Here is a 60948-nt window from a genome sequence, read left to right as displayed (position 1 = left end):
CTGACTCAGGCCTGCCTACCTGTTCTCAGTTCCCATCTGACCATCATTTTAAATCAGTCGCTATCTCTTGGATTAGCGCCCTCTAGTTACAAGATTGCTGCTGTTACACTCAGTGCTTAAATTGTGCCAGATCCTGCCAGAACAAATTGCGGGACTTCTCTGTTTTTGACTTTCTACATTCCAGCACCTATGAAATTAACCAAAGCCTCCAATGATGTTCTAACATCTGCTGACTCCAGTGCTCTCAGCATCCTCCTCCTCTTTGACCTGAGCACAGCCTTTAACACAGAGTTCCACAGAATCCTCCTCTCAAGACCCAGTGACCTGGGCATTGAGGGAACCACCCTGTACTTCTTTTCATCGTTACCTGCCAGACAGTAAACATTTCTATCTCTGGCTACTTATCTTCCTCTCTGCAGTGACACACGAGGTCCCCCAAGGTTTAATTCTTGGGTTGCTACTCTTCCTTCTATACATCCTCAACTACGGCTGCATTATTTGTAAGTTTAATCTCAATTTCCACAAGAATGCCAAAGATACTCAGATCTGCCTCTACATCGATCTACTCACCACCCTTTTCCCAAACTGAAACATGCCTATCCACAATTAACTGTATTGAATTGTGAAACTGTATTGAACATTGTCTTGAAGTCTATATCGAAATGGCAAAGTCATGTGACCGCACTGAAATATACACCAATCAGCCATAACATTAAAACCACTGACAGGTGAAGTGAGTGACATCTCAATAGAATGGTACTTACTAGCCAATCAGGTTTTGAAGTTGATGTGTTAGAAAGAGGAATAATGGGCAAGCGTAAGGATCTGAGTGATTTTGACTAGAGCCAAATTGCGATTGCTAGATGACTGGATCAGGTCTTGTGGGGTGTTCCCAGTATGCAGTGGTCAGTACCCACCACAAGTGGTCCAAGGAAGGCCAAAAGGTGAACCACTGATGGGTCATGGGCGCCCAAGCCTCAGTGATGCACATGGGGAGTGAAGGCTAGCCTGTCTGGTTCAGTCCCACAGAGGATTAGTGTAGGTTGATTAAATTGCTGATAAAGTTAATGCCAGCTGTGATAGAAAGGTGTCAGAACACACAGCGCAACAAGTGTAATCCATGGAGGCCTTCCCTCACAGCTTACAGGACTTATAGGATCTGCGGCTAACATCTTGGTGCCAGATACCACAGGACACCTTCTGAGGTCTTGTGGAGTCCATGCATTGATGGGTCAGAGATGTTTCAGCAACAAAAGTGTGGCCTACACGATATGTTATGGCTGATCGGTGCAATTTTAATAGTTCTTTTAGCATTTTATAAAAGTATAAAAATAGTATGAAAGTATAACAAATAACAATCAAAATTATACACATTTTTTAATGTCACTGTAGGATTGTGAAATAACAGACAATTACATAACAGACCTCAGGGGAATTAAATCAGTGTTTATTGAATATGCCTTTACTAACACCACATGCATTCTGTTTATGCATGTTTCTCTAAGACAGTATCCATGGAATATTAATTGGCCACTGGATGTTTCTCAGAAGCAGTGTTTGGAATGTATTAAACGATCGAAACCATTTATGAATCATCTGTTTCAATTTTCGCTATCTATCCGAAGCCCCATTTTTTCCATCACTATATTCACCAGTAGGGGTCAGTAGTGTATACTGTACTAAATGGTGTTTCCTGTAGAAAACCTCAACACTCCAAACATTCAACCGACCGAAGGACAGATTTTTATGCTAAATGAAAACCGATTCCAAAATTTTGGCAACAATAACCCTATAGCAGCTTCGGACGTTGCCTCGATGAGGGTAACGTGATGCGGGCTTCCGGTGTCACGTGAGGGGTGTACGTACGTCGTGACGAAGAGAAACGTGCGGCGTGACGGCGTTGTGTTTGGGTTGGGGAGGGGGCTGAGGTCTCATACAGCAGAAGAATGGAGAGATGGCTGAGTTTTAAAAATAACAGCCCTCTGTAATGAGTATGTGTCCAGGTAAAGTTTCGCGCTGTGTGACCCCGCGAACGAGGCGCGCGTGTAGCGCGCGTGTTACCTTCCTTGGGCCGGATAGCTGCTTGGTAACCGGCTAGCATGTCAGCTAGCTTGATAAAGCTGACTTCTGAGAGCTAGCTAGCTAGCTAAATGGCCAGCTGCTTATAGCCATATTGAGTAGGTTCGGGCCCAGCAGGGACAGTCAGCTGTATTTCTCAGCTGAAGTCGCTGTTAACTGTTATGCAGTGTTTTGCCCATCCACAGAAAATGACAGAAGAAGCTGTCAACATAAAGTAAACACTGTCCTTAATATCTGTGTACTGTTAGCACGATAGCTAGCCTGTGAGTATGTGCACTTTGCCTAATTCAGCAAGCCAGCTAGCTATCCAGCGAACTTGTTACTTGAATGTTTGCTTAGCTAGACAGATGGTGTGTTGTCAAAATAATCTTGAGTCGTCATAAATTAAGAACATATTTAATTTAGTTTATTGGTTTTAGTAGATAAATATAGTGTTACAGTTTCCTAGTTTACTAAAAGTAGTTATTTATTAAAATTACTTGAAACCCAGCTGACATTTGTCCACGGGTAACTCGGATTCTCGTTGTACTTCCACTAAAAATATTTGATTAAAAGCTACTGTTTGTTACAAGTTGAAGGTAAGTTAAAATTGCATCCTTAAAAATAGACATCTTTGTGCAACAAATGTACATATTTTCTTTCTTCTTACTTCATCTTCACATAAAACTGTAAATTTTACTCAATAACTAACCACCAGGTAATGCATATCAATGCCTGCTGCTCTGTTTTTGTGTGTGCAGTGTGAAAGAATATCTTGAGATCTGAAAGAAGATGAACAAAAAGCCGCCTGTTCGCCCAGGAATCACATTTGAGGTCGGCGCTAGAGTTGAAGCTCAAGACTACCTACAAAAATGGTAATAATTAATAGTAATTGCTCTGTCACTGTTGTTTTTCAGAATTTCTGAAGACATCTGTAATGTCAATGCTGTCACTAGATGTTTGAGGTGCGTCGTTTACAATGCTTGTGGTGCTTAAATTTGCTGTCATGCCAGGTATCCTTCACGGATTGAAAAGATTGACTACGACGAGGGGAAGATGCTTGTTCATTTTGATCGCTGGAGCCATCGATATGACGAGTGGATTTTTTGGGACAGTGAACGGCTGCGCCCGCTCGAGAAGCCCCCACTTCCCAAAGTGGCACAAAAAGACGAGGCAGAAATACCTGTATGTTTTTCTTCCTTCTCCCTATATTCTATCCAATTCACAGCAGCAACTGGAAATGCATTATGAATTTGAACAATAACTGTCTGTCCCCCTGAAAGGTTAAATGATGAAGTCCCTTGGGGAAAATGGGTTTATATTGACTAGAATTCAACTCTGTTTAGTTTTCAGTTTATTCATTTTTTTTTTTTTGTATGGTGAAATAGAAATGCTTTGCATTTGGGTGTAATTGAATTAATGATATTTTAGGTGATGAAGAATGTATAATACCTTAATTAATTGTCTATATATTTATTTCATAAACATTTCATCCAGGAGAGTCTCAGCGAGATTAGACCACCTCGTCTTGGTGAGCTTCCTGGGAGGTCAGAGAACACAGAGGACCAAACAGAATTACACCAAAAACAAGTAATACACTCCATTAAAACATTGGCACTAAGCCACAATCCTCACCAATGTATTGGAAGTCTGCATATCCAGGCACTTAGAAAAGCAGAAGTCAAGATATACGAGTACCAAGGCCATTTGTAACTGGTCCTTTCTTTTGTAAACTTGGCATGCCCCAGATGTGCATCTTATTGCAGTTCCATTTCATCCCCCCCCCCTTAGGGCTTGAATTTTCTGTTTTAGTTACTTTTGGTGTTTTAAAAAATTGTATTAGATAGATCTCAGTGCATCCAAACATTAAGGAACCATTTTGCGTGGCAGGCTGAAGATTTCCCCGTATATTTTTAAAGGTATTTTTAAGCATGCAGGTTCAGTAAATTACCTGGTCCTGATACACACGACAGCTGTTCATGTTTTTTTACATGTATAGATGACATCTATGGCCACTCAGTGTTTGACCATACAATAAGTCCCTCTAGGTGACATGCCTGACGTCACTTCTGTGGTTAAAAATGTAGCAAAGTAAGTGGTAGGTTTATACAATGAATTCCCCTGTATTATTGTAAAGTCTGTCTGGTCAAGCCCACATACTTGCGAAGAGTGAGTCTTCTTTTGGTGTATTTACTTTTATTTTGTGACATATTCCTTGTCATGTTACTGCAGTCCTTTAATTTTTGAATATGTATTTATATGTTTGCTTTTATGTCTTGCACAGGATTTGAGAGATGGTGAGGAGGTTCTGGCCCGCTGGACAGATTGCCGTTACTACCCAGCCAAAATAGAGAGTGTGAACACAGACGGTGAGTAGCCTTCAGTCATTTAAATTAGTATATTCCACAAAAGGTGGGAATTTCGACTGTTGTCTATAGGTACCCTAGTTTGGTTATGAATGGTTTTATTGTTCGTAAAAGGTTCTCTCTTCTGATCATTGACATGCTTGCTGTTTTTTGTATTGTCTGTCAGGTACTTACACAGTGCAATTTTATGATGGAGTTATTCGATGTGTAAAACGACTGCATATAAAATCAATGCCAGAGGACGCTAAAGGCCAGGTAAGTTCACTAGAGCCGCACCAAATATACAGCATTTACAAGTGTGCAAAACATCGTTGCAGTAGGTCGTTTTGGGTGGTCGAAATTACATTTTGTCTTTCACTAAAATGCATTTACTTAAAGGGGATTTTCACCAGAATTGTATCGTATGTTGTTCCTTGTGTAATATACCAAGGTTTACGTCAAATACTCTATCTCATTTGTTTGTGGAAGTCACTTCTGGAAATGAGATCAGACATCCTTTATTTACTAGCTCGGCCTCTTAGAGAGAGCCACCTAGCTGAAGACCATCAGTGCAACCTGGATCAAAGCGTGATTAAATGACAGGATGTGTGACAAGTGGTCTGACGCCTGTTCATGCCTTCTTGAGGCCTGTGTAGCAGTTGGGGGGGGGGGGGTCTAGCGCCATTTGTACCCTTTGCAGGCTTTAATTAGGTGGCATATCTACTTACCAACAGGTAAGGGCTGGATCCGGAATGACAATTCACAGTTCACTGGCATTCTGCAGCTCAAGCATAGCATATTTCTTACTATACTTCCACAATTAATCAATGCTTTTAATGTTAACAAATGTTTTTAGTAAAAAAAATTGCTGTATTTCTAGTGAGAGACTTAAAAGAGTAGAAATGTATGCTGGTCACATAGATAAACTATAATCTTTTTAAAAGCACTGAGATATCACAGGAAATGGAGATCTGAAAGAATGGGCACCCTTTTCTTTACGGCAATTACCATATATATGCTGCGTTATAAATACTGACAGGCAATGAGAAATTCACACAGAGGGTGTTCCCTTTGACATCAAAAACATACTGAGTGTGGATATGTCTCCTGGTGACTTCTGTTGAAGATGAATATAATGCTATTTCCTTTGCTTACAAAAAAAGCGTGTTGAGAATTTAAATACTCATTTTTGGTGGAATTGCCCTTTAAGTGAGGAGCTTTATGATTTTTTTACGTAATCTCGTGCTTCTCCCTTAGTTGCCCGAATGTCATTCAGGGATAACCCTAACCCAGTAGTTACCCTCATGTTCTTTTGGGTTGCTCTTTGCAGCCGTGTCTCTTTTGTCATGGTGGGTCCCCGTTTCTCCCCAGGACTGGATCGCGTTGGTGAAAGCGGCCTCCGACGCCGTGAAGAGCAAGGGGACCTGCCGACCACGTACGAGTGCCAACAGTAACAGAACCAAAGAGATGCGGTCGGTGCTGAGGTCAGACAGCGAGGCTGAGGAGGCTCCTGAGGACGAGGAGCTCGACCTTGAGAAGCCAGGTGAAGGGCCCTGGTAGCTCGAGGTGGCTTTCCAAAGCATCACTAAGCTCCTCAGCAGGACAACAACTTGCATTCCTGTCTTTCTATAGAGTTCTTACGTGATACTCGTGTTTGTAATGTTGATTAATGTTTGTAATGTTGATTAATGTTTGTAATGTTGATTAATGTTTGTAGTGTGTTTAGAGAGTCTGATCATGGAAGGAGAAGCCTGTCCGTCGCCAAAGGAGCTTGAAATGGTGAAAAAGAGAAAGACCAGGCAGAGGAAACCAGTTAATGCAAGGAAAGGTCACTACAAAAAAGGTGCACTTAAATCTGTTCAAACAATTTATTTGAAATTCCTGCAAAACAATAATACATATATATAATGTAGATATGTGTGTATGTGTTTGTGTGCAATGTGTGTATTGGTGATTTTAGGCATCACAGTATCGCAGTCAACAAGTGAGGAAGTAACAGAAGAGCAGGCAGATGAAGTCAGAGCCTCAGAAGAGCCTCTGCATGTGAGAAACCTCATTACTGCTCATCCTGGGAGTTTCTCAAAAAGCCACAGATTTTCCTTACTTTTCATTGCATTTACTTTCAGGCGTCTTTTGAAGGAACGCAAAGAGCAGTAATGGTGGGCGAGAGTGTGCCGTCCCCTCCTGCCCCAAGAGCTGCCCCCCCCGCCCAGAACACCCCCAAGCCTCAAAACGTGGAGCTGAAGCTGGACTCCAGCGGGAATGAGGGGCTAGGCAGGCTGTCCGCTGATGGGGAGGACGCCCCAGCCGGCAGCCCGGGACTGGGCCCCGCAGAGGAGGCTCATGCTGGTGAGTGTGATGCTGATATTTCTGGTCACCCCCCCAATTATTTATTAAACTTATTGCTGCTTCAAAGAAACTCTTATACAGCATTAAGATCTAGCGCAGTGTTTCCCAATCTAGTCCTCTGGGACCCACAGACCGTCCATGTTTTATCTTTGGAAAGAATTTCTGCCCTGCAGTAGAACTGTATTCTGTTTGAATAGGATGTAGTGATTGAGCTATGAATGGCTTGTTTTGATGAAGAGGTGTATTAAAGTGCAGGGAGATGGAGACCAGGAGCATGATGCCATTCATTCACCGGTCGCCGGTTCGAGCCCGGCCTCTGCAGAATAGTCACATCTGTGGGCCCTTGAGCGAGGCCCTTAACCCCCAGTTCCATGGGCACCTCTGCCGGTGGCTGCCCTCCACTGCCAAGCTTGCCGTCACCTACGCATGTGTCTCTGTGTGTCATGGAGAGCAAGATGGGTTAGGCAAATAGAGAAATTCCCCAAGGGGATAAATAAAGTGTCTATTATTATTATTATTATTATTATTATTATTATTATTATTATTATTATTATTATGAACTTTAGTAAAAGTTATTGAAGGGCTGATAGATATATTTTGTCTGAGACTCTCCTAGATGAAATGTTCATGAAATAAATATATAGACACATCTGGCATTTTTATTTATTTTTTATTTTTTGCATAGAGGGGGCTGTTTCCACTATTCCCAGCACCCCACGAACCGCAGAGCATCGCAGGCGCTCCCAGCGGCTAGCCCCCTTCTTGCCCGCCATCACCTTCGACCCAGTTGCCACAAGCCCAAGCCCTCTCGATGGTAAGGGGCTGGGTTACAGAGATGGGGCTCTCAGTGTGGAGCTCTTATCTGACAGCACGCACACGCTGGACAGAGAACGCCTGGTTCACTCAATTCCAGATAACACCAAATGCACTTTCGAAATGCCGAGCTGAAATGTTAAAGCATTTTAAAGGGAACCTCTGCTCAAGCATTAATTTTAAATCAGTGTTTCATAACCTGGTCATGGGGGGCACTCCCAGACAGTCCAAGATTTTGCTTCCTCCCAGCTTCCTGTCAGACAGTCTACATTTTTGCTCCCTATTAGGAAGGGGGGAGCAAAAACGTGGACTGTGTGGGTCCCTGAGGACTGGGTTGGGAAACACTGTTTTAAAGTAAAGTGGTTCTTTGGTTTTCAGCACAGGACACATCCACTGTGGAGAAGAGTGAGTCATCCCCCGACGAGCCCGTGGTGGAATCGCCTGCACCGGCGCCCCCTCCCCCACCACAGCAACCCTCCCTCTCAGTGCCGGACAGGCAGCCTGATGGTGATGCATCAAGTTGTGGTGCAGCTGAAGAAAAGCCTGCTCCACTGGCAGCTGGTAAACCAAGGGACAAACCTAACCCTAAATCCTCAGCCGGCACAATGAACTTGGCACAAGTCTCATGAAATCAAACTGAGCAGATTTTCTAGTATAGTACAGTATATACATTTATACATAGCATATGTTTTTACTACAGATGTACTATTTGTCAGTTTTCTACTGATGAAACTTCATAGTTAGCATACCTGTTTATCGATATATGTGTATATATACACACACTCACACACACATATTTTTTCTCTTTCAGAAATGGCTTTAGCTTTGTGAAGCCTGTATAACCTTTGCTGTGCTGTGTTGTGTTCTTTGGTACAGATGCTGGTTTGAAGGTTCCATCAAGAAATAAACAAAACAAACACACTAGAGAGCCAAGTATGTGTCTGTGGATTAATGTGTTTGCTCGTTAAATGGCAATAAAAATCTGAATAATATTTAAATAGTCCTGTATTGACTAGCAGTATATGTTAATAATTTGGAGTACCAAAAGTACATTTGTTGCTATATTTAATACTTTCTTCCTGCTTTTGTTCTTTTTTGTCTAGTAATAAACCTAAAGAAATCTGAAGGCTGTACGTCCCCTAAAGAGCTGCTCATTGACTTGGACCACAACAAGTTCAAATGCAAGATTCCAGAATGTGGCAAGGCCTTCCGGAAAGCCAAGCTGCTGGATTACCATCTCAAATATTACCACAACACAGACAAGGAGGCGGAGCTGGAGGCGGGCTCACCGCCAGGGCCAGGCCGGAGCAGAACCGCCTCTACGTCCCTGCCCGCCACCAGCCCATTCGAGCCTCTCGTCTGCAAGAGGCATCGGACCATCTCCAGCTCCTCTTGTAGGTGGATGGTCCATCTCCAAGTGTCTTTTAGTTTGGTTCATATTAAATGGTAATTTTTGGACATGTGGATATACTGATTAAAAAAAAAACAAAGCATGTACATGCGACAGAATTGGTCATTCTTGGAGCTGAAATCTGTTTGGTAACCTAGTGCCCCTTTCTTCATGTTTGTGCATATTATGAGATGCCATCTTGTGCATTCCCTGTTACACTGCAAGATGCTGTAATCCATTGTTTTGTCCCTCCAGCCCTGTCCCCTCAAGGTTGTGCCTTAGAGTTCGAGCCTTTAGATGGATATCCGAAACCACCCAAATTCAGCAAGAATTTAAATTCAGTACTCTCGCTCAGTACGGGCATGCCGGACATCTTGCTGGACTTTCCAAGGAAAGGCAAGCACTTGGACTGTTTGCACGGTTATGACCCCAAGAAGGTCATCGAGAAAGACAAGACCCTACGCCCAGGTTTGTGACATGTCTGTGCCAAAGCCAGTTTCAGGCATACCTAAAGGCATTCGCTAGTTTAATGCACATTCTCATTATAAACAAGTAAAAGCGCTTATTCCACACATTGCTTTTATTATTTTCTCATCTGCAGGGCTAATAAAGACTGAGAAGAAAAACAAGTTTGAAGAGAAGACCCAGCCAATAGGTGAGATTATAGATGGAGTTTGACTTTACAGTCTGTATAATGCCTGACACAGACTGCCCAGCCGTTAGTGTCTGCTGGCTGTCGCTGCCTGCCCATAAACAGGCTTCTTCCTCACGGCTATTAACAGGGAAAAAGAAAGAGAAGGATAAGGATCGCAAAGACAAAAAAGACAAGTTTCCCTTTAGAGTGAAACAGAAGAAGAAGAAAAAGAAGAAAAAGAAATCCAAGCAGCAGCACAGTAAGCGGGAGCCCGTCGGTCTGTCTGCCCCGCCCCCCTCCGTCACCCGTCCATGTTGGGGGAACCCTGTCATTTATACCCCCGAAATAGCACCCGCTCAGTCCCCCGTCTGATCCCCAATCCAGGTTACGTGGACTTTGAGGACCTGGCCTTCGTGCGGAGGTGCTCCTCTCCCCTGAAGCACTGCTCCAGCTCCTTCAGCCTGCCCGCCGGCCCCACGTCCAGGCTCCCCAAAGCCATCCTGTCGGTGGACCTCACAGGCGAGGGTGAGAGGTCACCCATGCGCACTTAAAGAAGCCTTTTAGAATAGAACAGATGAACAGATATTGCAGCAGAACAATCAGAAAGATGAGCCCACCTGGGTGAGATTCATTCTCAGCAGACGTGGTTTTGCTAGTATTTGGCATTTTGGAGGGAAATCAGATATCATTACTTTGACAAGCTGGTCCTTTCCTGGCAATACAGGAAGGCTGGATTTCATGCTGGCTGGAATACTTGGGTGTAGGGTGACAGTTTCAGGCTGTCCTTCCCCCAGACCTGTCCGACATGGACTCGCTGGAGGACTCCACCACTGAGAGCGCCCTCCTGAGCGGGGACGAGTACCGGGCCGAGGACAGTGCGGACCTCGATTCCCTCGCCATGGAGCCCTTCCAGGAGGAGGAGGACTACCCCAGCGACATCGTGCGCTGCGTGTGCGAGATGGACGAGGAGAACGGCTTCATGATTCAGGTATGAGACTTTTATGGTAGTGCAGGTGACGCCGCCGTGCTGTTGGAGCTCACCCTCAACCAGGCTCGCTTTGAATATGTAACAATAAAAGCAGAAATGTGGTTATTGCAGGCAAACTAAAGCATGAGAACTGACTAACTTAGTAAAAATTGCTCTCAGCCGCTTTGTGAATCAGTTAGGAGAAAACTCTTAGTTAAAAACTTTTAGTGCGATTTAAGAGTGCTCTTAGTGGTAAGATAGAATGCTTTGTGAATACAGGCCCAGGTGCCGTAGTTTTGGTACTTCTCAAAATACCAAAAGTATGGTGCTTGGTACTGTGGAAAAGCTTCCTTAGTCTTTGTCTGTGTGTGTGTGTGTGTGTGTCTGTGTGTTCTCCCGTCTGTCTGACTTTGTGTGTGTCTGTGTAGCGTCTGTATGTCTGTGCCTGTCTGTCTTTGTGTGTGCCTGTGTATTTGTGTCTGTCTGTCTTTGTGTCTGTGTGTGTATTTGCCTGTGTGTCCGTCTGTCTGTCTGTCTTCGTGTGTGTCCGTCCATCTGTCTGTCTGTCTTCGTGTGTGTCTGTCTGTCTGTCTGTCTGTCTTCGTGTGTGTCCGTCTGTCTGTCTGTCTGTCTTCGTGTGTGTCCGTCTGTCTGTCTGTCTTTGTGTGTATTTGTGTGTCTGCCTAAAGCCGGCCTGTTTCCTGCCCGTTTCCCTCCATTTTCCCTTGCAGTGTGAGGAGTGCCTCTGCTGGCAGCACAGTGTGTGTATGGGCCTGCTGGAGGACAGCATCCCCGATCAGTACATCTGCTACATCTGCAGGGACCCCCCAGGTGAGAGGCGGGCTCTGCTCACTCGCGCCCCACCTCGCCTCTTCACCGCTCTGACTCTTGCATGCCCCCTTTGGTTGGCAGGTCAGAGATGGAGCGCCAAGTACCTTCGTGATAAGGACTGGATGACCAAAGGACACATGTATGGCCTGTCCTTCCTCACGGAGAACTACTCACACAGCAACGCGGAGAAGATCGTCTCCACACATCGGCTGCTGTCTGATGTCTACAGTGTCAAAGAGGTGCTGCATGGACTGCATCTTAAGATGGATATATTACAGTGAGTCAGCCCACACTCTGGTTTTTCCTTTTCTCTCTGTCAGGCACTGTTTCTACGCCGTCACAATGCATGATGACATACAAGATTTCAAACGAGAAGTAAAACTAAATATACATTCTCTAAACAATACTCAAAACAAGCCACTCCTAAAGGTGATTAATAAATGCATACTATTATATAGCCTTTAACCAGTTTTCTAGGTGTAAGTTTGCTGAATAGATTTTTGATTTATGGCCATATAAATCTGACTAGCATTTTTGTGTTATTGTCTTTTAATTTCCTAGTAACAAAATATTTTTGTTACTTAAGGCTGCCAATAACTGGCATCTGGAGAGTGTAGCGAGTTAATTTGAGTTACAGCTAAGTAAAATGCTGTCGGTGTTTACTAAATGTTAAAAAGAGTACGATACAGTCAGGATTATGAATGTTGTTCACACATACCTCTGATTTACATCTGAGTTTGTCTAATCTATTTACAAATCCTGCCAGAAGTCCTGTAGCCATTAAAACTCATTTCTTTTGTGAAGGAACACGCACGACCCAAACTTGCACTTGTGGGCCCAGTCGTGGGTGGACGCAGATGAGAAGCATTTGGCGTGCAGCCTTCGGGACTGCATGCACTTCCAAGAGCATTCTCCCGACGACGCCAACCAGGATCCCCACGTAGACACCTACATTGCCAGTGAGCACAGCTACCAGAAACCCTCAGGGCCAGGATTGGACCCTTGGCCCGCCGTCAGGGAAGACGGGGCTTGGCTGGGGCCGGCCCCAATCAAAGAGGAGGAGGTAGAGTTAAACCAGCTCAAACCGGTGCAGTTTAGATCCCGGAGCTTTCAGTAGCAGTGATTCTGGCATTCCTAGATGGGGGTCAATCATTCGACCTGGAGGGGTGTTTTCTTGGTAATAGTAGCCATTGCTGAATCACGATCCCTTCTATTGTTCTGTACACGCATCACACTCAACACATGTCTTTCAGTAAAGCAGGTAAAAGCCTGATCTGCTCCCCCCCGCAGGAGAGGACGGCGATCAGCGTTTCCGGCTTTCTGAATGCCAGCGGCCCCGAAGTGTCTGAGCAGGAAAGGAACTGCCTTGAGTGGCAGCTGAACCTTCTGACTCACATCGAGGACATGCAGAGCCAGGTGGCAGGCAGGATGGACCTCATCGAGAAGGAGCTGGATGGTAAAGAGCTTCTGTAGATATATCTAGAACCGCTATGACTGGCAGTGCATAACGGCAACTCGATGTTAAGGGCCCCTCAAGAGAAAACGCCTTCTCTGCCCATGCAACCACCTGTGGGCTACGGATCAGGCTGATGTCACATCTGGTTGACATCTGTGCTGTTAGTTTGTCAGCTGAACCCTAGTCAAAGCGATCCTCCAAACTTACTACATACAGATGGATGTTTTTTGGACCATTTAAGGTTACAGTTGGCAGGAGGCCAGGTAGATTGGGTTGGTGTTAGCATTAGCGTAAAGGCTAATTTATACTTGTGTATAATGTAACTACATGTCGCAGAGACGCAGACCACAAAAATGTAATTGGTCTCCTTCGTAGCATTCATTTTTTTTTTTTTTTATGGGAGCGAAGAAAGCGTACATCCCAGGTGTACATATATCGCTGATTGAATCTGAAGCTCTGTTTATATCTAGCATTAAATATCCCACCCTAGGCATCATAGCAACAGGTCTACAAAACACTCAGGAGTACAGCGGCCATTTCACTTAACTCCATTAAGTTTTGTTGGACTCTATCAAGACGAATGTAGCAAGGACTTGGAAAAATGGATACTTTGTTAAATGTTTGTTTATTTATTTCAACTGTGTGATCCAACAATTGAATATCACCTACCGTTATTGCCGAGTGATGCAGACACAGCAATGCACACGTAGAAGTGCACACGTAGAAGTGCACACGTAGAAGTGCACACGTAGAAGTGCACACGTAGAAGTGCACACAGTGGCATCGTTCTCAGCTTGGCACTGAAGTATAAATTAGTCTTTAGGGTTAATAATCTGAACCTGAAGGCTGCTGTGTCAACATGACCACCTTGATTATCTAGCTGCTCCAATGGGTACTACAGCAGCTGCTGTCCTGTCTGAGTGCTGACATCTTCTGCTTTATCCCATCAGTGCTGGAGAGCTGGCTGGATTTCAGCGGGGAGCTGGAGCCTCCAGACCCTCTCGCCAGGCTCCCCCAGCTCAAACGCCGGATCAAGCAGCTCCTCACCGACCTGAGCAAGGTGCAGCAGATAAGCTCACTGTGCTCTGCCTGAGCCAGGATCCTGGAGCCACGGCGGCGACGTCGTTCCTCCCCAGCGTGGTGCTTTCGCGTAGATGAAAGCTCTGGGTCTCGCAGTCCAAGCACAGCATCGAGATCCAGTGTCTGAGGCAAAGAAGATGCACATGGAATTGGGTGAAAATGAGATATAGCTGTATCCAGTATCTATAAGACACAAGAAAGTTGAGCAACCTAAGAAACTATTTATGTTGTATTCAGGAGGTAATAGATTCATATAACGGGAAAAATGAGCACTTTCCTGCATATGTTTCATTTACAATGAGACCTACAGATGTGAGGAATGAGATATGAACGTCTCCTGTTGCCCTAATACAGTGTGTTTAATGTTGGGTGTGTAAGAACTGCAAATAATGTGGAAGTGATGGAAAGGGATGGAACCCACGAATGTGTCACCTAGAACAGGACGGGTAACATTTCTAGCCTCTCTCCTGCCCACTTACGGGAGCATTACTGTAGAAGTTCAGCCTGCCCTTCCATTTGAGGTCAAACAGGTGACTTATTGTTGACCTTTCTAGGATTTTATATCTGTAAACCTGACTTCATAACATAGCTGTTGTGCCAAGTAAAGAAGATGTACAACTCAGAAGTTCTATGTAGCAGTGAGCATGGACATTGGGTTGAAATTGCAGATTTTTTTTTTTTTTTAAAAAAAGACGTGTGACACGTTTATTGACAAAGTATTTTTGCTTTTAGTCAGAAAAGGTGCTTTCTCCATAACATTGGTGTGTTCAGAGAAGTCTGAAGAGACTTGGACCATGTTGGTTCTGTCCGCGGCCATTTGATGTCCATCGACGGGCCCAGGTTTGGCTGGTCCGCACCCTGTACTGCGAGCCTTCTGCAGTTAGCTAGCGTTAAACTGTGTGCTTGTTGCAGATAAGAGCAGAAAATAACATGGTGAAACATTTTGAGGTTTTGAACAGTGTACAGTTTTTGTAACAAAAGCAAAAGTAAATAAAATGGCTACGACTATTTGGCATTTCTAGTAATCTGTATATAGTATGTTTTAGAAATGGTATGGTATGAAATTCAAAGTAGACATTCACTTCTGTACCAGCTGTACATTCAGAATTTTATTAAAACATGGGCTGTTCTGTAAAATACTATATGTAAAACTGTTCAATAAAAATATATTAATTCTCATTTTGCCTCCCTTATGCCGCCTTGTCCTGTTTCCCTTCCACAGGGGGACAACAGTTGAAATGTTTATTTTTACAGCCCGTCTCAGGGTCTTGCGACACCCTACTGACCTTCTGCTTTCGGATTAATGAAGTGGATTCTCTTATGTTCATAGATAAGAGCTCAGCTCTGTAAACTCTCAGGCTGCTGGGCACGTCAAGAGACCTCGAAGTTGCCCTTGGTCACACTGGCCTGATGTTTGCCGTAGACTTTCTTCTTGGGTACATTCCAACGAGTCCACGCCTGGCTGCCCCATCTGGCAGGAGATTCTCGGTGGTGCTTCTTCATGGGCAGATGGCGTTTGAAGAGTTCTAACCTAGCAAACAAACGCCTCTTTAGCTGGTGTGTGGGGTTAGGCTGCTGGAGGTGGGGATGACTCTGCATTTTGTGGTGGCTGCATATAAATCTCCGGGTGGACCCTGGAGGGAGACCTATGGCTTGCGAGAAGGTGTGAGGTAGAAATGGCCAAGGGGAAGCTAGCTAGTTTCGCTGCCATCCTGCTCTGCTACTTCTCCCTGTCAGAAGGCAGGACTTCGGGTAGGTAGACAGAACAACTGTAATGCAGTTTTCACGGACAGTGCAATGAGTTACACTAAAAATGATTCTGATCTGTTTGTGATACTTTTCCCTCCAGTTTGCTTGTTTGGTTTGTTAAATCCTGTTTGCTCGATTCTGATCCGTTTCAGGGTACCAACTGGGGTCTGATGGCGCCTCCCAGTGCGAGCAGCAGAGAAGGGAGGGGGCAGCCCAGTCCAGGGACTACGTCCCCCAGTGTTCTGAGGACGGCCGCTACAGGTGGGCCACATTGAGAATGAGAGCCTAGCCTTGGCAGGCACTCTCTGCTCCGTACCTGACCCACGCTCAGTGAGCGGTAGATTACCCAAAAGCCATTAATGGCGTTTCTCCCCCATCAGGCATTTGCAGTGCAGCAAGGGGGGAAGCCAGTGCTGGTGTGTGGATGGAGAGGGAACCGAGGTTCCCGGCAGCAGACAGAACGGCTCTTCTGTCTATTGTAAGTGTTAGACTGCAGGTGATTATGTAGAGCAGTGTTTCCCAATCCGCTCCACGGGGACCTGCAGACAGTCCATGTTTTTGCTCCCGGTAGCAGAAATGTGGCCTGTCTGCTAGGTAGCTGGGATGGAGCAAAATCGTGGACCATCTGTGGGTTCCCAACAACCGGGTTGGGAAACACTGATGTAGAGGAAGCATGGGGTTTTTATGTTTGCTTAGGTATTTTTTTAAATCTGTTTTTTACATTTTCACTGAAGCAACTCAGGCTAAATATCTTAAGAGTATTAACAAGTCCGTGTACTTACCTCTCATATGTCCAGGACTGTCCTACGCAGTAGTGGCAGCTGCTGGTCAAAACTTTTAGTCAAACAAGCTCTAGACTGACCCTCCCTGGTATAATTTCAAACCTGATCACATATTAGTCGTTACTGTAAGTATTATAGCAAATATTAAAATATTCTGAGCCATCAGTTGTTTAACTATTAACCTGTTGAGCTGATACTTAGAAAGCGATGCTTAAAAAAAACATTTGACAGTTTTCAACAGGTGCACCCTTTTCTGAAATAGTCATTACAGAAAAACAAGTAAAATGAATGGACTGACTTTATTCAAATATGAACAGGCTACACAGCATTATATTACCGTTTTGCTCTACATTGCATGTGCAATACAAACACAGAACATTGTCGTAGCAGCAAAGTGCAACTGTCAGTTCCCTATAGTTTCCTTTGTTGTCAGTGTTTTCACTCTCATCGTGTCTCATAAATGCCAGCTTGACCAAAGAATGAAATCACATCAATCAGCCTTTTCAGAATCTGTGTTTCCTTACTGTGTTGTTGTGTCTGATTACATAAGAACATAAGAAATTTACAAACGAGAGGAGGCCATTCGGCCCATCAAGCTCGTTTGGGGAGAACTTAACTAATAGCTCAGAGTTGTTAAAATCTTATCTAGCTCTGATTTAAAGGAACCCATGGTTTTAGTTTCCGCTACACTAGCAGGAAGTCTGTTCCATACTCTAACTACACGCTGTGTAAAGAAGTGCTTCCTCAAATTTGTTTTAAAATGTTCTCCCGCTAATTTCCACGTAGACCCATATTGGTTCAAAACAGGATTTTATGATTGTGTAATATACAGGAAAGGTGCACAACTGCTCTAATGTTCCGTTTGCACAGAAAAGAACAAAAAATGCATGCAGGGATATATATACCTATATGGGATTAGCTACAATCAGCAAGAACGGTATTTACAAATCGAAGTATTTTTAACTCTTGGCTCTCAGAGTTTGTCATTTACTTGTCCACAAACCAACAAGGAATATTGGTGAACAATTTAATTAATCTTGCTTGACGGCTGATTTCGGAGTGGTTAAACTCGTGTCAATCATCTTTGTGTCAGGAACGCACAAGAGTGCACATAATAGGATAGACCAGATGAGGCATGCTTTACTGGGTGGGTTTAAATACAATATTCCATAACCATCCAATCAACTACAGAAGCTCCTGAGAAATACACTGAAGTCTATTGGCATAGTGAGGCAGAAGTTTTGTTTTACTAAAGTTCCTTCTATCAATACTTTGTCAGACACTTTTTGAACTTGGAAATGGTTGTTGTAATTCTACAACAGCACTAAAATGATCGATAAAAAGTCATATGTGAAATGGATGTTCTGTATTTTTTCTTTCTTTTTTGGTGAAGCCCTGCTTCACCTGTTGTCTTAACTACCATTCATCCTACCCCTTTTTATCTTTTTAATCACACCCAACACAACTCTGCGACTGCAGGTCTGACATCGTGCCAGCTTCTGAGGCAGAAGGCTCTCCTGAGTAGCGATTCACGCACGGCGCCCATGTGCTCAGACTTGGGGGAGTTCTTGCCTATACAGTGTGACCGCGTGCTCGGCCAGTGCTGGTGTGTTGACCCGGAGGGTATGGAGATCTATGGAACACGGCAGAATGGGGAACCCTCTCGCTGTAAGTCGAGGAGAAATTCCTATCACGAAACAAAATAAAACCTGAAAATTCCGGATGTGCTTAGGTGAGCAATAGGTTATGACTTTTGACCTCAGGTCCGGAAAACTGTGAGGTCACGGACTGGCACATCCTCCACGGAGTTGGAGAGCAATCTCCTCCTCAGTGTTCAGCGGATGGGAACTTTCTTCCGGTCCAATGCAAGTTCATCAACACCACAGATATGAAGGTTGCTGATCTCCTGCATGCCTTCAGCAGGTGAGAGCGCCTCACTGCTTGCAGATTCGGCATTCATGCTGAACCTGCGAGCATACCTGCAGTGGAATACAAATAGGATCTACAAATAAAAAATACAAATAGAAAACTTCAGAGTAAGTTTTATAGAGCCACCAACACATGGGGGAAGATGGTGGTGCGGGAGGTAGTGCTATCGTTCGGCAACCAGAGGGTTGCAGGTTCAAGCCCTGGTTCCTCCTGACCCCATCAAAAGTGTCCTTGAGCAAGACACTGAACCCCAAATTGCTCCCGGTGTGCAGGTTGGCGCCTTGCATGGCAGCCTCCGCCACTGGTGTGTGAATGTGAGTGTGGATGGGTGAATGTGAGGCATGTATTGTAAAGCGCTTTGAGTACTCGTAGGAGTAGAAAAGCGCTATATAAATGCAGTCCATTTACCATTTTACCATTTACATTTCTGAACACTAGATGGCAGCACCCTTCAAAATAATTATCATAGCAAAGTTTTGTTGATTCTGTTTTACATTAGGAAGAGTGCTAAACATCTGCCATTCTTATGCTTGATTCTTTGCAATTATCAAAACCAGCTCTGTTGCTTTTTTAGAGTTCAAAAAATTAAAGTATAATGTTTCTCCCTCATACATGTAATCTTTTGAAAGTTGGTAAAAGATGGATGGATGCGTGTTTTATGTAGGTCACTTATATATATGGTCTTATTATGGAGATGGAATAGGAATCTGCATCATTGCTTCAAATGTGCCAGATTCCAGTCATAGTCGAAACAGCTTTTAAATTGCGTAGCGGGGCAGTTGGGGATTTGTGGGTGATGCAGAGGAGGACCCACTGGGCCTCATTTTTCTCTCAGGCTATAATCCAACCTCTAGTGTGTGAAGCTCTGGAGGCTGAATTTTACAGTGGCCTTTTGGCTCTGGAGCTGAGATTGAGACCAAGCCTTCCATCATTCATCTTCATGGCTGATCAGTCTTATTAGTGAGACGGGTTAGGTTTGATGTCAGGTCTTGGGCCTTTCTTATTCTTGGCAGAATGAGATTTATTCCACATGTCCAAAATCAGCCATTTTCCCAGACTTTTGGAAAATATTTTTTTTTTCCATTTGAAAAACAGGAAAAAAGTTTTTTAAAAATCATGCATTTATTTCAGGTTTAATAGGAAAAAATGTAAAAATGAGCTTACTGATTATTTTGAAAAAAACTCATATTAATGACTATGGAATGCATAATGAAATTCGTAGCAATGTAAGCTTGCCAAAGGTTATGTTAGGTTGTACACTAGTATTTTATGTGTTACATAATATTCTGCCATTGTATTCATGCCAGTTGTGGACATACAGGGCAGTTAAGTGAAGCATATGAATATGCTGCTATATGTTCAATATTTTCTTCTAGATTCACAGCGGCATTTCAGACCTTCAGTGGCTTCAGAAGATTGTTTCCAGAGATTTCCAGTTACTGCTTCTGCGTGGACAGTCGCGGTAGGGAGCTGGCTAATACAGGTGAGATACAATAGCTAACACTGGCTAATAAAAGTGAGATACAACAGCTACCACTGGCTAAAAGAGGTGACATACATCAGTTAACACTGGCTAATAGAGGTGAGACACATTAGCTAACACTGGCTAATACAAGTGAGATACATTAGCTAACACTAACTAATAGAGGTGAGATACAGTAGCACTGGCTAATACAGGCAAGATACATTAGTATATGTTGGCTAATACAAGTGAGATATATTAGCTAACACTGGCTAATAGAGGTGAGATACAATAGCTAACACTGGCTAATACAGGGGAGATACATTAGCTAACACTGGCTAATACAGGGGAGATACATTAGTTAACACCAGCTGATGCAGGAAAGATATATTACATAACACTGGCTAACAGTGGTAAGATACAAGAGCTGAAACTGGCTAAAACAGGGGATTAGGGCTGTAGCCAGGATTTTTTAAATATTGAGGTCAAAAGTGTTAGCCCATCCTAGGAGTGCTCCATAATGGATCATAGTTATTCGAGCTACGGAAATAATACTGAGGAGTTGACCTTGGAGTCTTCAATGAAATTAATGGGCATGCAAGGGAAAATGCATTATTTAACACTAGCTAAAACAGGTGAGATACATTAGCTAACTTGCTAATAGAGGTGAGATGCAATAGCTAACACTGGCTAATACAGGTGAGATTCATTAGCTAACTCGCTAATAGAAGCCAGATACAATAGCTAACTCTGGCTAATACAGGGGAGAAACATTAGCTAATTCGCTGATAGAAGTGAGATAATAGCTAACACTGGCTAATACAGGGGAGATACATTAGCTAACTTGCTAATAGAGGTGAGATACAATAGCTAACACTGGCTAATACAGGTGAGATTCATTAGCTAACTCGCTAATAGAAGCCAGATACAATAGCTAACTCTGGCTAATACAGGGGAGAAACATTAGCTAATTCGCTGATAGAAGTGAGATAATAGCTAACACTGGCTAATACAGGGGAGATACATTAGCTAACTTGCTAATAGAAGTGAGATACAATAGCTAACACTGGCTAATACAGGGGAGATACATTAGCTAATTCGCTGATAGAGGTGAGATACAATAGCTAACACTGACTAATACAGCTAAAAAGCAGTATAGGAGCATGCACAGAGACATACCTAGAAATTTTGGGGCCCCTGACAAAAATGTTACCTTGGGCCCCTAGTCCAATTTTACATATAATTTTACATATTCATGGGCCCCTGGCAAGTGCTGGGCCCCTTGTATCTGCCAAGGTATTCCTCCGAAAGCCCTGAGCGCATGGATAAGATGTCTTTTCATTTCACAGAAATGGATATCTGACGGATGGTCTCCTGATTTGTATGGTATGCTCTGTTAATAAGGTGCTGTCTTTGTGTGTTCTGTGCAGGCGTGGAGCTCCTGCTGGATGAGGTATATGACACAGCGTTCTCCACAATGGAGTCCACGCGCTCATTTGCTCAATCCAACATGTACCGCATCCTGCAAAGGCGATTCCTGGGGGTTCAGCTGCTCATGAGTGGGCGGTTTCGATGTAAGTATGCACTCAGGGACGGACCCCTACCAACCCCCACCCCCCCCAAAGAGCTGTCCACGTGTGTGATAAACTGCACCACCCCCACATCTACTAAGCCCTTGATACCTTAGCTCAAGTAACTTGTGGAACCTGAACGCTGGGGTAATGAATCCCAGTTTGCACCAGTGAACCCCACCCCAGCTTGGCTAAGTGCTCTTCAAATTGAGTTTGTTGTCTAACTCAGTCTTTCCCAATCCGGTCCTCTGGGCCCCACAGACAGTCCATATTTTTGTTTTCTCCCAGCTCCCTACTGACTGTCTGTGGGTCCCCAAGGACTGCATTGGGAAGTACTGCTCTCACTATATTCCCTAGTCTGGGAATACATATGGTTTAGGGACTGGTCTGCTGCTACCTCCCATCCAGATACATCTCATTAGCGGGTTAACTCAAAAAATATTGGATCGATCTTTTTCAAACTTTGCAGACAGATTGCATAACAGAAGATCTGGAACTGGTCAAATTTTAAGACATTGCACTAAAATTAAAGCAGCACTGCATAGTGATAGCAAAGAGAGGGGTACTCTCTGACACATGACCTTGTTAGCACAATAACTTAAAATTATTTCATAGACCTTATTGCTGCTTTACCCAAACATTATATGGATGAAGAACTACACCTCATTTCATTTTGAAACATAATGCACCAAAATTGAAGCAACAGAACTTGGTGGCAGCAAGGGAAGGAAAGGCTGCTATAGAAGGCACTTGATCTTATGAACACAGTAACTCTAAAAGTATTTGATGGATCTTTTGCAAACTTCCCAGGAACATTTTAGAGTTAACGATCTGGGCCCTGTTTCATATTGAGATAGATCACACCAAAACTGAAGCAATGATACTTAGTGGTGGCACATAAAAGGACAGCCACAGACACAAATCTGGTGAACCTGATTACACTGAGACAGATCATATAAAATTGAGTTTAGTAAAGGCTTTTTGGAAAGGTGGGGAGAGTGTATAGAGGGGTGTGTGGGGGGATTAGATGGGGGGATGAGGCGTTCAGGAAATACATTGTTGTCGTTTGGACAGCATCTCATTATATCCCATTTGTTTTATCGCTTCTCCTGCAGGTCTTACTAAATGCGAGAGTGAGCGATCTTCTTCTTTGAGAGCGGGGAATGTGTTTGTGCCAGCCTGCGACGCAAACGGCACTTACAAGTCCACACAGTGCCAGGCCGGCGGGCAGTGCTGGTGCGTGGACTCTGAGGGGAATGAGCTTGTCGGCACGCGGCGCCTCCGGGGGCCTCTGGACTGCAGTGAGTGCGCCAGCCCGTCCCTCTTCCCTTTCCTCCCCTGTTATAATCTTACTCCAATGAGGTTGTGAAAATTATATGTGTTTGTGCAGTTTGAGCTCATTTTATGCCTTAAAAAACATTATCATTGCTACTTATGTTATTCCAGAATCAGTATGCAGTATAATGTGTTTACGTCTATTTGTTTAGGAAATGCAGTTAAAGACTGTCCCTCGGAGAGACGGCTGGCCCTCTCCAGGGTATTCTCCGGTCTCTCTGGTCCCTTCAGCCAACAAAACAAGCTGCCAATTAAAGGGCCCAGTGCCTCTCTGCCTCTTAGCCTGTGTAACCCAGAAGTGCAGGAGCTGTTTGCCAAGTCTGGCCTGCTGCTCTCTGTTCCCGACACAGAGAGATCTGACTTTGGAGATGTTCTCGCTGAGGTCATCCAGGGTTTGTTCCCGTCTGGGGCAAAGGCCCTTAAAGCTTTGAGTCTGACTGCTAATCCAAAGAGACTGCAGGAAAATCTGTTTGGGGGAAAGTTTCTGAAAAATGTTGGGAATTTTAACTTCACTGCTGCTGTTGGAAGTAGAGGCACTTTTAATTTCAGACAGTTGTTCACCCAAGTTGGCCTCATGCAGGCCAGTGAAGATCTCCTCCAGCTGGCGAAGATCTTCTCCCCACAGATGGTCGTTAGGACTGACAGTGTGATTTTAGACCAGGATATCCAAGATTCTTTTGGCCGGTCAATAAATTTGAGGAGCAACCAGAATTTTATGAAGCTTTTAGGACAGATGCTGGAGAGCGAGCAGTTCCTTAACATCTTGCGAGATGCCATCGTACTGTCACAGGCAGAAGACAGCACAGAGGTGGGAAGCATTTTCCGCGCTGCTTTCCAGACTTCCCAGTCTGGGTCCTGTGAGAGGGACTCCTCCACTGCATACATACCGACCTGCACGGACTCAGGACTCTACCAGGAGGTGCAGTGTCAGGCTCAGGAGTGCTGGTGTGTCGACTCCCATGGGACGGAGGTGCCAGGCTCGCGCTCCTCAGGACGGAGGCCCCGGTGCCCCTCTCAGTGCGAGAGAGAGAGAGAGACAGCCCTGAGGGTGCGGGCCAATCAATCTGCGGGCTCACAGCTCTTCGTGCCCAAGTGCGAGAGCGACGGCAGCTTCGTGGTGCGGCAGTGCTCGGGGGGGAACTGCTTCTGTGTGGACAGCAGTGGGGGGAAGCGAGGGGCTGTCACCCTCAACCAGAGCGAGCACTGTGAGTTCTTCCTGCTGCGTCTGTTTTTGCATTAGACTCCCTCGGCCCAGGTACCTGAGAGCACTTCCAGATGCATATGCGTCCTCAGTTGTCTGCAAGCCTTACAGGTGGCTGATTGGCTCAGAAGGCTCCAAATCGTCCAGAGGCTTTCATTTTAAATCTCCTTGGCAGCCACCATGTAATTTCCTACTATTATCATAACTGTTGAGTAACCCACCGTGCCTTTAAATGTTCCCGAGACTTGCCAGGGCATAACTTATGTCTGTCATAAAACAACTGCAGAGCTTAAATCTTGATAAGGAGGTAAACACTAAGGCTATGCCTCTGATTTTTGCTTCCTTATACTTTGTGGGAAGAATAGTTTTTCAGTTGTTTTTGGATTTTTTTTCCTTTCACACACACGCTACCCCTGGTCTGTGTTTGATTCCATCCTCCTTTATTGGTTATCCTGGGGGTTATCTTGTATCATCAGCAAAGGTGGCTAATCTAGGTCCAGAGATTAAAAGTCTGGACCAAGATTTTACTTCAACCAACTACTAGAGTATAAAGAGTCACGGAGTACTCAACTGGTTGGTTGAAATATAATCATAGTCTGGAATTTAACTTTGGACCAGAACTACCCACCTTGGTCATCAGTCACCGCCCAGTGTCACCTGGTTCCCTCTGCTGACCTTGTTTCCCATTGGCTGCAAACCCTGGTGCTGACCGGCAGCCCAAGTAATCCAGCTCACAGTATGTTTAATATTATCAGTCATTGAGTTTCATATGGGTTTCCTGTCCTCTGATTGCTAAAATGCGGTTGAACCAGCTTGTAATGTTACAATTAGGGCTTGAATGGAAGGTGACATCATGTCTGTTGTGCCTGTTTAGGTCCCACGGACTGTCAGGCTGCAGCAGCAGAGCAGTTTGTGGTCGCAGTCCGGTCTGTGCTGTGGGCTCCATCTGCGAAGCCCCGACTTTCTGATTTCCACATACCTCGTTGTGACGTGGCTGGTAGTTGGCACCCGGTCCAGTGTGATGGGCCTCCGGAGTCGGCGTTCACCTTTTACCGGGAGTGGGTCAATGTCAACGGTGCTGGCAAAGACATCCCCATCACCGAGCTCATCAGTACCATCAGGGCGTATGGGGAAAACGCTGTAGCCATGGCCTCCTTCCATGGTTTCCTGAAGGAGCTGTTTGCTGCCGGGCACCACAGGGTCTTCGCTGTCCTCTCAAGGTACGCAGAGTTCGGCGACGTCCCTCAGGAGGTTCTGGAAGGTGATCCGGAGATGGTATCCGGGCCGTCGATCTTCCTGAACCCGCTGAGCCTGTGGCGGCTGCTCCAGAGGAACATCACCGCCTACCCGGGGCAGCTGTCGGACTTCAGCGAGCCCCTGGGACACTTCGAACTCCGCCGCTGTTGGTGTGTCGGGGAAAACGGAGACGCAATCGCCGACACCGAAGCCACGCTCAACCAAATTCCAAAATGTGGGTGAAGAACGTCCTTACAGAGATACTGTGTCTCTCCACTCTGTCCCGGTTTCATCCTGATTTGTCTGGCTTCTTCTGTGCCCCTCTGCTCCTCCTCCAGGTCTGGGCCCCTGCTCCCAGGTGCACCGTCAGCTCAGCCGCTTTCTGCAGGAGGCAGAGGATGTGATTTCGGTCTCCAACGGCTCACACGTGCCCCTAGCTTACAGCTTCCTGCTAGCCAGAGGCCTCAGTCTCACGCCAGAGGAGCTCCAGAACGACCTGCCTGGGGGCCTCATATCTGAGCGCTTGTTGAGCTCTGCAGACTCAGCCCTGCACCTCGCTGCCCACTCCAGTATGTCAGTCACTGATGCTCAGTCTGAGATGTGAATATGAAGCCTTCTTAACCTGTCATATGTACTCACCATTTTAACGGTGTGTTAAGAGATATAGAGCGGCTGCTTCTCCCGAGTGACCTGAGCTTATAATAATAATTATTATTTTTATTTATTACCTAATTGCTACGCTTTTTTCCAGTGAATTTTCGCATGTTAGCAGATGCATGACTTTTCTAGAGCAGCTCTGGTTAAGTTTCTAACTGCAGGCTTCAGTCCTGACAAACCATCGCTCTGCATGCTCCATGCTGATTGTCTCCTCATAAAATGACATGCACTGCACGTGGTAACTGAATTTAAGAAAGTTCCCTATTGCCGGTCGTCGTAGTATCTTCCAGATGCTCATGAGCTGATGGTGATGACTGCTCTCTGCCGGCTCCTTCCTGCAGCTCTGCGTTTCTCCTGGCGGACTCATTTCGGTCCCCCGGCTTTGGGGAGAGAGGCCTTCCTGCTGGGATACCAGCCCTACAGTCCTCAGTGTGACGCCGATGGCCAATGGCTGCCCAAGCAGTGCTACTACAGCACAGGTCACATGCTCTCCTGTGGTCTGATTTGACAGTATCCCGTATTAATTATCATTGGTGCTTTTGCCTTAAGGTTACGATTAGCCACTGAATTAAGGCCTCTCTGGTTTTATGTGGCTTTGTGGTATTAAATGAAAAGCTATTTTGGTGAAGGCTAATCTTCTAGTGCAGTTAATAGCATGCGTGCCCATGTTTTATCTGTGTATGCCCTGGAGACAGGCCACTGCTGGTGTGTTGACAAGGATGGCAGCTACATCGAGGGCTCCCTGACCGGGCGCACTGCACAGTTACCGCAGTGTAAGTGTGTTCTGTGCAGTGTTTGGGGTCATTAGTGGGCGTCCTGTGATGTATCAGCAAGTGGGTTATTCCAGCTGATATTGCTTATTCCAGCTATTTGGTCCCGGCCACTGCGGGATTTCACATTTATAGCTTTGATTTCTCTTTCAGGTGGGACCCCATGCCAGCGAGCTCAGACACGGGCTCTGCTTTCTGGCTGGATCCCATCAGTCTCTGAAACTAGTATCAAACAACTTCCTTCGCATGTTCCTTCTTGTCAACAGGTTTGCATGTGCTTTCGTTTGGGGTGTTTACTTTCATGAGTTTGTTGTTTCTTGGTTACTGAGGCGACGGACTTGCTTTTCAGGATGGGGGTTTTGCGATCCTGCAGACGGGAGAGCTGGATGGCGACGAGGCCTGGTGTGTCAGTCCCGTCACCAGCAGAGCCATCCAGTCAGCTTCGCGCAGCAAAAGCGGGGACCTGCAATGTAAGGTCATTTAATGCACCTGTACCCCCACCTTCCTGAAGAATGCTAAAACGATACCGCTTGCTCTCCGCCTGTTGGATGTCAACAGGCCCCGGCTGGTGTGAGATGCTGAAGCGTCAGGTGACCCGACGCGAAGCAGGGATTGGCTATGAGCCAGACTGCCAGGAGGATGGGCGGCTCTTTACTCCGGTTCAGTGTGACCAGGACGACTGCTGGTGTGTCCAGCCACAGAGTGGCCAGGAGCTTCCTGGCACCAGAGTCACACGTAGCACTGCAAAGGGCCCAGCCTGTCATGGTACACTTTCCACATTTCGTCTTTATTTTATTTGTTCCATTTTTTTCCCCACATTTTTTTGGTCAGTAATTCGCTCAGTAATAAAAATATATGATTATTTAGGTTAAGAACCTCAATCTTGCATTACTTGTTGCTCCTCGTCTCTCTGCTATATACCCCATTCATGATGCATGTGTGAACTTTAACCTGGATATACTTAATCCTTTGACCTCATTAGGATATCTAGCTGTTGACTATCAAGCTGAATTGTGCTCCGGTTTCTATGTTTTCATTTTTCAGCGCCACAGTGTCCACTTCCATTTGAGGATGTGCTCATTACCCATGGTGCACTTCTCTGCGATGAGCCGTTGGAGCTGAAACAGCTGTGCCATCTGCAGTGCAGTCAGGGCTATTTTAACACACTTCCTGGCTTCCTGTGTGACATCGCCACCAAGAAATGGGTGTCGGAAGCACCACCTTCTCAAGCCTGCCAAAGTAACTACACACTGTTCCAGTCGCATTTTTCCGTCTGTGAGCCAATGGGGCGCAGCAGAGCTCAGAACTTGCTCAGCTTAGCCTGACTTTAGACACTTTCCCACTGAAGTTCTGGAACCAGGTTTCTGATTCTAAGTTTCTAGGTTTACCTTGAATGGTAACTTTGGTAGTTCCACTGGCCACTTTTCAGGGGCTACATCTGAGGAACTGCAATCGGGCCGAGTTCCTGAGGTGGGAACGTGCCTATTGCTATGTTGTTTCTCTTCACATCTTGTTGTAGCTGTTACATTTCTCACATTCACTTGGATAATACTCTGGCAACCTGCCCTATTTACTTCCTGGTTCTAGCATTTACCACGTGTGCTGCAAATGTGAATTGTAACCTGCTTGATTTGTGTCCTCACGCCAAATCAGAATGGAAGTCCAGAGATTCATAAATTTTTTCTCCCCCGCTTTCTGAAGATGATGAAAGTTAACAACAAATTTGTTAACAAATAACATATATAAAATATGCATATTATATAAAACATACTGTGTATTATATAACTTTTTAAATAACAAAGTTATCTTGAGATCACTCATTTTCTTGTGATTGCCACATAACTTTTATCGGGGGTGGGGGGTTTCCCAGTGTTGCTGGGTCTAGCAAAAATCTCCAGTCCAAGGTCTGCTTAAAATCTGCCAAGCGGAAGCTGAAACTAACCCAGTATTTGAAATCCCAGTATACTGTATCTCAAAGAAATAAACCAGTATTTTGCATGCCGATCACATTCAAATGTTTTAATTTTTAAATAGTTAAAATTTTAAAACCACAGCTAAACGCAATGACGTCACATCAACTGGCTGGAGTGAGATTTCCTGTTCGAGACTAGTCTGCACACACATGCAGACGCATTTACACGGATGTAACAGTTTTATTACGTTATAATTAGTCTGCAGGGTTTGCAAACTGATCTAGCTAATTTTAGGTTCATAATGGAATAATATATATATTTGCCGTAAGATTGCTTGCTTGAGAGTCTGGAAGAGTGTCACACCGGACGAGGGAGAGTTGCCATCCCTGCTTTCCGTGTACGTCTGTCTCTGACTTCAAGTGACTAGCAATTCAGTATTACTCAGCATTACCAGTCACTATTCATAATAATTAATTTATTTTAAGTCTTATAATCCGCTGCTGGGGAACATCATGAAAGCAGCCCCAAAAACCCGCAACCCTGTGACCTCTGAATATATACCTGCAACTGTATTTTCAAAATAGCCTAACTGGGGGGGAAACCGTGGATCTGGCAACTCTGGGTGTTCCGCAAAGCAGAATTTCTGTTAAATGGCTTAACTTAAGCTAGAAGTCATGATTGTCTAATAGGAATGCTCCTTACCTAAACTCTGATTGGACAATCATGACTTGTAGCTTAAGTTAACCCATCTAACTGAGAAGTCCTCCTTTGTGGCACACCCTCATAAAGAGTGCAAGTCGATTTTCTCACAATGACAAAAGTGGACAGAAACAATACATTTTGGTTAAGACTGATTATTATCTTATTAGATTATTAGCGGTTCAAACAGGGGGTTTATTTCAATAGCATAGTGCTGTGTGCTGATTCTGTGATGCGCACAGTGAAGCAGGCAGTTACAGCAATTATCTATCTCACATAGGAAATCAAAAAATAAAAGTCGTGATCTCGAGATGATAAATTCTGTTATGTTGAGATCACAAGATAAATATCTTGTCATCTCGAGATAACGGGAAGAAAAAAACAAAGTGTGTCCTTTCTGGACTTCCGTAAATCAGACTGTTAATAGAAGTTTTACCACAGATTATGGAAAGTTTGAGCTAATGGCCATTTGTCGGGCTTGCTTCTCGCAAAAGTATTCGCAGATGTACTCATTGCGCGACTGGTATGAAATTGCCATCATCTGTTCTTCTAATTCAGCTGAATTTTACCTCCTTATGGATTCATTTCTTTCTGCTGTTGTGTTGCCTGTAGTAGAGTCTCTTACAATCTGTTAGGTGTAGCGGTGGTCATGCAGTTTTCAGCCGTATACTTTTGCATACGTATACTTTTGGGTGCTTGTTGCTTTGTGGAAGTACAGTAATTGTTTATCATTTTCTCTTTTCTCATTTGCTTGACCATATTACTGACCATCCTGTTTCTCCCAGCATTCCTTATTACAGACCATCCCCCCTCTCTCTCCCAGCATTCCTTATTACAGACCATCCCCCCTCTCTCTCCCAGCATTCCTTATTACTGACCATCCCCCCTCTCTCTCCCAGCATTCCTTATTACAGACCATCCCCCCTCTCTCTCCCAGCATTCCTTATTACTGACCATCCCCCCTCTCTCTCCCAGCATTCCTTATTACAGACCATCCCCCCTCTCTCTCCCAGCATTCCTTATTACAGACCATCCCCCCTCTCTCTCCCAGCATTCCTTATTACTGACCATCCCCCCTCTCTCTCCCAGCATTCCTTATTACAGACCATCCCCCCTCTCTCTCCCAGCATTCCTTATTACAGACCATCCCCCCTCTCTCTCCCAGCATTCCTTATTACTGACCATCCCCCCTCTCTCTCCCAGCATTCCTTATTACAGACCATCCCCCCTCTCTCTCCCAGCATTCCATATTACTGACCCCCCTCTGGCCTGCTCTCCCCCAGGGCCCCAGGGCTTGCAGCTGGTCCAGGCTGACATCTCCCTCCGACTGTCCCTGTCTCCAAAGCAGGAGGCCTGCAGTTCCCAGTCCTCTGGACTTCGGATTGCTCTACTCCAGGCTCTAAGGGCCAATGGCCTGTGCAGCTTGCAGGTAGAGCAGGGTCTTTCCCCTGGAAGGATAAAATTCTGGTGGTGATCTGTGCACCAATGTTGGGTTTTGGTGATCTTTACTATGGGGATTTTGTTCCCGCCTGGTGCTACGTCACAGATGCCCTCCTCTGGAGTGTGGAGCTCCCTGTCCATCTGTAATGCATCCTCCGTGTCTCTGGAGTGCCTGGACGGCGGGATCGTCAAGCTCCAGATCACGCGCTGGGCACGCATGTCTGACATCCCCGTGGAAGCTCTGCCTGATCTACATGACGTGGGTGAGGAGGAATGAACCCCCCGCCCAACCGGCGGTCCGGTCCTGCCTGTCCTCAGATCCGCTTTGTGCATTTTTGACTGTTGTGCATGGTGTACCCATCCATATTTCCCGTGACAGTCACATCGATGGCAACTGCACTTTATAGCACCATTACTGCACTTTATAAGTCACTTTATCAGTCACTTCATCAGCATATTTTCTAGTTTTTGCACTGTTTTGTCCTGTACTATTTTCCACTGTCTTGTATTGTTTTGCAGTTACAGTACTTGTACTGTTTTGCATCATCTTATATTGTTCTGCACTGTTTGTAATGTTTTGCATTGTCTTTAGTCTTGTGATTGTGATTGAAAGAGTAAGCATTCCGGTCAACCTGTTGCACAAGGCTTGTAAAGTTTTTCAATCTCTTCCGTGCACCTTACTTTACTCTCTGAACTCTTGCAGATCTGGCATTCAGCAGTTGGAGGCTGGCAGAGGGTGTGCCGGATGTGATCCGCAGTGCCGCCTTCCGCTCCGTCTTCTTGCCGGACTCCGTCGGGCTCCAGGCCCCAGCTGTGAGCTTCAGCTGCTTGCCGGGGTACCTGCGCGTGGCTGGAGTTGCGGGATGCGGTGTGTATTCCCCGCTTGCATTTTGGGAACGTTGTTGTGATATTGTAGTCCAAGGATCACATGGTCTATGATCCCCCTGGTCATCCTGTATGAAAGTGCTCTCCTGTCATCTGAACACTGAATTGCTGCATGTTCTCCACATGCTTAATCACGCTTCCCCTGTGGCAGTGCCGTGTCCAGTGGGGACGTTCTTTGCTGGCCAAGTCTGCTCCTCATGTCCACTGGGTACCTACCAGGACCAGGAAGGACGAGATTTCTGCAGCAGGTGTCCTGTGGGCACGTCAACTGTGTCAGCGGGGGCGTTTAGAGCAGCACACTGTAAGCTGTGTAGAGACTCTGCCGCTGGCCGTGTGCACATATGCCTGTGTGTCGCTCGAGCCTTGGCGATGGTGGCTGTGTCTGTCACACAGGTGTAACTGAGTGTCAGAGGAGCGGCATGAGCTGCACCACGAAGGGACAATTTCAGCCAGTCCAGCGGGATGCTCAGACCGGCAGCTGGATCTGTGTCACCCCCAGCGGCGGGCGAATGCGCTGGACAGCTGCTGATGACGCCCCAGCTGAGCAAGAGTGTCGAAGTAGGGATCCGCCGGGGCCCGTGATCACATGATCAGTGTCAAATGATCAAGAGTGTTGCGGTATGGATCTGCCTAGACTGTTGATCACATGATCGGAGTGCCATATAATCAGGAGTGCTGCGGTACAGATTCGCTGGGGCCTGTGATCACATGATCAGTGTGTGGCAGCCAGGGGCATAGCTAGAAATTCTGGGCCCCCTGAGAAAATGTCACCTAGGGTCCCCTCTAGGGCCTTTACTTTCATTCTGAAGAACTACAGGTCCTGCATTTAAACAATTTGCCCAACGGGCCCCTGATGATGGTTTTGGGGGGGCCCTATAAAGGCCCCCTGAATCTAGTATCCATGCCCCCCCCCCACGACCCTGGTGGCAGCAATCGAGGACATTTCAGTTATTTACTTTGAAGTTGGAAGATAAATAGATAAATTCTGTTATAAAAACATACTGTAGATCATTTTAGTTGTAATTTTAGTCTTGATGTTAAAGTCAAAATTAATTTTAGCTTATGCTTCATGGCAATATTAATGTAACTTCAGATAAAATGACCTTTCGCTTTATAATGGTTTCTAGATGTGGAATCTGTGAAATAGATATATATTTTTTTAATCCACTCTTTTTTTTCCTACCTGAATTCAGTGATGGAGAAATTTGAAACGGTGCCGAGATCTCAGCTGATCCTCGAGGCAGAAGAAGCCGTTGTTCTGAGCTCTAGGATGACGGACAAAGGCCTCCAGAAGGGCATCAGAGACTGTGTGGCTGGTATGCAGCGCTGCGCCCTTGACTAAGTATTTCAGCTTAAGAAGTTTAAGCATTGAGGTCTGTGTATGCGGCCGTCCAAACCCCTAGGCTGCTCTGAGGACGAGGCCTGCCATCACCTGGCGCTTTATACCGACGGGGATCATCAGACCCATTGCGACATCTACAGCACCGATAGTGCTAATGTCCTGTGTGAAGCTGCTGTCCAGGTATTAAAAGCCTTATCCAGTCTTTTACTGTATCCTACAGCTACGTCTTCAATATGAACACATGAATGCTTTACCTATTTATTGTAATGTTATGGAGCACAAGTAACATTTGGATTGATATGTGATACAAACGACAGTATTTGTTATTTCCGTTTTGCCATGCGTTTATGAACATGAGCATGTCATTTGTCTGATGTCCACAGGCAAATGGGTTCATGGGAAATCCAGGCGCTGATGTGCACCAGAGCCTCCGCTGCTTATTGAGGCTGAAAGGGGGTGACAAGGACAACCTCGTAGTGCTGAGGAAGAAAGGTAGCTTCATGTTATTAAGTCAGAGCGGGGCGCTAATTTGCATACTGGACAAATATGGGTAACACTTAGGTAAATTTATAATTAAGTAATTTATAAACACATTCGTAATGCATTCATAAAGCATTATAAACATGACAAATATTTATCACAAGGCATAACACATTATAACCATATTGTATTATGCATTATGACTGTTTTATGAATCTCTTGTCTATAATGCACCATAGATACCTTTATAATGCAGTACAGAGCATCCTTAATGCTTACACCAACCATTATAATGCATTATAAAGGTATCTATAGTGCATTATAGATGAGAGCTTCATAGAGCATTTATAATGCATAATACACATGGCTATAATGTGTTATGCCTTTTGATTAACATTTATAGGCATGTTTATAATGCTTTATAATGTTTCTTATGAATGTGTATTACTAAAATATGCCCTTGTTACCCAATTACAGTATGTATTGCAGTGAGGCTCATTATGGGGATGAATCTGTCAGTTTTAAATGATCTTTCAAGGCCTGTGGAAGCCATGACAGTTCTGGGTAGATTAGGCTCAGTCAGCGTGAGCTGTAATTCGGATCACCGGGACCACTTTCAGTTGGTGTCAGGTGTGGTCTGTGGCCAAATAGTTTCCCTGTTAATATCCAGCCACTTAAGTGACATTTAAGAAAAGAAAAAGAAAAAAATATATGCATAAAAATTGGTATTTCATTTATTAAGTTTGTCCTGTGTGTACAGATGCCCTGGAGCCAGTCATTGACTTTCCTGCCTGTCCTCTTGGTCTCTGATGAAGGTCATGAGTTCACCACCAGGTCCACAAAGACGTTGGAGTGGCTGCCCTTCCGGCAGGTGGGCTCGGGTGCCTACCGCACAGCGGTGTTCCGGACGGCGGGGGCCTCGCTGACGGACGTCCATCGCTTCTGCCTGGAGGCCTGTAGCAAAGACGCCTGCTGTGATGGCTTCATCCTCAACCGCAACGTCTTCAATGGGGGTGGGCCTTCAACCACAGGGTCTCTGTGGTGCCTGATATGCTTAAAGCCTCAGAATTAGCCAGGCCATTGCAGAAACCAGACGCCTGCTTGGCCAGAAATTTCTGCTTTATTTCTGTATGACCACAGTGACACGTGGAGATTTTCTTTGGGCCTAATAACAGATTTTACATTCCCCATTTTGCTGTTGCAAGGTTTTGGTTTCAACTGTGTTTTTTTAATGGGTTTATCGTTCACTGCGGGTTTGGGTCTCCCTGAGGAGTCCTGGGTTCTGCCTCAGGTTCTGCCTCAGGTTCTGCCTCAGGTTCTGCCTGGGTCTGTCAGTCATCTGGAGCAGGTTCCCCCATGTCTCTGATGTGTTTCAGGCACCATCATGTGCAGCCTGCTCAGTCACCCAGACGTGTTCATGTGCAGCGACGCGGACTGGGACGCAGATGGGCCGGCGGATGGCAGGGAGCCTTGCGGGTCAAAGGTCAAGTACAGTAAAGAGTTCACCTTCAGTCTGGGAGGGCAAAACTTCACCGTCAGTAAGTACAGACTGCGGCTCTGCTTTGGGCAGAGTAATCCTGGCCCGTTCTAACCCTCAATTAGCCAATGTGAGCATTTGGAAGTTAGCAGAATTAAATTTTGTTCTACAGTAAAACCTTAGATTGCGAGTAACTTGGTCTGCGAGTGTTTTGCAAGACGAGCACAAATTTTTTATAAATTTTAACTTGATAAACGAGTGAGGTCTTGCAATACGAGTATTACATATAGACTTTGTCTGCCTACCGTCACGTACTCACAACTGAGCCGATGGTTCTTCTCCCTCTCTCGTGCTGCAGGATTGTGGGTAATCGTTTCCCATGCTCGGTCTGAGTCGGCGTCCCTCACTCATATAGTCAAAATATAGTAGAAAAGCACCACCCGAATAAGGCCGTAGCAGTGCGAGCGATGAATCTGTTTAACGACAATGCAATGTCCACATTTCCGCGAAATCGAAAAGGAGGCGAAAGCAGCTGTCATTGTATAGGTTCCTTGTTAAAGTCACACAAAAAGAAAAAGATTCCAGTGAGCCAACAGATAGCAGTGATTCCGTTACTTATAGTGAAAGTCATCCTACAAAATAACCCTCCTCTTCTCCTCTCTCTCATCTCTCACACCATCCACGATTCTTTTCAAAGGTAAAGTGCAGGTTAATCTGTTTTATGTATTTTTACTTCATATTTTGTATTAATAATTTTTATATGAATATTTTTGTGTTGTAGAACGAATCATCTGAGTTTCCATTATTTCTAATGTGAAAATTTGCTTTGATATACGAGGTCTTTGGATTACAAGCATGATTCCGGAACGAATTATGCTCACAAACCAGTATATATTTATTAAGATTGTAATGTTTGTGGGAAAACACTTCCACAGTTTTTCAGCCCCCTGTCATTTGGTATCACATGCAAAAGTGTAGGAATTGTTGCGGCTTTTTTGTTTCTCTTCTGTAAACCATACATGGAGGCTGTCATGAAATGAGATGCTTTATGATGGGCAAAGATACGGACCTTCAGAAGTAGCTCATGAGTAAAGCATGATCACAAACCCTGATAGACCTTGATTAAAAACACTGGTAGACCTTGATGACAAACACAGATAGATGTACCTGGTAAGTGGGGTGGTCACTGGTGACGTGGTTATGACGGCAGGGTCATGTGGTCAGGACAGCAGGGTCATGTTGTCATGGCAGCAGAATTAGGTCACCAAAATGCTGAGCTTTTATATCATACCTGAGTCATGCTGTGGTCTTCACCTATGATGTATTTATCATACCTGAGTCATGCTATGGTCTGCACCTATAATGAGTCATGCTGTGGTCTGCACCTGTGATGCATTTATCATACCTGAGTCATGCTATGGTCTTCACCTATGATGTATTTATCATACCTGAGTCATGCTATGGTCTGCACCTATGATGAGTCATGCTGTGGTCTGCACCTGTGATGCATTTATCATTCCTGAGTCATGCTGTGGTTGAGTCATTTAACAGCGGGTTAAGATGCTGTGCCTGCGATCAGAAGTTTGTCGGTTTAAATCACTTTGTCTGTGTCATTGAAATCACTGTAGGGCCGTTAAGCAAGACCCTTAACCCCCAGCTGCACTGGGGTTTGTCTAACCCAGGGGTGGCCAATCTTATCCGCAAAGGGCCGGTGTGTATGCAGGTTTTTGGGATAACCTGTAGGTCAGCTGTTCAAACCCAGGTGTGAGGACTCTTTAGCCAATCAGTCCTCTAATTAGTAACCTAATTAGGGAGTTGCAGCCTCAGATCCCTGCTCCTTAACATGCTTGGATTGGATAATTGTGTGTTTTTTTCCGCAAACTTTGTCTAGCTGATGCAGCCTTACCAGCGACTGGCGAAAGCAAAGCGGATTACCAAGCGTCAGTCACTGTCTTCCAGCGCGTTTATTTCTGGAACGGTAGGAAACCTCCCCAGCGGTCAGAGCTGCTCGCCGCTTTCAGTCCGCGGCCTCATGGAGTGTCAGTGACGGCGTGCTGATGCCCCCGTCCCCCCATTTGCAGAGTCGGACCTGGCCACCCGTCCGAAGACGCCTCCTGCCTGCCCCAGTGTCGCCCCTCCGCAGCTCCCACAGGTCCCAGTATCAGGTAACCTTGAAAACCAGTATGGGTCTGTCATGTGTGTCTCATAGAGAGCAAGTTGGGACATGGAAGAAAGACAACTTCCTAGCAGGGATCTATAAAGTATCAATAAAAAAGCATTTCTACATTTATGGGTTTATGCTATGCATGAGAGATCCTTAACAATTATTGGTCATTTTTTTCTTTTAATCATGATGAGCTCCTTACTTGAGTGAGTGTGTCTATGTGTGTGTGTGTGTGTGTGTGTTTGGGCCTTTTGATGGACCCCAATCCCATATGGCTTGTTCCTCTGTTCCAGTGGTTTGTTTTGACCCTTTACTTGTTGTAGCATGGATGGATGGATGGATGGATGGATGGATTTCACGCTCCTTTCTGACCGTGACACCACATCCACAGATGGTGTTGAGGACGTGTTTTCCGCTGTTGACAGCGGAGCCGTCCGTGTGGATTCTAGCCAGGATGTCCCACGGCTGCTCTATCGGATCTTCAAGCACCAATACTCAGCGCGCCAAGCAGAGATTTGGTGTCTCAAAAGTAGGCCGCCCCCCATCCCTCCCCCGCCCACCCCGGGCTCACCCCCGCATTTATACAGTATGCACATGTGGAGGGCAGGTGGATGGATGCTGCTGTGTGCTTTCCAGGGTGTGAGGAGGTGGCGCTCTGTCACCTGGCCGACGTCCGGGACGACAGGCCGCTCTATTTCACCTGCTCTCTGTACCCCGACACCCGAGTCTGCGGCGCTTATGACCAGCCGCTGCGACGGGCCTGCAGCCTCGTGCTGCCCCAGGCCCCCCGACTGGCCTACAGCAAGAAAGGTACGTGCTCACTAGCGCCCCCTACTGCCCACACCTGGAAGCTGCCGTGGTGGTTTAAGACAATGCCATTTTTATCTGTTTTCAGAATAGTGCAGCGATGTTCCTTGACTTACTGTGGTGTTTTCTACTGATAAACCTATCGTAAGCTGAATTTGAATATGATATGACGAATAAATCATTCAAGTCAAGTCAATTTATTTGTACAGCACATTTAAAAACAACTGGAGTTGACCGAAAATGCTTTATAGTTGAGGGAATAAAGGATTATTAAAAATTAACTTAAATTTAATTTTATAAATAAAGATAACACAAAAACTTGTATACAAGAAATAAGAATTAGGTAGTAAAATAATACATAAAAGAAATATAATTTAAAAAAACAAACAGATAGAAAACAATGAATAATTATTGTCAATCACAAAAAAATAAGACAGTGTGATACAGTGTTAAACACTGTATGAGATGTTTAACCTTGCGACTGCTGCATGGACTGGAAGCATGGCTGCATTATGACACAATCCCCTTTCAGTAGAAAGTATCGTACAGCTTATCACTAAACATGAAAATCACCATCATAAAGGCATAATTTCATAATTCAAACCATCTGACTCGCATGGATTCATGCCTGGGAGCATAGCACGTTATACAGAACTTTGCAGTGCGGCCTGTCAGTATGTAACAGTATCAGCTGGTCAGACAAACCATTTCTCATCGTGGGGCCTGAGGTTTTGTACCCCTGTCAAAGCCCTGTGTAATCAGAGAGCGATCCTGTTGCGTTCGGTCTTGCATGTGATACTACATCCTACTGGTGTCCTAACAGCGCTTATTAGTGATTTCAAATAATCAAACGCGGATGGTGTTTCTGCTCTGCGGCGGCCGATGAGTTTTATTTGTCCAGTAAGAAGGTAACTGTATAAAAATGTAGTGACTCACACATCACACACATGTTATTGAAATTACCGGGGGGGGGGGGAACTTGCTGGAACACAGTTTCACTTTATTTTCCCGGCATCTCGGCTTACTGTTGGTAAAGGCGCTATACCGAGGTGGAATGTGAGACAGCACCTGGGTGGAATGTGAGACAGCACCTGGGTGGAATGTGAGACAGCACCTGGGCTGCTGCCCTTTGCTGCTTACAGTAACTGACGAATTACATAATTTCGTGTGTTATGAAGATGAAGGTTAGCGAATCAGGCGGCCTGACATTGGAGATTCCTCAGAACATTTCAGCCCAAGGAAGGAAATTGATTCAAGGTGATGTGGGTCAGAGTCACAACTCAGGAGAGGAGTCACGTTGAGTGAGGAAATGCTTTTCTGGTTAAAAGGCAGGAAAAATTAGGTGAAATCCTGCCTACTTACTCAAAATCCCTGTAATCCTGCCCACTTACAGTTTGTTTATTTGTATGATTGCAGTTGCTGCAACTGGAAACATGAAGAACTTCTATAGCCGTGTGCCGTTCAGAAAGATGGTGTCGTACTCTGTGCGGAGCCGTGCCAGTTTGGCCTCCAAGCCCATACCCGAGGGGTGAGGTGACAGGGGGTCCTCTCGCTCCTTTCCAGTGCCGCATTTCATATTCTGTTTGCACTGCAGCTTTTTAACCGGATCTGTGTGGCCGCAGGTTTGCTGAGTGTGAGCAGCGCTGTGATCGGGATCCCTGCTGTAGAGGAATCGGATACATCAGAGACTCCGCGCCTTCTGGTGTGTGTTTGTCCCCGTGACAATGGGGGGGCTCCTTCAGCAAGGCCCTAACCCTCATGTCTCCGCACATCACTTTGAATTAAAGTGTTTGCTTTATAAATAAATGTTAGTGCTTGACGCCGGGTCCGCTGCCCCCGCCCAGGTGTGGACGCGCTGTGTCTGACCCTGAACAGCCTGGGGGTGCAGACATGCGGGGAAGGGGGGCGGAGCAGCTGGCGTGTCATGGACTGCTCTGATTCCAAAGCGGACACCGGCGTCTTCCCCTTCGGCTGGTATGAGAAGCCAGGTGCGTGCGGGTCCATGGTGACCCTCACCTCTCTGCGGCTGCGGTGGGGTGGAGCTTGCGGGGTCCTAATGCCCAATGTGACGGCAGACTGCCTCGTCTCTGTTCATGCGACCCCATTCTGTGTATTCTACCTCTATTCTGAATATGTCTGTTTTTCCCCTGTTTCTGTAGTTAACCAGTGGACAAGAAGTCCCCAGCTCTGTCCCCCTTTCCAGCTCCCTGCACCTTTACGGAATGGTACGTTCCAAGGACAAACATTAAAATAACTTTATTAAACATCCATCCATCCATTTTCCGCCACTTATCTGTTGCCGGGTCTCAGGAGCAGCAGTCTAAGCAGGGATGCCCAGACCTCCCTCTCACCAGCCACCTCCTCCAGCTCCTCCGGGAGAATACCAAGGTTTTTCTGGGCCAGCTGAGACATATAATCTCCCCAGCGTGTCCTGGGTCTGCCCCGGGGCCTCCTCCCAGTTGGACATGCCTGAAACACCTCCCCAGGGAGCCGTCCAGGAGGCATCTTAGATAGATGCCCGAACCACCTCAACTGGCTCCTTTCGATGCGGAGGAGCAGCGGCTCTACTTTGAGCCCCTCCTGAACGTCTGAGCTCCTCATCCTGTCTCTAAGGCTGAGTCCAGCCACCCTGCGGAGGAAGCTCACTTCTGCTGCTGATATCTGCCTTTATTATATCTGTCATGTATGACCAGTATCAGTCTGGATGAGGAACCCTGTAGTCGGGCTATGCCCGATCGTGCCCCATGGGTAAAGGCCCAGCCACCAGCTAAGATTAGCTGCTCATATTTGGTTGAAAACTTCTGACCTATTGCTGGAAATAGTCAGCCTCTTCAGGTTTTCCATTCTACGTTAAGAATTACATATTGTCCATTTGTCCTGTAATCGTCTATCCTGGCCAGGGTCGTGGAAATATTTATTTATATATAAATGTATAATAAATGTAATGTGTGTGGTGTGCATATATGTGTATTGGCAGTATATGTTGCATATATAAACACATATATATCTATATGCATAAAATGTATATTTATATGGCTGCTATTGCAATTTATTATTCTAAAGAATCAGTTCACAGAACATTTTAGAAGCATCAGTTTTATAAGGTGTGTATCTGTGCTACCCACTTACTGTATCTCAGATTGCTGTCATGTGAACACGGTCCGATGGTGGTGTAAGCGAGACATGGCAATCCCTTTAAGCGAGACACGGCATTCCCTTTAAGCGAGACACGGCATTCCCTTTAAGCGAGACACGGCATTCCCTTTAAGCGAGACACGGCATTCCCTTTAAGCGCGACATGGCATTCCCTTTAAGCGAGACAGAGCATGTAAGTGGGAATAAATGTGGCTCATTTGCTCCTTGGTCACTGGGCTGTTGCTCAGGCCGCCAGCTGGGCCCAGAGACGTGATACCCCTGGCACCTGGTGTTAAGCAGAACTGCACCCATTCTGGTACAAAAACACACTCACGCTGCTGCTCTTTGGAATCCACCATATTTGTTTTCAGAACTTTCCAGAGCTCATATCTGTTTCTTTACTTCTGCTCCTGGCAGTGAATATCAGCGAATGGAGACTTCTAGACATGAGCTCAGTGCTGGTTGACCCGTCCGTCTCCATGTATGACGTCATTCATCTCAGCAAGGACATCGCTGGTGAGCGGGAGCTATCCAGGGACTGGTGTCTCTCAGGTCAGCAGCCTCCGCCTTCTCCTCTGCAGGCCAGTCCACCATTTTGATCTTAGTTTCTCCCTGCCATGGTTTAAATGAAGAGAAAATATGCAAAGGAAGTCATTTTTGTGCTGTAATCCTAGTATTGTGAACGCCTTAAATCTCCCTTGAAATCTCGTGAAATGTTGTGAGCTGTAATTTTGCCGTGAGCCATCGTGACTCTTCATTGCCACCATACAGCTCAATGCAGGAGGCTTCACGTTCATGAAGATGCAGGGGAGATGAGCATGAGCTGTGTTTTCATTGTTGGTGTCAGTCCCGATTTCCATGTTCTTCTCCTTAGCCTGCCTGATGGACGAGGCCTGCTCCCTGGTGGCCGTGGACATGCGGGAATCCGCACTGCGCTGTGTGCTCTACCCCGACACCCACGCCTGTGCCCCAGCTGGGGGGTCCCGCGGCTGCCGTCTCGTCGTCAAAGAGCCGGCACTCCATTTCTATCTCAGGCTGGGTGTGGAGACTTTCTTTACTGTTTTTTTTTTTCTTTTTTGTATTGTTGTTGGTACCTAAAATCAGCCCTGAAGTAAAATGACAGTCTGTGGTTCTGTGTAGACTAATTTTTCTCATTAGATTTAGGGAAGCTGGCATAGTTAGCCTTCCCGCTAACGAGCGGCGATGCTTTCCCTTAGGCATGCAGCCGTCTCTGGAGTCTGTTTTCATCCCTGGTCACGGACACCTCCTTGGCGGATCGCAAGTGACTCGCCTAAGCTCGGAAAGCAAGCGCGTCCTGCATTTCCTCGGCGTGCCGTACGCGCATGCTCCCATCGCCGGCCTCCGATTCCGTGCCCCGCAGCCCGCCGACTGGACGGGAAGCTGGAACGCCACCTATCCCCGGTAACTGGGATTCACTGTTTAAATTCGATCGCCTGTCGCTATAAAAGGTCATTCGTACTGCCTATTGCTATATATTTGTAATGGTTACTGTCAGGGGTTAAAGTGAGATTTAGCAGGTGGGGGGAACTCTGGTGTAATGGTGCAGCCATAAAAAAATGACTCGCCTCAAAATGACTCCTGAATTGACCCAAATAGTTACTTTGCGCAAATATGCAACAGTCATCCGTGTAACATGCTATTTAACTGCATGCAGGCCAGCAGCAGGGAGAATGTCACTAAAAGCAGCATCTCCATATCCGCCATGTTGGAATACCATGTAGGGTGACCGATGAGAGGGTGTAACTAGTGGGATCAAATCAGGGCCACGTGATGGGTGATGGAACCAATTAGGGCGCTTTTACAATCTGCGTCTTCAAAACTTTTCGCATTTACTCATCCACACTGCAACTCTGAAATGGAGCTTTCAGAAATATATGAGTGTGAGAGCGTCTATAAAAGTCTCCATTTCTGGGGGCTGAAATCTCCGGGGTACGAAATGTGAACGAAATGCAAAAACAAAGAGTAATGTCTGCGTTTGTAAATGAGAACATAGCAGTGTGGATGTAGCCTCAAACTAGCTAAAATCATCCCCCTACCTGCGCTGACAGTGAGCGCAGACAGACAGACAGACAGATAGGGCAGTTCTGACAGTGATCGCCAGCGGTCGCACCCCTCACCCGCTCTGACAGCGAGCACAAGCAGACCCGGGGAGGGGCAGCCTGTAGGGAACTCCCGACAGTCAGTGCCGCTTCTGAGCAGAACCTAACGCCACTCTAGATAAGCTAGTCAAAGTGCTAGCCAAAGTGTCAGCCACCAAACCAGTAGCTAGCAAGTCAGATAGCCAAGCTGCACGTAAAACGGCTTCTGTGTTTGGTGATATTTGCTGAGCTCTGCTCAAATGCTGCATCTGAAATCTGCCACTTCAGAAAAAGGAAACTCATTTCACACTTGCTCCCCAACTGTAGCTAATTAGTGCCACAATCACAAGATTATCTGCGCACATGAGCTCACTGAAGAGAAGGGATGAGAATGGAAAAAGTATCGAGCCTGGGGGCGGAGCTGTGAGCTGACGTTACTTTCTGATTCGTTGAGCTTGTCTCTCGATGGCAGCTGGAAGGGCCGCCAGACAGCAGCACAGGAATAAATAAAGCTACTTGACATTATTATGTATGAAAATGCAGATCAAATTAATTTATTTATTCAGCAAAGGTGCTGGAACACAGTTCTAGATTGTTCTGCACCACTTTAACCCCTGGTTACTGTCTGTAATCCTATCTATCTATCTATCTATCTATCTATCTATCTATCTATCTATCTATCTGTCTGTCTGTCTGTCTGTCTGTCTGTCTGTCTGTCTGTCTGTCTGTCTGTCTGTCTGTCTGTCTGTCTGTCTGTCTGTCTGTCTGTCTGTCTGTCTCTATCTATCTATCTATCTGTCTATCTGTCTGTCTGTCTGTCTGTCTGTCTGTCTTCCGAGGGGTAGGGTGGGCACCGTATTAATTCCACACTCGCTACCATGCTGTCCTGTCCTATGCTTTTCTGTAGCCCCAGCTGTCTGCAGCCAGGACTCGGGGACTCCGCTCGGTTCAGCGAGGACTGTCTGTACCTGAACATCTTCGTCCCCGTCAGCATCGTGAGTCTGCATCATGCAGTTACAACCGGCCCGCAACCGCACTGCTGTTATTCCCATGGTCACATGACCACGCGGTTGTCTCCCGCCCCAGAAAGCGAACGCCTCCGTCCTGGTCTTCTTCCACAACCCTGCCACTAATGTCGGCTCCGAAGGCCCGCCGTATCTGGATGGCTCTTTCCTTGCCGCCGTTGGCGACGTTATCGTGGTGACGGCCAGCTTCAGGACTGCAGTGTTTGGATTCCTCACTGCAGGTGCCTGCCTGCCTTTTGCTGCTCGGATGTGGCGTTTCGGATCGGGGGGTAGAGAGTCTCGGGGGGGGCCGTGGTCACATGACAAGCCCCTTTGTGTCCTGGAGTGGGCTGTAGTCACATGACAAGCCCCTTTGTCTTCTTGCTATCTCTCAGCCTTGTCACACTAGAAGACACATCACCTATTGTCACCTACATACGTGACCCTGCTGAAGCAGAATCTGCTGTCTTTTTGTGTTCAGTTTGCTAACCCCAAATAACTCTCTCTTCTGTTGTGGGGATCTGTTTATCTGTGTTTGGGTACTCCAGAGATATCATGTACTATGTAATACTTATTTAGAAATATTTGCGTCCCGTAATGCAAACACAGATGTACTGCAATACGGCAGTGAGAGCCGCACTTCCAGAAGCTTCTGTAGACTGGCTCCTTGCTGGCTCCCAGCTGCGGGCCGATGTCCCCCCCCCCCCCCTCCCCGGACACAGCTGTGTGCTTTTCACTGCTTTCGCCATACTTCCAGGTTCCACAGACGCCCTTGGGAACTACGGCCTGCAGGACCAGGCTGCCGTTCTGAAATGGGTCCAGAGGAACATCGCTCATTTCGGAGGTGACCCCGGCAGCGTGACCCTGGGGGCAGAGGGCAGTGGGGCAGACGTGGCCAGCTTGCACCTCGTCACTGCCGGCTCCCCAGGTCTCTTTCACCGGGCCCTGCTCATGGTAAGCCAGTGTTTTTGATTCCTCTGGGGTCCTAATTCTTTTTTACTGGTGATACAATTTCGTGGAAATTGAGGAAGATGAAGGTCTTGCTCTTTTTTCCATCAGACCTCAAATAAAGGTCTTAAGGTTTCGGATCTTGGCAGGTTAGAATGTACTGTGAAGTGAAAATGACCAGCTATCAAAGATTATTGGAAATGCAGATATTGACCTGTGATGAAATGCAATTGCACTGTGGCCGCATTTCCTTGGAGTTCATGTTGGTATCAAACATAGGTCGTACACTTCTGCATTTTTAGCATAATTGTTTTATTTTTGTTTTTTTGACATGTCGATTTTATAAATACATATATATATTATTTACAGTTTGGACGTTGTGTTTACATGATTTATGGTTTTTCTTTTGCTTTACGTGAAAAATAACTAAAAACAACTTTCGAAAAGATGCTTTGACCAGACAATGACCTTGCAACCCTTTCAATTTGTATCCCGTACCATAAACTCCGAGTTGTTTACAGAGACGGGGACAGACATCAACAGCGGTACGTACAGGACCCAGCGGTAGGTCTAACAAGGCTGTTGGTAGCCGTCCTCCTGGCCAGTCAGGGCGATGAGCTCGTCTTCCTCCAGCTGGTGTCCCCTCTTGGCTTTCTGGCTGGCTGTCTTGCTTCTGCCGTTCTGGCCCGTCAGGGAAACGTAGGTGGCCATGCTGCTTCTCAACCCAAAGCTTAGCGCCGAGTCTCTGCTTTCTGGAGAGAGCAGCAGGCTCCTGCTCTTGAACCCTGACCTGCAGACGCATGACATGTGACTGTAGGCTCACCATCTGTATAATTAAGTCTGGCTTAGGTCAGTGACGGCGGAGCCTGTTAGCTCGTGCTGCCGCGGTCTCACCTGTCAACGTTCTTCCAGTCAAACTTGCACCGCATCACCACAGGGGGAGCCTGGCTGGACGGATCGACTCTCCTGCTGCTGGAGGCCAGACACGGCGTGGTGAGGGGGCAGCACAGACCCTCTGCAGATTCTGTAAGGGTGGAAAGTCACTAAGCCTCAGGACAGGCTAGAGAGCTGTTATTCAAACCTTCATCCGTGCACTGGTGCAAAACCCACGACATCAAACCTCGGTGGCTGACAGAGACCATTTACCAGAATAGTGGCCGACTAAGTCATCCAAGGAGTGGAAGGACATGCGAGGGAAAATGTAGTAGCTGTTATTGGGCTGGCAGAAGATGCGGTAATGTTTCACTGAATTATTCCAAACTGATAGTGAATACATCCCTGCAGGAATGAGCAATAATGTCAATTAATTAGTGAGTTAATTAATTTTCTATGTTTTAAATCAGAATGTTGAGTCCGCAGATGAGCAGCTGTTCACCTGTGTTGCTTAAGCTCTTCCTGATCATAAACGAGCCGGGTCTGTGTCCTGGGAGCTCCAGCAGCTCTTCTGCTTTGTCTCTGCTCACGCCCTCGAAGAGCCACCTTAGAAAGACATGCAGGGCCAACGGGTCAGCACCTCAGCGGGTCAGCACCTCAGCGGGTCGAGACCTCAGCGGGTCGGGACCTCAGCGGGGCAGAACCTGGCCACATTTGTGGGGCTAAAATTTCACTGCCTACCACTTACCCCCTGTAGATGTTTCCGGTGTGGTGTTTTGGAATATAGTCTTCCTTCTCTAGGCAACGAACTTGCAACCAGCCGTCTTGCCTAGAAGCGACAGAGTGGAAATCCAGGTTAACGAGCTCAGAGCCCCGAGAAGCCACAGGGAGCTGTGAAATTTCCACTCTTACTCGGACAGAACTTGTAGCTTCTCCCCTGTCTTGAAGATGGGCTCGGCAAGGTTGGGAGGGGGATAGTCTTCCAGCACAAACAGGACGCCATTTTCTTTTTGGGATGGGGAGATTCGTGAGACGTGTCAGATTGCTCTGCTGCGATGCATTTTCAAAGAAAACACTTTCACATGAGGCCACTGAACAAAAGTTTGTTCAAAAGTCACACTATTTTATTTCTCTTAGCAAATGTCAAATCTGAAAAATGCCGCTTCCTCTGTTGGATACCACTTAATGTTTACATTAAGATTAAAATAACGTAAATGCAGGCTTCTCTATGAACTGATCAAAGCACAAACACAAAGGTAGACTCAGATGCCGGAGTATTAGGAGTATTAGTTCAGTACTCTCGGCTAATCGGGCATGTTCTGTGAGCGTCCTGCCTTGCTGCTTACCTCCGCACAGGGGGGCCGTCTCGGCCGTGCCGCCTGCGCTATCCGCCACTGCGGCACCTGCCTCCGCATTCCCCATGGCTGCCTTGTGAGCCGCCGGCGTGCCTGTGGATACCTCAGCTAACCGTGCCGCATCCCATAGTCACTGCAGGTTCGCAGCGGCTCTGAAAGCAGCGCCACGCCGCGCTGCGTCTCGGCAGAATAGAGAAGCGGCAGCAGACCACAACTTTCCACTTCCCGAATGAAGCAAACAGGAAGTGCAGCTTATTTTAATATCTCGGCAAAAATGTGCATTTGACTGTAACTGAAGTATAACGTGTATTTCATAGGCAGTTGTTAAATTTCAACATGTAAAATTACCCGTTGGCTTCATTTATATCATCACTTTAAGTTGCTTATAAGGAACATATGTTGGTGATCTGCTAAGTAAAATTTGATCAGCATGCAGTGCCTAGTAGTAGTAACAGTAGAGCTTCATTGTCATCTCAACCATATACAGTAAAGCACAAAGTGAAACAAAATAACGTCCTCCAGGGAACAAAGGTGCAACGTACAACACAGCAGGACACACTCACAGATCGACAGTGAGGATTAGGGGCAGGGGGAGGAAATAAATATACATATACACATACCCAAAAAATGAGGTAAAACAATCTAAAAGGACTTTTAAGGGGGAGGGAGGCACATCAGGAGGCTATGACAATACAATATACATTATACAACAATAGGCTATAGACTATGAGAAACAGTGCAAATATACTGGCTGTTTAGTTAGTGTAGATGTGTACGGCTGTGCAATTTCCGTGTACGATTTATATTGTGTAAATATGAACAGGTGTGTAAGTATGCAATGAGAATAAAACATTTGTTCGGTGTAAGGGGAGTTACGTAGGGCAGAGCAGGGTGTTAAGGAGACAGTCCAGTGTGTAAGGGGAGTTACGTAGAGCAGAGCAGGGTGTTAAGGAGACAGTCCAGTGTGTAAGGGGAGTTACGTAGAGCAGAGCAGGGTGTTAAGGAGACAGTCCAGTGTGTAAGGGGAGTTAGGTAGAGCAGAGCAGGGTGTTAAGGAGACAGTCCAGTGTGTAAGGGGAGTTACGTAGAGCAGAGCAGGGTGTTAAGGAGATAGTCCAGTGTGGAAGGGGAGTTACGTAGAGCGGAGCAGGGTGTTAAGGAGACAGTCCAGTGTGTAAGGGGAGTTACGTAGGGCAGAGCAGGGTGTTAAGGAGACAGTCCAGTGTGGAAGGGGAGTTATGTAGAGCAGAGCAGGGTGTTAAGGAGACAGTCCAGTGTGGAAGGGGCAGCATGGTGTTCAGGAGCTGGTCTGCTTGGAAGAAGTGAGGAGTACTTTTGCTGCATGCCTCTGTGGTTGGCGGCTTGTGTTCTGTCCACGTGGCGTTTGCATGCTGCCCCTGTGTCACACAATGATCAGCAGACATGCAGTTCATGTGGTGTACCCCAGCCTGCTATTTGGGTTATACGTTACATGCACACTTACACAATGGTCTTCAGTAAACATGTCTGCAATAGTTTAGAAATATAGTATTTATATTAATTTCTTTACTTAATATGAAAAATTGGAGGTTTGATTTTTGGGGAGTTCGGACTGTGAGTGTAGAAGAAGGAATTTGTGAATGTTTTCCAGGCTGTATGTGCAGATAATGATACATCATGGACCCAATACTCCGCTCTGTAAATATTTACTTTGAACTGTGCATTAGGATCCAGCATTTCAGTGCATGAGTATTGCAGTGGGTGGCTGCCTGTTTTAATCAGTATTAAAGTTTGTGCTGCTGTTTCCTCTCCGCTGTCCCAGGGCGGCTCAGCCTTCTCCCCAGCCTCCCCCATCAGCCAACCCCGAGCCGGGCAGCAGGCGGCCAGCCTGGCCCAGGAGCTGGGCTGCTCCCACTCTGACGCGGCCCAGATGGTGTCCTGCCTGAGAAGGCTGTCAGCCCAGGCCCTCAACGCAGCCCAGACCAAGGTAGGTCTGCAGGGGGCGCCTTCCTGCGGCGTGCGGCTGTCTCTGCCTGGTTTACATGTCCGTTCCATTCATGGGGGAGGAATTATGCTAAATAAACACAGGGATTGTGCAGTGCCATTGGAATTCATAGTAAAAGTCGAAACAACTATATATATATATCTTAGAGATGATGTTTTACATTTGTACGATTATATAAAACTTTAATCCCAGGGTGGAAATTCTCATGCATACAGAGGCAAGATACATAAAGCAGAGAGAAACAGACAGACAGTGCAAAACAAGACAAAGTGCAAAGAGAGCTTATGTAGTGCACAGTTATATATACGCTTGTTTTTAGAAATCTTGCACCGATGGTATGCATATAACTAAAAAGGAACTACTGCTGAAGGAAAGATTAGAGAAAAATGAGGAATTTCCTACAAAGGACCACGGTGGATTACGCAGACCTGTTCCAGAAACTCACGGGCCCTGGCTGGATGTGGCGCACGATTGCATTTCAAGATTTTTATGTAACTGAGCTTATGCACTCTTGCACGTCAGGCGAATGCTCGTGACTTCTGCCACAGGGGAACCATTTCAACAATTTTATAGATTATTTATAGTTTTGGCAGTTGTGTCATTTTTTTTTCTTCATTTATTCATCTGTTCAGTCAAGGATGATGGATTACTAGAATATGTGAGGAATAGTTTAGGAAACTTTTTTCTCATATTTTTTAGTAACGATGACACATATGTGCATTTTATCGGTTTTACTTTGTGGAGAAAGTCACCACACTGGGGTCCCGTTGCCTTTCTTTCATAACTCTGAAATGTGTAGTGCAGAATGTCGTAGCTGTTTTCAGCAGATTTCCATAAGCGCAGTGACCTCTGAAGGTGTCTCTTCCTTTTGAACATAATTAGTAATCGCAGAAGGACCATCCCCTTTTGAGGGGGCTTTTCACTTCTACTTATGATTATTAGTAATCAGTTTTCATTTTGCCATATGGATGACCGTCAGTTCTGTGTTTCTGCAGTTGCTGGCTGTCAGTGGTCCTCTCAGAGCTTGGGCCCCAGTGCTTGATGGGATATCTGTAAAGGAAAGCCCCTCCTCGGCTCTCCAGAATGGCCGCTTTCTCCCTGTGGACCTCATGGTGGGGTCTTCAGCGGACGACGGGCTGATCAGGAGGGCCAGAAATATCAAGGTGGCTACATTAATACATTAACAGCTTCTCACCAGTCTGTTCCATGTAAACACGTATTTTATGATGAATGCCTTCAGCAGAGTTCCCTCGAATTTGTTAACTCAACTCTGTGGTACATTTCAGGTTTGGGTTTGATACAAGTCATGCATCGTCTTCTCCTTTAGAGGGACATGTACTATTTAGTAAACCTTTGTTCGAATTTCTGTTTGCCACCCATAATATTAAAATATCTTGGTGTTTCCTTTTCTACAAAGGTAATAATTTATTGTAAAAATCACCATTACATTTATTTTACAGCCCTCTGTAATAAATCCTCCCCCCGTAGCAGTTGCAATTTTAATCATTATGGGACATAATTCAGCTTGGGGCAGTATGGTGGTGAGGGGTTCGAGTCTCCGCTTCGGCCTTCGACACTTTGTGTTGAGTTTGCATGTTCTCCTGTCTCATCATCCTGAGTTATTCCCTGCTTTGTGCAAGTGGCTTCTGGGTCCCTTCTGGGTCCCTGTGACCCTGCATAGGACAAACGGGTATAAATGAAGATGGATGGATGGATAATTTAATTAGATGTCTGAGTCTTAAACTCAAATCCCTATTAATGTTATTGTCTAAATTGCGTGAAAATTCCTTTTGGGTCAGAAATTTGAAGAACTGCAAGGTAGAACAAGCAGCAAGACGGTCTTCTATCAAGCTCTGTCAGATTCCCTCGGGGGGGGTGACGCCAACGCGTTCGTCAAAGAAGCAGCGACGTGGTTCTACTCCATGCAGCATGACCCCTCCCCAGCTGGCTACAACGTCTTCTCACGGGCCTTAGAAAACGCCACGAGGTATGGGCACCCAAGTCACGCTCCGGAATGTTCCAAAATGTATGCGCTTGTGTTCCTTGCTGCTTGTCGATGGGTCTTATCGATGGGTCTATTGCTTGGACGCCGCAAATCCTGATGGATGTGGCAGGATCACGCAGAAGAACCAGCTTCCATTAGCGCTGGGACTCGTTTAATGGAAGCAGTATGGCTGGCATGAAGGTCTGCCAGGCTGGCGCGCTGTCGATGTGCCAGCGCCCTGAAGTGTTTTCAGCTAGCTTTTACGGAAAAAAAGCAGGAAAACAAAACCGGTGTGATGTTTGAAAGCTCTGAAGCTGTAAGATTCTGAAGAAGTGTTTGAAAGAGGCTCTGGCTGGCATTGGCCTCTACGTAAATATGCTACGTTCTGGAGAAATGCAGGCCAACTCCGGGTTTCAGCGTCCCTCAACTCCAGTGGAAACTATTACTTAGAGGCTGCAGTGGGGAGATGGAGGTGATGTCATAGTGCTCACTGGTGTACCGCTGCCGCATGATTCTGCTCACATGTGAGAGGGCTTTAAAGGTCACCCTGCACCCCCTACAGGCACATACTGCCAAGACGGTATTCAAATCATAATCACATACTGGTACAGCTCACATAATATGCCAGAATCTGCCTTTCTGAGAGATTAATACCGAATGCCTTGACCAACAAGCGCCATTCGTCTCAGACGTTAGATGCTCATTGGTGTGTTAGACTATCACAGTTGATTGTCTGAAAAAAAGCCAAACCCTGCGACGCTCTGTCACTCCAAATAACGTTCCACTTCTCTGCAGAGATCTGTTCATCATCTGCCCTGCGGTGAAGATGGCCAGCTTCTGGGCGGCCCACACAAGGTCTAACATCTTCATGTACCACCTGCCTGAGAAGGCAGACCAGACCAGGTGGGTTTTTTTGATGGGAAACACCCTTCAGTCTGTCCGCCTGTTCATCAGTAAGTAGTAGGCTGACTGTGTATAACCCTTATTTACGATGGTGTGTCCCATAGATTCTCTGCAGAGAGTCATTGTTGTCAATGTTGATAAAAATATGATATTGTGGCTGTCTTAAGGAATGGAGCAATATTATGCAAGAGTATCAACTTTCAATGTTAAGTGTGTTTGACTCCCAGGGGAACCAGAGTTATGTGTTATTTTTGCCTGCCTCTGGTTTTGGCAATAAGAGGATGTCTGGTGTCAGTTTTATTGTTCCAAAAAGAAAGGCAGTCATTGCATGAAGGGTACTTTCGATCCTTATCTGGGTTATATGATTTTAACATAAAACATACTCAATTTTTAAAATAACAACACCCTGTTTGACTACAAGAACTAAGTCAGTTTGGTTCCCTGTTAAGTCAACCTAGAGGCAGATTAAGCCCGAAACCCAAAAGCAGGTCTGTGCCTTGTGCACAGTAGATATTTAATGTTAGTTATTGGATGATGTGTGAAAATGCTGAATGGCTTACACCACGGAGATAGATGCTGCTCCACTAAATGGGACCTGCTATGCTCATTTTCACTGATTATTTCATTTCAGTTTTATTATTGGGATCTACTGGAATATATTACATGCTTCACTGTTCCAAAACACATAATTTTTTCTCATACTGTTCATCTCTATTTACTCTGTCTATAATAACTGCCTGAAATGCTCTGAGTTTTAAGCTCCATCCCCCAATGAGCCAAGTGGGCTCTGATTGGTCAGCTTGCCTTACACATTCCATACATGTCTTGCAGTCTGCAGACAGATAATTGTGGGCAGGCGGCCAATATGGGTTGTGTTATAAGACGACCTCACCATGTCACAGAAAATAAGGGCTGGAATTCCAACAAGGTCAGGCAGATTAGGGATGAGTGGTTTCTGCGGTGAGAGTTACTCGCTTTGGCGTCTACTTTGGGCTTTAAGACTTTGCAGACTGTTTACATGCAAATTAAGCTATATAACACACTAAAGGAAATGGTAAAACCAGAATAGCATAAGTCCCCTTTAATGACTCTGAAAGCCAGCACCATGGACTTGAACTTGCATGCATCTATAGCAGCGATTCTTGCACCCCAAATTTGGGGCGCGGCAAGTTCTGAAGGTCGCGATTTGTAAAATGTAAGCATTTTAAAACCAGCAAGCTCCTATGCTGATCCACGATCAGACTTCCCAGCCCCAGTCCTCGAATTAACCTGTATGAATAGGTCTTGGGTCTGCAAATGCTTATCACAAAACTAGTGAACACTCAACTGATCCAAAAAGCCAAACTGCATAAAATTCACTGCCACATCCAATCACTTTTATGCGATAGTCATTTATTGGCGCTAATTTCCATGTGCGCTGCGTGCTAGATTATAGCGTTAATTTTTACCTATACTTGATACAGGGTCGTGACTGAGCTGGCATGGTAAAAACTGGGTCGCACTGCAAAAAAAAATCCACTGACCTATAGTGAGGGATAAACATGAGAGCACTTTGACTGATTGAATACCAGACATCTAGTCACATTCTGAATCAGCTGCAGCGGTTTGACAGGCCCTGTTAGTAAAGAGTATATTTGAGTGCATGGGCTAGGATCTGGTGGTCCAAGAGACAGGGAGGTCGCAGTGATGATGTCATCAAAGGATTGCTAGTCATCTATTATTAGTTCTAATTTCCTGGCAAAAAATGATGGAGAGAATGTTGATGAGCAAGCTATTCATGTGATGTCTTGGTGAATGGTTCGGCTGGCAGGGAGGAATCTTGGTCTTTGAGAGGTTCCGCTAGATGTGAAGATCCCTAATCCAGGCTGCGATGTTGGTGCAGCATGTGAAGATCGAGACTGTGGTGTCCTTAGGAGGGATTGTCAGGTAGAGTTGGATGTCATCATTGTAGTAGTGGTGGGAGAATCCATGTGGCTGACTAATGAGGCCCAGGACAGAGCCTTGGGTGGCATCGGTTGTTACCTGATGTGACTTGCACACCTCTGCACCCCAAGATACTTAGAATGATCTGCCTGATAGGTAAGGTTAACCATCGCTTAACCAGAGCAATCTTCATGATGCCAGGTTGAGAAAGAGTGGACTAGAGGATCAGGTGGTTCAGAGGGAGGAGAGAATCTGGTCTCTAGTTAGGGATCACATGGATTTTTTAAGTATTTGGGTTAGAAAACAATGATTTATGGGGAGATTTTCATAAAATGTCCCTTAGTGGGTAAATGAACTATGTTGCATTAAGAAACAGAATTTATATACATTACTTATTAGTGCACCTGCAAAAACAAAATATGAAACAAATGGAAACAAAGTGTTGATTTCACATTAGTGTCCATCCCCTCACTTTGCTTATAGTGGAAGATGATGAATTCTGTGCAAGTTTATGGATGCCTGTGACTGTGATTATCTATTTGGATCGCCTAACCCTGAGAGGGTTTCATTCCATCTGTCAAAACACATCGACTCCTGAGATGGTCCATATTTTTCCACTTCTAAAGCTTTGTTTGCGCAGCAGCTATTCTTTACCTTCAGACAAACAAGTTGCACTGGAATCGGGAACTGTAATATTGATAGGGAGACAATAGAATATTTGTTTCTTTTTTAGCTCTGAGATAATACATGGCCCTCACTAGGATGAGCAGTTGGAAGACGGACAGACAGATGGATGGATGGCTGGATAATACATGCTTTTGTCTTTTTTCCATGACTTTCTTAGTGCTGATTTGTCATTGCCATTGGATATCCAGTTTCTGTTTGGACTCCCGCATCACCCACAGACAAAGGAGATCTTCACCGCTGAGGAAAGGCAGCTTTCCCTCCAAACTATGAACTACGTGGCCAACTTTATCAAGTCTGGGTAAGATGAAGCACTTCGTGAACCACGGGGCCATTGGCTGTGCTGACCCTTTACCCCACTGAGATTTCTGATCTCGTCCAGTCTGCTGACGCTTTATTCCTTTTGCTCCAGAAATCCCAACATCCCACATTCCATCTCGAGGGTGTCCTTTGGTGATGTCCTACCCCCATGGCCTAAATTCATGCCCCATGCTAATGGGAACAACTACAAAGAATTGTATGCACCCCTCAGAACCCGAACAGGCTTGAGGAGAAAGGAGTGCTCCTTCTGGCATGACTATGTACCAGCCCTGACCACCTCCACAGGTAGGTGGGGATTATCCCACCGCCCATAGCTATGCGCTCTTTATCCCAACCCGGTAAAGTACTCTGACCGTCAGCTCTGTGTTACTCCAGGTGCACACAGGGTGCTCCCCATCACAGAGCGTATTTCTGCTGCTGATTTTTGGACTGTGTGCTTCTATGGCTTAGCTAAATGCAGGGGTGTCGCTAGAATATTAAGACATCTGGGGCTAAGCCCAGAGACCTGATCTCTCCGAGGCTTCTGAAGCTTCTTAAAACAAATGAACTAAGCTCTCAGCCCCGAGTTCCCCAGGCTTGTGACATGTCTGGCTGAGTGTGTGCACAATTATCTTACTCACCGTAGCCCAGGATCAGAACACCCTGCAAAATGTTTACTCATGAAAGGCCAGGGGGAACCTATGAATATGGTAGACTAATAAAAGTTTGGCTGTTTCCTTAAGAAGCTGCCAAAACTGAAAATGCAGGATGTTTTTTCATTTGCTTGTTTTCTTCCAGAGAAACTCTTACGTGGCGTCCCTGAGGAGGCGTCTGCCTCAACAGCAAAGCCAAGCTTCAATTCATTCCAGACCTCAGCAGGTCCAAGGAAGCCCAAGTCTGAAAAGGATGCTTATAGTTAAACAATCAGCACATCTTCACTTTAACTTTTCTGGAAATTAAAACGTTCTCTCAACTTTGTCCTGTTAATAGCCCTTTAATAAAATCATAACTGCAAAAGCTCTCAGGCTGTAATTGCTTTCCATTTCATGCTCGGTGTCCTCTGCCGCGTGCGTTGGTGTCTGGCCCCTCAAACAGGCCTGTGTGAAGGTGAGTGGGGGTTCTTTGAGTTTTCAACCCACCACCCACTATCAAATATAAACTTCCAGAAACGTCTGGAATGTATGGAAGCATTGTGGACTTTTCAGAATGGATTGAATTTGTTGTATACCCCAGAGTACTTTTGGAATTCTGTAAAACGAAATTTGAAATCTCTGCCAGGGTCACCTGAGTATGTAGCAGCTGAGATTTGCCAAGCATGCACGCCAGTTCCCTTCCCACCATCCTGTGCCATCGACAGTGGCAAATGAATGCATAGGCTATCCTAGCCATACCACAGGGCCCCAACCTGCCTCAGAAAAGGTGGCACAGAACACCTGAGTGTCCACGCTGATGGCAGCCTAGGGCCCCCAGATGAGTTAATGAGCCTGGGCAGCTGATGTAAGGGACTGTGATGAGGTGCAGGGAAAAAGACTCAGAGGCAGATCTATAGTGATGATCAGGGACTTCAATCTGGCAGCCAAAACTATGAGTAATCCAAATCAGAACCAGAGCAGGCAAAAATAATCTAATAATGCGTAGATCAGAGTAAAAAGGTAAAGATCAAGACAGGGGTTGTTGCTCCAGGGATTGTAATTTTTTGGGGCCAGGAACCAATTAATTGGTTTTCCATTATTTCTTATGGGGAAAATTCGAACAGTTCTCGAACGTTTTAGGATTCGATCTGGAGTTCTGAACGGATTAAGTTCGAGTTTCGAGGTACCACTGTATATATATATATACGGTAATGGGGAAAGGCCCCACCTTACATCACTGGACATACAAGAGCAGGTCCTGTGTGGATAGCTAGACCCTCTGATCTGTAAGGGGGGGGAGCCCAGGACCGGCACCTGTTAGCACACTGTTAGCACACCAAAAACTGGAGAACAGAAGGCACCATGATGCCCTCCAAGGCCAGGAACAGTGGATGCTGGTAACTGAGGCAACACTGAAAATGAGACATCCCTTCAGAGCCACTGGATGGGAGTTATGGGCAGATTCCGCAGATAGCTACTCCAGGTAGGCAGGGAGTAGGAAGGGAGTAGGCAGGGAGTAGGAAGCCAGACAGTGCAGCATTCTCTAGATCAGGGGTGGGCAATCTTATCCAGAAAGGGCCACAGTGTGTTTGGGTTTTAGCTGCAACTCCCTAATTACTAATTAGAGGACTGATTGGCTGAAGAGTCCTCACACATGGCTTTGTACAGCTGACATAAATGTTATCCCAAAAACCTGCATACACACCAGCCCTTTGTAGGTAAGATCGCCCACCTCTGATCTAGATCCGGGGGGGGGGCAAGACAAAACATTTCATTGAGGTTGTTGGAGCTGCATCTGTAGGCAATCTAAAAGTTAAAACAAGAACAGTGACCATCTAGCCTGGTAACCCTTCAAATACTTAATATTAAGTTAAGGAGGTTCTGGGAACAGAGCAGTGCAAAGGCATGGGAGCTAGTCATAGCCAAGGTGGGAAGATGATCATATTCTGAAACTGAGCAGGCTCCCTTGGCAAAGTTGCACCAGTTTGCAGGCACCCTCCATTCTGTATTTATAGTAGGTTGCTGCAGTGGGAACACAAAGCGGCAGTGGGGTGAACTTGGTGTTACTGTTGTCCCTGTGCGACAAGCTCAATCACTCCAGCACTGAATGATTCCAATGATTTGATAATGGCAGCTGAGTCTGGTGCCTCACTTCCCCAGAGCCTCCACCAGTTGAGACCATCTTCAGTGATATCTTCTGAGAGGAGATGCTGGGAAAGAGACGCACTTGTGGATCTATACCAACTAATCCAGCATGGCAAAACAGAGTCAGCAATCAAAGTCAGGCAGCACAGACGTCAGTAAACAGGCGTAGAGCAAACTAGTGACCATGAGAAAAGACAAACATGGAGTCTATGGGCAGAGCCGGATCAGAAAGACAGCAATCGTTAATGAGATTTTTGGCTACCTATTTGGGGAGAATGATTTTTTGAAAATCGTTGAATCAGACCAAAATTGACATAATCTTTATACCTAAAGAGTTACATTTCATTGTAACATTTCATTCCCCAGCCCAATACATGCAATACACACACATTGTGAGGATGATGTTTACCATTGGTGTGGAAGAACACAGCACTGATCCCTATGAAAAATGGGACTGGCTAAAAGAAAGCACTCGGGAAACGTTTCTGTGCCAGCCACTTCAAGCCTCAAATGTCTCCCAGTGTACAACAATCTGTCACGACGGAACACAGAGGAGACAGGAACAGGCATAAGGGCAAACCATGGGTTTACTGAAAGAACAGGAACCAGTCAAACGAAACAGACCACAAGGGGTCAAACAGGCACGACTTGCTAGAGAGAAGGCAGTGGAGCAAACACACACACTAAGATGACATCAATGACCAGACTGGGGAGTGCAGACCTAAAAGGCACTTTTATACATGACTAACGGGGAAGCAGACGAGAGGCAGCCGGAGTGTGTCACACGAGGGCTGAAATGTGAGGCAAATTAGCAACAGGTGCCAGACTGAGAAGAGAACGAGAGCGGCAGGGATGCAGGGCATGACACAATCCTTATTCGTGCCATTTTACATACTATTTGACTTTATCCCATCCATCCATCCATCTTCTGTAACTGCATATCCTATTCAGGGTCACAGGTGGTCTGGAGCCGAACCCAGAGGCTATGGGTTCAAGGCAGGGAACAACCCAGGGTGACAACTTCTCATATCATTAAGTAATTATGCAAATCCAAACAATATTGCAAACCAATGGACACCTTTGAACAGCATTAAACAAAACATTAAAAGAAATTTTGTTATATAATCTGTGAGTTAGGCCCATATGTGTTGATGCAGTGACTAGAAACGCATGCACATTCTGTTCTGTTAACGTGAAATTTCGCAATTAATTCATTCCGTGTGCTGACGGCGCCGTTGTAAACGTTCGAGACGTTTGGCCAGGGTGTGGAAATAATATCATAATTTCGCTTCCCGTCGCGACGGGTTTCCTTTTAAGGAGCCGTTTCCGCGGTGCTCAAATGTAGGCGGGGATCAGGGAGACAGCAAGCCAGGCGGACCGCTCCAGCAGAGCCTCGGGTACCGTCCTCAAAGGGAACCGGGAGTAAGGACTTCACTAAAGCCGAGGAGGCTGTCACCGGGGAGGCAGACTCCAGCATGCTTTAAACTACAGTAAAGCGACACGTTTTATTTATTCTTACAAGAATCGGAGTCTGGCTTCAATGAATTTAACACTGGTTTATAGTTATGACTTGGCTCCTGCCGTGCATTTTAATAGCATCCAGCGTTCATCAGGTGAGCCAGTGCCATTCATTTGTTTTTTCAATTCTTTTTAAAAGTATAAAATGTAAACGGAGATGCAAACGTAAAACCAGAAAAATCTAATTCAAAATGCCGACAGTAAAGTCGCGTGGAGCGGGGAGGTGTTTATATTGTATGCAGAAATGCGCTGTTCCGCAATGATTCAGGAGCGGAGAAAGCTGCGCATCTGTATAATGTGCGTTTGCTCTGGCGAAGCGGGGGCAGACCGGTCCAATCATTACGAAACTTTATTTAATGCACATGGAGAGAAAAAAAACACACATCATTATTAGTCAGTTTGTCAGTGGTAATCATGCTGAAAATATATACTTATTTAATCGGTCTGCTAAGATTTGAATATTTATAGGGATTGTAAGATTTTAACGATTTTAGGATATTTAGATTTATTTGCGCTCTTACGTCAAGGCTATTCACACGTGGCAGTGCAGTTGTGTAAAACGATTATGAGGGAGGCAACAGTTTGTAGGCTACTTAACGAGCTCAGTCAAAATGACGGTAAGAATAACCTCTAATGCTAATGCATCACGTGCTAGACAAAGTGAGAAAGTTAATTCAACTATTGATGGCAAGTATACAACATATATGAATATGCTGTAGGCTACTCCTGCCATCAAAAGATGCAGATTGTATATAAGTTTAATTCTATTGCAAACATGCACAGAAAAGGTTCCTTGTGATTTGTTGTTGTACAGGTTTCAGAATGTAATAAGCATGCACCTGTATGCTTTTATGTCAGTGACATGTATTACATATCCATTATTTCTACTTTTCAACCATTTTTACATTTATATTTAACTTCACTGTAGTAAATCAGAGTAGTATGCGTTATGTAATATGTCTAAATGAAACATTAGGAGGGATTCAGAGATTAACTGAATGTCGTCTGAAACCAGCTCAACACGGGGAGAACATGCAAAGTCCCCAAACTGGATGCACGGAGGCCAGTGTGTGAAATACGGGGGGGTCTGACACCCCTGATTAACCCATGAGACCCCTTGAAAGCCTCAAAAGCAAAATTTTAAGGGGGTCTCAAGATCGGTATTGCGCAACAATAGGGAGATGGGGACCCCCCCCCCCGAATATTGATGGGTTTTTCGCAGAGGCCATCATGACACTCCTCATTAAAGACTTAATCTGCTTTGTAATTTTGATTTCGCGTACACTGCCTCTCAAAAGTTTGGGGTTACTTAAATTTCCCATGGAATAACCTTTGTTTCTCAGAACCATAACAGACTGCTGGGTTTCAGTAGAAAGTTCTTTGTTTCTGGCCATTCTGAGTCTTCAATCAAACCCACAATTGCTGATATTCCAGATACTCAATTAATCTAAAGAAGGCCAATTTTATTGCTTCTTTAATCAGCACAACAGTTTTCAGCTGTGCTAACATGAACGGATTTCTAATGATCCAACTTGGATTCGCAAACAGAATGTGTCATTGGAATACAGGACTGACGGTTGCTGATAATTTGCCAATGAAGATATTCCACTTCCAGCTACAGTAGTCATTTACAACATTA

At 45.7% G+C, this 60948-nt stretch overlaps 4 protein-coding genes across 6 annotated transcripts in view; 3 read left to right on the top strand and 1 right to left on the bottom strand.

The window, feature by feature from the left end:
* The first annotated feature begins 1867 nt into the window (after positions 1–1867).
* phf20l1 (PHD finger protein 20 like 1) lies at positions 1868–15102 on the top strand. Of its 3 annotated transcripts, none has more exons than XM_023813626.2 (24): positions 1868–2003; positions 2820–2933; positions 3072–3243; positions 3556–3648; positions 4343–4427; positions 4591–4679; positions 5775–5946; positions 6121–6246; positions 6364–6446; positions 6530–6752; positions 7438–7566; positions 7944–8126; positions 8442–8498; positions 8669–8959; positions 9211–9423; positions 9557–9610; positions 9738–9848; positions 9974–10114; positions 10384–10577; positions 11288–11387; positions 11469–11664; positions 12192–12450; positions 12678–12843; positions 13794–15102. In XM_023813626.2, the coding sequence occupies exons 2-24, from the start codon at positions 2851–2853 to the stop codon at positions 13934–13936; spliced, it is 3363 nt and encodes a 1120-aa protein (XP_023669394.1). In that variant the 5' UTR covers positions 1868–2003; positions 2820–2850; the 3' UTR covers positions 13937–15102. The 3 variants fall into 3 exon arrangements, with proteins under 3 accessions (XP_023669394.1, XP_023669409.1, XP_023669403.1); XM_023813641.2 differs by having other exon boundaries at positions 1871–1991; XM_023813635.2 differs by lacking the exon at positions 1868–2003 and adding an exon at positions 2084–2657.
* tg (thyroglobulin) lies at positions 15098–56033 on the top strand. The gene is made up of 48 exons (XM_023813614.2): positions 15098–15675; positions 15825–15933; positions 16053–16150; positions 17934–18122; positions 18218–18377; positions 19760–19866; positions 21276–21419; positions 22532–22717; positions 22904–23956; positions 24827–25423; positions 25527–25757; positions 26187–26324; positions 26541–26618; positions 26769–26881; positions 26965–27085; positions 27174–27380; positions 27660–27854; positions 30511–30656; positions 30774–30930; positions 31371–31535; positions 31704–31853; positions 31946–32110; positions 32746–32868; positions 32956–33074; positions 33278–33386; positions 34190–34387; positions 34751–34912; positions 36743–36829; positions 36933–37016; positions 37407–37544; positions 37652–37825; positions 39239–39350; positions 39445–39524; positions 39667–39810; positions 39982–40047; positions 41375–41509; positions 41832–41996; positions 42175–42379; positions 43964–44051; positions 44143–44302; positions 44818–45014; positions 49038–49202; positions 50216–50383; positions 51020–51207; positions 52000–52107; positions 54875–55015; positions 55127–55320; positions 55813–56033. Exons 1-48 carry the CDS (start codon positions 15600–15602, stop codon positions 55932–55934), a joined length of 8217 nt encoding a protein of 2738 aa, XP_023669382.2. The 5' UTR covers positions 15098–15599; the 3' UTR covers positions 55935–56033.
* sla1b (Src like adaptor 1b) lies at positions 45303–47457 on the bottom strand. The gene is made up of 7 exons (XM_023813656.2): positions 47228–47457; positions 46794–46887; positions 46630–46710; positions 46384–46487; positions 46155–46286; positions 45903–46032; positions 45303–45798 (listed from the first exon to the last, which is right to left on the bottom strand). The coding sequence occupies exons 1-7, from the start codon at positions 47301–47303 to the stop codon at positions 45579–45581; spliced, it is 837 nt and encodes a 278-aa protein (XP_023669424.1). The 5' UTR covers positions 47304–47457; the 3' UTR covers positions 45303–45578.
* Positions 56034–59131: 3098 nt separating the features above from the next.
* ccn4b (cellular communication network factor 4b) overlaps positions 59132–60948 on the top strand; it is a 7733-nt gene continuing 5916 nt past the window's right edge. Inside the window, exon 1 of the mRNA XM_023811527.2 lies at positions 59132–59404. Within this exon, the coding sequence (XP_023667295.2) occupies positions 59357–59404 (48 nt within the window). The 5' untranslated portion in view covers positions 59132–59356. The remainder of the gene's footprint in view (positions 59405–60948) is intronic.

This window comes from Paramormyrops kingsleyae, chromosome 9, assembly GCF_048594095.1.
Source record: "Paramormyrops kingsleyae isolate MSU_618 chromosome 9, PKINGS_0.4, whole genome shotgun sequence".
Classification (NCBI taxonomy): Eukaryota; Metazoa; Chordata; class Actinopteri; order Osteoglossiformes; family Mormyridae; genus Paramormyrops; species Paramormyrops kingsleyae.
Note: the sequence above shows the minus strand (reverse complement) of the source record. Positions and strands in the feature narration are given on the sequence as shown.

Bases quoted from the DNA above. Each gene is read 5' to 3' on its own strand.
- phf20l1 (XM_023813626.2), top strand. From the start codon at position 2,851: ATGAACAAAAAGCCGCCTGTTCGCCCAGGAATCACATTTGAGGTCGGC. The intron at 3,649-4,342 runs GTAATACACTCC...TGTCTTGCACAG, and splicing joins CAGAATTACACCAAAAACAA to GATTTGAGAGATGGTGAGGA. The intron at 10,578-11,287 runs GTATGAGACTTT...TTTCCCTTGCAG, and splicing joins AGAACGGCTTCATGATTCAG to TGTGAGGAGTGCCTCTGCTG.
- tg (XM_023813614.2), top strand. From the start codon at position 15,600: ATGGCCAAGGGGAAGCTAGCTAGTTTCGCTGCCATCCTGCTCTGCTAC. The intron at 26,325-26,540 runs GTCACATGCTCT...CCCTGGAGACAG, and splicing joins GCAGTGCTACTACAGCACAG to GCCACTGCTGGTGTGTTGAC. The intron at 52,108-54,874 runs GTGGGTTTTTTT...TGACTTTCTTAG, and splicing joins GAGAAGGCAGACCAGACCAG to TGCTGATTTGTCATTGCCAT.
- sla1b (XM_023813656.2), bottom strand. From the start codon at position 47,303: ATGGGGAATGCGGAGGCAGGTGCCGCAGTGGCGGATAGCGCAGGCGGC. The intron at 46,488-46,629 runs GTAAGTGGTAGG...TGTCTTTCTAAG, and splicing joins ACCGGAAACATCTACAGGGG to GTGGCTCTTCGAGGGCGTGA. The intron at 45,799-45,902 runs GTGAGACCGCGG...ATGCGTCTGCAG, and splicing joins GACTGGAAGAACGTTGACAG to GTCAGGGTTCAAGAGCAGGA.